The 72,089-nt window shown below is 35.4% G+C and overlaps 1 protein-coding gene and 2 pseudogenes across 1 annotated transcript; all 3 read right to left on the minus strand.

The window, feature by feature from the left end:
- Positions 1 to 8,743: 8,743 nt before the first annotated feature.
- LOC112942214 (uncharacterized) lies at positions 8,744 to 12,853 on the minus strand (annotated as a pseudogene).
- Positions 8,744 to 22,009, minus strand: LOC112942215 (uncharacterized; annotated as a pseudogene).
- Positions 22,010 to 34,140: 12,131 nt separating this feature from the next.
- LOC101251415 (multiprotein-bridging factor 1b-like) lies at positions 34,141 to 34,808 on the minus strand. The gene has a single exon (XM_004246968.5). The coding sequence runs from the start codon at positions 34,754 to 34,756 to the stop codon at positions 34,337 to 34,339; it is 420 nt and encodes a 139-aa protein (XP_004247016.1). The 5' UTR covers positions 34,757 to 34,808; the 3' UTR covers positions 34,141 to 34,336.
- Positions 34,809 to 72,089: the final 37,281 nt, after the last annotated feature.

Below are 72,089 nucleotides of genomic sequence, written 5' to 3' on the forward strand. Positions count from 1 at the left end.
ATATACAAAATCAATATCATCAATAGATATACAAGCAGTGTGTTCTATCACATATTATATGGAAATTTTTACCCTCAATATTTGATATGTGATATGACACACTGCTTGAATATCCTATATAAGTATTTATGAAATTAAATATATAGACTTTTGGTAAAGACTCTTTACTTGGAGTGTTATAATGATTTAGTGACATTTTTGGATTGTTTCTCTCGTCTTACTACGTTTTATATGAAAATATCAAAGAATGAGGTTAATTTTTCCTTCCTTTGAGATGAATATTCAAAAGTCTTTATGGTCTGAAGCAGTGTTAACCTAGGTTTACCTAATTAATAGGGATGATTTATTGAAAGGGGCCTGTACAACTGTGAAATCCTAATGCTAAAAATTTTATTCATCTACCTTATTTCAAAATGTATCAAAGTCCTGGGTAGTAAAGAAAAGTGGGATGCTATATCTCCAGGAATGAAATTCGTGAATATGTTAATACATTCTTGATCTATATCTTCCATTTTTAAGTGTACGTGTGTGTGTTATGTCTATGTAACCGTGACCTCTAATGAGAAATAGGATCACAGAGATGTGAGATGTGTCTTCACATGGTATCCAACATTACAAAATGCATTGATCCCATTACAAAAATCAAGTATGTCTCAACGAATGTTACTTGATTTTAAAATCAACCCGATTTTCATAACTCAACCAAGAAAACCTTAAGTCATCAACAAGAAGAACTTGAGTCAAGTGATCAACCATCTTTTCTAATCCCTACGTCATCTTCCCATAGAAAAAACAATGCTGCTACTCCTCCAAGGGAAGATGCGGTCAAGACCAATTACTGGAAGACATACTGACCTGATGCGGTAATAGAGAACTCGTTGTCTCTTATGTTCCTCTTGTTAAGAGCGAGGATCTTTCCCTTCAATTTGAAAATGCTAATATTCTTCATGATGAAGAGAGTGAAACTAACCCTGAACCTTCTGATCTTGATCTTACGATTGCAGTCAGGAACAGGGTAAAAGAGCATGTGCCTAACTCCCTTTTAACTAATATATATCCTATCCAAAATTGTCATCCTCCTACAAGGCCATTAATCCTCATGAAGAAGAAGTAGAGACCTATCTTTCCACTGTCTATTAAAATATAGTGCTATACCATTTGTCCTTGAGAATTGTAAGAGTATAGCGGGAAAGAGTTTAACGATCTAGTTACATATCTCATAAGATAGGTACTCCCGATATTTGTCTTGGGAATCATAACTATATATAGTAGTGTATGGACTCCATTTACATAAGTAGAAGCATTCAAGAATCACTTGACAATTCTTATTTCAGTTTTTTGACTCTCATCTTGTTAACTGACTTAGCCGCAATACTTATCCAAAGTCAGGACAACACTACACCATTTTAGGCCTACGGCTACACTAAATCTGAGCAACGCTTGAAAAGTGTTGCTTAAAATATTTTTGGGAACATTTTTTAAATATAGCCTATTTTTTTAACTTTTCGCAACGGTAATATTGGCAACACTTATAAAGTGTACCATTTAATGATATAGACTACTCTTTATAAGCGTTGTCATAGTATGAAACAAATGGCAACAATTATGTATATATATGGCCACACTTTTAAAGGGTCCTATTTTTATAATTGTAAAAACAACACCATAGAAGTGTGGCAATTGATTCCCTCCAACATTTTCAAATATTTCACTAAAATATTTGATTCCCTCGATCATTTTTAACTCCCCCTCCCATTATTTTTGGCCAAAGCTAAAGAGTAGAACACAACGCAGGTTCTTTCCTATATGAAAAAGAACACATTTTTTCTTCTTCAAAACTTTAAATCGAAGAGTAGAAGATGGAGATCGAAGAGAGGACTTGAAGACTGAAGAGAAGAGCTGAAAATGAAAAGAGTGAGTTAATATTCTCTTCTCCAAAATCGGAATAGCTGAGTTGAGTTGAGCTAATGCTGATGAACTAGGGATCGATCGAGGAGCTGAACATTAAAGAATTGAAGCTTAAAACAAACATCATCAAGCGTAAGTACCAATTTCATGTAGCTTAAATTTCTTTTCACTCTCTTCTAATCATCTAGTACTAAAAATAGTCAATTGATTGAATTTTTGTTTTTTGTTTTGAAGTAATTGATTAGTTAAGGATTGTTATTTCTGAAGAATCAAAGAGCACTGCGATTTCTCTGAACATGAACTGAAGAAGACGATTTTCCTCTCAACTTCATTGTTCAGGATTAGAGAGCTGAAGAAGACGATTTTCTTCAAAGATTTCTGGGTAAACTACTTTTCCATCATATTTCCTTTTTAAAATTGAAAGAAAATGCTTCATAAATAAACTTGCCTCATGTCTTAAAGCTTTAGGTTGTTGGAATAGAGTTTATCAGGTAAGATATTTTACCTTCAAAAGTCTAAATTATATGTTTACGATTTTAATATTCTTGTGTGTCAGTCAATAATTTGTTTATAGGAAATCCGTCAAAACGCGGCTGAGTCGACGGACCTCGCGACGGGACCTCATGGTCACAACGAGCCATTGTGGACCTGGCGACGGGCCGTCGTGGACCTCGCGATGGGCTATCGTAGTCATGAGATGCCGTCGTGGTCATGACAGGCCGTCGTGGTCATCCGTCATGGTCATGAAGGGCCGTCGTGGACTTCGTTGTCCCATACTTGCAAGTTTCTTTTGCTACTTCTCTGATCTTCATGACGAACATGCAGGACGGACCGTCATGGCTACGATGGTCCGTCAAACTTTCTGTTACAGCTGAAATTTTAAACTGATTAATTGTTAAATTTCTTAATTTTGTGTTCTTTCCTGATGGAACAGATTTGTTTACTAGAGGAATTAATATTCAAGCAGTTAACGTTTGGAATTCTAGACACCTAAGGGAAGATCATCTACTTTGAACATCAAAAGACAAGTAGGCATGTACTCAGAACATCAAAAGATGCAATCTAATTTTCTGTAGCTGTTGGATTTCTTGCCTCTCTATATTGTTGCAATCTGAACTTCTTACCTCTTCTATATAACTGTCAATATCTTATTTTTGTAGGGAAATGGAGGTTGTCGAATTTTAAGAGGATGATGAAGAGTTTTTGAACTATTGTAAAAGTTTAAATACATATTTGATTTATTGTGTACACATTTAGAATATTGATGTATAAGTGTGGGTATGTACACAACACATACTATCTTTTGGGTATACATGAAATATTTCTCGAAGTTTATTTGAAATATATATCTTAAATTTAATGATTAATTAGTTCATTTTGTGTTTTAGGTCACTTGTATGTATGTAAATATATTATATATATTTGTGCTATATGAAGGCTTATAAAGGTTGAAGTTACACTTTGTAAGTGTTGCTCTAGGTATATAAGAAGTTACACTTTGACAGTGTTGCAATAGATGACCAATAAAAGGCAACACTTTTTAAGTGTGACCAATAAATATGAAAAGGCAACGCTTTTAAGTGTAGTCTAACAAAAAATAGGTGTTGCTAATGCACGTCTTAAAAGTGTGCCCTTATACCTATTTGGCTACGCTTTATAAGTGTAGCCAAAGATGGCAACATGTAAAAAGTGTTTCCTTATGTCAAAGGTTACGCTTATTTTGGGCAGCCCCTAAAAAGTGTTGCTGAATGTCCAAAAGTGTAGCCTTTTATCAAAGGACACATTTTTTGCTAGTTTAGGCTACAATTACATGGTGTTGTTGTAGGCTGAAAATGGTGTAGTGCATGTTGAAAGAGCTTCGATAGTTACACTTTTTGACTCGCGTAAGAAAAAGAATTTACAGTGCCATACCAAGAACCTTAGATAAGGGGATTCTTCCCATTGACTGAAGATTAGAGTCAACCTTCCACACAAGGAAATATTCTATTAGAGTGGAAGAGGCAGAGCACAACCAATTCTATGGCACAAGATGCGCTTGTATTGCAAAAGCAGGAATGAGTTCACAACGTTCGAATAAGCTACTCGACCGACTAAAGCTATAAGTATAAAGGGAGATGGCTCTAGTTGTTGAGTACGCTGAGGCGGTTCGACTTCTAGTTGTAGCAGATCTTAGTTACATAGGTTCTGGCACTTTCTCTTGATTCTTTTTTTGAAAGATCTTTCCTTACCGAAGAAAATACCTAGAGGAAGAAAACAAAGCCTCATATACTGAAACCTCTGTTAGGTTGTTAGTCCGGTTTGTTTATGAATCAAAGGATAATAACAAACTACAATAAAAGCAAGTGCACCGGTCGAATTGGCTAAAACAATGCAAAAGTCAAGGAGACGATCGAGAAGACATTAGTTCCCAAACTGTAGTATAAGTCTTTGTCGCAGATGTGAGTTCCCCCTCATCTTAATTCCCACAAAAAAGACAATAAGAGAAAGAAACCACTAACAATAAATAAGATGTACTACAACTGCATACAGATACCGTCAATACAAAGTAAGAAAGAAAGCAGTTCGCGCCTCGGTGAGCCCAAAAGTCTAGAAAGAATCGACTTCACACACTAAGAATATCATCATTATCTGAGAAGTAGATTAAAAGCTCAAATGAGATAAAGGATTTTCCTTTTTCTCATACTACGACATTTACTAAGCTAAAGGAAAGATTTAGTATTTACGGGAGAGTGAGTTAAGCACTATAGAACAAGGATTATCATTCGCTTGCCTCGAAGATTCAAAGAAAAAGAACCTTCTCTTTTACGATGGAAGAAAAAAATAGATTGGGGTACGGATTTAATTACCATTCGACTCGAATTGGAGGACTACCTAGATTAGAATGAGGATTCAATATTTCATGATCGTTATGATGGATTGAAAATGTACGTGCCAATAGCAACGTAGAAGTTTCATACAAAGGTGACTTCAAAAAGAGGGGAAAGACGTTTAAAGCGGAGGGAAAACCAATCTCAAAAGGGATTGATGAAAGGGAAAATTCATGTGATTATTGGTTAGCTGACTAAGAGAAGATTGGGTGGGCAAGGAGAGCGGCATTGCTATAGGTTCTATTAATCAATGTCGGTATCTCAGTCACAGATTGATGTTGTCCTCAAAATACCCCTTAGTTTTTACTCAACTATATCCGTCGTATAAAGATTTTGACCATCCGATCATTCTTATGGACCTTGATATGATTGGCTAACTATGATCGAATAGAGTCATTCTAAGTAGAACCCCTTCTTACGATATATAAGATAGAGCGGTCGCCTAGGTAATAGACCCCAACCCTTTCCTTATGATTATTCATGCCTTGCTCATTCCATAAGAATGTCATATGCCAATGAATTCACGTTTGGTATATAATAAATGAGCGAAACGCTGATGCAGCAACTTGTGAGGGGTGTTGCTTTTCTACTTACTTAGGTTTCCTTCTATTATATTTATCTACATGCGAATGAATTCGTCTGTCAATCCCGCCATTTATGTGCACCCAAACATGTTCACTCGACCTTCGGCGTAAGCAACTTTGTACTGCTATAGTCTCTAGTTAGCACTTAGATATGAACACCCCCATTCATTAGAATACAACCTTAATTTTCTTAATAAATAGGGATCGATCAGTAATGACCTAGTCTTTCATGAGACTTCAAGTTTACCACTTTTATTAGGTCTCGACTTCTCCGTTATGATCACTTTTTTTACCCCTACTATGAACTTGAGAGAAGTAACTATGACTCACGCAAGGGTAGCCCTCCTTTCATGTCAAGCCAGCACGATGAAGTTCCCTTTCCTCGGACCAAGAGGCTTGGGATATGAGTTCGCTTAGCAAACGAGGCTCGGCATAGGGTGGATGGTTATGGCGTATCATAGATAAGACTTTTCTTTTCAAGGCTCCAGGCTAGAGAAGGGTTATTCCATATCAGCACCTATTCTAGCTCGAAAAGGACTAAAAGAACTCACATTAGGTCGTGACTTGAGGGTGAGGGGAAGTTCCCTTTCTATTGCTTGAGTAGAATCAGTTGACAAAAATCTCAAAGCTAATTGAATTCTTTTTTAACTTAGATAAAGTAAGAGATGATTTGGAGAAGAATTCAATCCTCTGTGAGCAATGAAGTACCATATTTTAAAGAGACAGGGCTTTACCGGTTGTTAAGATAGAGTTGGTGTCGGTAGTAGTTCTGCTTTTTCACTTTAAAATCTATGGTTTAGTATGGATTTTGGAATTTTAGGTTTGAGGTTTTTTGTTAATGATTTTGTGTTAGGGTTAGGGCTAATGTTAGAATAATGGGTTTGGGTTAGGGTTAGGGTTAGGGTTTAGGATTTTCTAGGTTTTAGGGTTTGTGGTTAAGGTTCCGAGGTTTAAAATCTAAAGTTTAGTGTTTAATTGAGGGTTATGTGTATTTTGGACTTAATTTTTTCTTCCAGAAATTAGGGCTTAAGGTTAGCGTGTAAGGTTTTTTAATACGGTTCAGGGTTTAGCATTTGAGGTCTAAAATCAATTGTTTTGTATTTAATAATTGGGTTTTAGTATTTTGGGCTTTGGGTTTCGGGTTTATGGTTTAGAGTTAGGATTAGGGTTAAGGTTAGTGTTAGGATTAGGGTTAGGGTTTTGGGTTCCATTAGATTTTTGCATTTAAGGTATAGAATTTGATGTTTAATATCAATGGTTCAGTGTTTATTGTTTGGGTTTTGGTAATTTGAGTTGGGGTCTAACATATACCGTAGAGATATGGTTTGTTTTAATGTTAGGATTAGGGTTAGGGTTTAAGTTATTTTTAGGTTTATGGATATGGGGATTAAGGATTTGAGTTGTAATATTTATGGTTTAGTGTTAAACGTTAGGGTTTTTGTACTTTTTTCTTTGAGTTTAGGGTATAGGGTTTAGGGTTAGGGTTAAGAATAGGGTTAGGGTTAGGGTTAAAGTTAGGATTAGGGCTAAGGTTAGGGTTTAGGTTTTTTTTTAGCTTAAGATTGGGGGTTTAGGATATTTGGTTTAAATTCTATGGTCAAGTGTTTAATGTGTAGGTTTTGATATTTTGGGCTTGAGGTTTCTATTTTATTGTTTAGGGTTAGGTTATAGGTTTTTGTAGGTGCTAGGGTTTGTGGTTTATGATTTGATATTTAAAATCAATGGTTTAGCGGTTAATGTTTAGGTTTTTGTATTTGTGACTTAGGATTTCGAGTTTAGGTTTAGGTTTAGGACTGGTTTATGGTGTGAGTTTTTTTTATAGGTTTCATGGTTTAGGGTTTAGAATTTGAGGTTTAAAATCTATAGTTTAGTATTTAATGTTTGGCTTTAGATATTTTGGGCTTAGGGTTTCAATTTTATGGTTTAGAGTCAGGGTTTGGGTTAATTTTAGGGATAGGGTTACGTTTTTTTAAACTTTTTGGGTTTAAGGTGTAGGATTTGAGGTTTAATATCAATCCATTAGTGTTTAATGTTCGGGTTTTTATATTTTGGAGCTCGGGTTTGGTATTTATAGTAGGCTTGGGGTTAGGGTTTAGGTTATTTTTTAGGTTTTACTATTTGGGGTGAAGTATTTGAGTTGCAATATATATGGTTTACTGTTAAATTTTAGGGTTTTTGTATTTTGTGCTTTTGATTTAGGGTTTAGGCTTGGGGTTAGGGTTTCGTGTTTGGGATACGGTTAGGATTAGGGTTTAGGTTTTTTTAAGGCTTTAGGCTTTGGGGTTAGGATTTTTTGTTAAAAATCTATGATTTACAGTTTAATGTTTGTGTTTAGGTTTTTGGGGCTATATTTTTTAGGTTAATGGTTTGGGGTTAGGGTTAGGGTTTAGCTTTTTCTAGGTTTTAGGACTTGAGGTTTAAAATCTATGGTTTAGTGTTTGATGGCTGCATTTTCGGATAGCGTTTGATGTTTAAAATCTAAGGTTTAGTATTTAATGTTTGTTATTTGTTATTTTGGGCTTAGAGTATTGGGTTTTATTGTGTTGAATTTTTTTTAAGGTTTTTCAGTTTAGGGTTTATAATTTGAGGTTTACTATCAATAATTAAGTGTTTAATTTTTGGGTTTTGGTAATTTTGGAATTTATGGTAGGGTTTATGTAGGGTCAGGGTTTAGGTTGTTTTTTAGGTTTGAGGCTTTGGGTTATGAATTTGAGTTATAATATTTATGGTTTAGTGTTCAATGTTAGGGTTATGGTATTTTGGGCTCTGGGTTTAGGATTTTGTGTTAGAGTGTAAGGATAGGGTTAGTGTTTAGTGCGTTTTTTAGGTTTTATATTTTAGGGTTTGTGATTTTTTGTTTAAAAGATAGGGTTTAGTGTTTAATTATTGGGTTTTGTTATTTGGGCTTGGGGTTTGGGTTAATGGTTTATGGTTAGGCTTAGGGTTATGTTTTGGGTTAGGGTTAGGGTTTAGGTTTTTTTGGTTTTAGGGTTTTTGGTTTTGGATTTGAGGTTTAAAATGCATGGTTTAGTATTTAAAGTCTGGGTTTTTGATTTTTGGACTAGGGTTTTTTTTATGTTTTATGATTTAAGGTTTAACATTTGAGATTTAAAATCTATTGTTTAGTGTTTAATATTTGGGTTTTGGTATTTTGGGTTTTGCGTTTAGGTTTTATGGTAGGGTTAGTGTTAGGTTTAATGTTAGGGTTAGGGTAAGGTTTTATGTTGTTTTTTATGTTTTAGGGTTTGGTGTTATTTGAATTGTATTATCTATGGTTTTGTGTTTATGGTTAGGGTTCTAGTATTTTGTACTTTTGGTTTTGGGTTAAGGTTACGGATAGGTCTATCGTTAGTGTTAGGGATACGGTTAGGGTTTTTTTTAAAAAAAATTCAAGCATATTAAATTTCCATTAAAGCACTGTTGTAAACAGAAGACTTCAATACCATTGGTAGAAACTTGCAAACAGAAATGCTAGCACAAAATTATGCCTAACGAAGAAGAAGAAGAAGAGTACACAAAGCACAACATAGGAAACTAATTCAAAGAACAATAGCAAGGCCTTCCTTCATTGGAGGTACTATGGACTTCTTATTCCCAGGGAAAGCGCTGCGAGAGACATCCACGAGGGTCTTCAAGCTCTATGGTTCGTGCATCGACAGTTCTAACAAGACTTTCCTGTTCAGCTGTACGTTCTCCTTCATCAACCCGTGCATGAAATTGCCATAATTCACCCCGTGTTGACGAGTTCTGGCATTGAAGCGTTGAATCCAGAGAGAACGCATATCCCTCTTCTTGTTGCGGCGGTCTCTATATGATTACTTAACCGCCTTCTCAACTCTTTCTTTTTCTATTCTTATGCAGTTTTTAGCTCTTCCTTGAAACCCTTTAGCTAGCTTAAACACTTCCTTCCTATTAAATATTTGGTTTTTGGTACTTTAGGCTTGGGTTTTTTTTTAAATTCTATGGTTTAGTGTTTAATGTTTTGGTTTCAGTATATTGGGCTTAATGTTAGGGCTATGTTTAGGGTTAGGGTTAGGGTTACATTATAGGTTTTTTTAAGGTTTTAGAAATTATGGTTTAGGAGAGCTTTAACATCGTTCTTTTAATGTTTGATGTTTTCGTTTTGTATTTTAGACTTAGAATTTTTTTTGTATTAGGGTTTAGGGTTTCGACTTTAGGGTATAGGGTTAAAAGGGTTAGGATTAGGGTTAGAGTTTATTCTTTTTCTCAGGTTTTATGGTTTGGGGTTTAGTATTTGAGGTTTAAAATATATGTTTTAGTATTTAATGTTTGGGAATCGGAAATTTGGGCTTAGTGTTTTGGGTTTATGATTTTGAATTAGGGTTTCGGATTTTCTTAGGTTTTGGGTTTAGCGTTTAGGGTTTAGGATTTAGTGTTAGGGTTAGGGTTAGGGTTACGTTTTAGTGTTTATCTAAGGTTTTATGTTTTGGGGTTTAGAATTTTCAGCTTAAAATCTATGGTTTAGTGTTTAATATTTGAGGTTTTGGTAATTTAGGTTTGAGGTTTTGGGTTAATTGTTTAGGACTAGGGTTAGGGTTAGGGTTAGGGTAAGGGTTTGTGTTAGGGTTAGGGTGTAGGTTTTTTTTGGTTTTAGGGTTTGTGGTTTAGCATCTGAGGTTTAAAACTTATAGTTTAGTGTTTATTGTCTGGGTTTAGGTATTTTGGACTAATTTTTTTTTAGGTTTTCTGATTGAAGGTTTAGCATTTGAGGTTTAACATATATTGTTGTATTTAATAGTTGGGTTTTGTTATTTTGGGTTTTGGTATTTAGGGTTTATGGGAGGGTTTAGTGTTAGGGTTAAGGTTAAGGTTAGGGTTAGGTTTTGGTTTGTTTTTTAGAATTTAGGGTTTGAGATTATTTTAGTTGTAATATATGTTGGTTAGTGTTTACTGTTAGGGTTTTTGTATTTTGGACATTGGGTTTTTTGGTTAAGGTTAAGGATAGGTCTAGGGTTAGTTTTCGGTATACGGTTAGGTTTAAGGTTTGGTTTTTAGATTTTAGGATTTACGATTTTTGTTTAAAATCTATGGTTCAGTGTTTAATATTTGGATTTTGGAATTTTGGGCTTAATGTTTTAGGTAAAAGGTTTAGGGTTAGGGTTAGGCTTAGGGTTATGGTTAGGGTTAGGGTTAGGGTTTAAGTTTATTTTTAGGTTTTAGTATTTTGGTTAAAAAATTGAGTTTTAATATCTATTTTTCAGTGTTCAATGTCAGGGTTTTTGTATTTTTGTCATTGGTTTAAGGGTTTAGGGTTTAGGTTTAAGGTTAAGGATAGGGTTAGGTTTCGATTTAGGTTTAGTGATAGGGTAAGTATTAGGGTTTAGTGTTTTTTTATGTTTTTAGTTTAAAGGTTTAGGATTTTCAATTTAAAATATATGGTTTAGGGTTTAATGATTGGGTTTTGGTATTTTGGGCTTAGGGTTTTGGGTTAATGGTTGAGGGTTAGGGTTAGGGTTAAGGTTAGGGTTAGGGATAGGGTTAGCGTTCGGGTTAGGGCTTGGGTTTTGGTTTTTTGTTAGGTTTTTGGGTTTGTGGTTTAGGATTTGAGATTTAAAATTGATGGTCTAGTGTTTAATGTCTGGGTTTTAGTATTTTGGACAATTTATTTTTTGTATTAGGGTTTAGGGTTAGGGTGTAGCTTTTTAAATTAATGGTTCAGGATTCTGCATTTATGTTTTAAAATATATTGTTTACTATTTAATGTTTGGGTTTTTGTATTTTGGGCTTAGGGTATTGGTTTTATGGTTTTAAGTTAGATTTATGGTTAAGGTTAGGGTTAGGGTAAGGGTTAGGGTTTTTGGTTCTTTTCGATTTTTTGGTTTAGGATGCTGAATTTGATGTTTAATATATATGCTTTAGTGTTTATTTTTTAAGTTTTGGTATTTTGGGTTGGTGTTTCGGGTTTATGGTAGGTTCAGGATAAGGGTTAATGTAAGGATTAGGGTTAGGATTTAGGTTGTTTTTAGGTTTTATGGTTCAAGGTTAAGGATTTCAGTTGTAATATCTGTGGTTTAGTTTTTAACATTAGGGTAATTGTAATTTTGGCTTTGAGTTTAGTGTAATAGGTTTGGGGTTAGGATTAAGGATAGGTTTTGGGTAAAGGTTAGGATTAGGGATAGGGTTAGGGTGTAGGGTTTTTTAGGATTTATGGTTCCGGGTTTAGCATTTGAAGTTTAAAATTTATGGTTTAGTATTTAATGTTTCTGGTTTGATATTTTGGGCTAAAGGTTTTGGTTTTATTGTTTAGAATTAGGGTTAGGGTTAAGGTTAGGGTTAGGGTTAGGGTTAACGTTTTTTTATTAGGTTTTTTGTTTCGGATTTAGGATTTTAGGTTTAATATCAATAGTTTAGTGTTTAATGTTTGGGTTTAGGTATTTTGAGCTTTGGATTTAGGATTTATGGTAGGGTTAGGGTTAGGGTCAGGTTTTAGGTTGTAGTATCTATGCTTTAGTGTTAGAAGTTTGGGTTTTTGTATTTGCTGCTTTGGATTTAGGGTTTACGATTTAGGTTTAGGGTTAAGGATAGTCTTAGGGTTAGGGTTTGTGTTATGGATAGGGTTCAGGGTTAAGGGTTTTTTTTAAGTTTTAGGTTTAGAGGTTTAGGATTTTTGGTTTAAAATCTATGGTTTGGGTTTAATGTTTAGGTTTAGGTATTTTGAGCTTAATGTTTCGGGTTAATGATTTAGGGTTACAGTTAGGGTTTTTTTTTTAAGGTTATACGGATTGTGGTTTAGTATTGAGGCTTAAAATCTATTGTTTAGTGTTTCATGTTTGGGTTTTTGTATTTTAGATTTAGGGTTTAGGATTTAGGGTATATGGTTAGGGTTAGGATTAAGGTTAAGATGTAGGTTTTTTTTTAGGTTTTATGATTCATGGTTTAGCATGTGAGGTTTAAATCTATGGTTTAGTATTTAAGGGTTGGGTTTTGGTATTTTTGGATTATGAGTTTGGGTTAAGGCTTAGGGTTGGGGTTGGGGTTTAAATTAGGGTTAGGGTTAGGGTTTTGGGTTTTCATAGGTTTTTGGCTTTAGGGCTTAGGATTTGAGGTTTAATATCAATAGTTTAGTGTTTAATGATTGGAATCTGGTTTATTGGGCTTGGGGTTTAGGAATTATGATAGAGTTTGGGTTAGGGTTTAGATTGTTGTTAGGTTTTAGGATTTAGGGTTAATAATTTGACTTGTAATATCGATGGTTTAGTGTTAAAAGTTAGGGGTTTTTTATTTAAGGCTTTGGGTTAGGGTTAGGGTTAAATGTTTGGTCTAAGGATAGAATAATGGGTTTGGGTTAGGGTTAGGGTTAGGGTTTAGGATTTTCTAGGTTTTAGGGTTTGAGGTTAAGGTTCTGAGGTTTAAAATCTAAAGTTTAGTGTTTAATGTCAGGGTTATTTGTATTTTGTACTTAATTTTTTCTTCCAGAAATTAGGGCTTGAGGTTAGCGTGTAAGGTTTTTTAATACGGTTCAGGGTTTAGCATTTGAGGCCTAAAATCTATTATTTAGTATTTAATAATTGGGTTTTAGTATTTTGGGCTATGGGTTTCGGGTTTATGGTTTAGATTTAGGATTAGGGTTAAGGTTAGTTTTAGGATTAGGGTTAGGGTTTTGGTTTCTTTTAGATTTTTGCGTTTAAGGTATAGAATTTTATGTTTAATATCAATGGTTCAGTGTTTATTGTTTGGGTTTTGGTAATTTGAGTTGGGGTCTAAAATTTACAGTAGGGATATGGTTTGGGTTAATGTAAGGATTAGGGTTAGGGATTAAGTTATTTTTAGGTTTAAGGATATGGGGATTAAGGATTTGAGTTGTAATATTTATGGTTTAGTGTTTAACGTTAGGGTTTTTGTACTTTTGGCTTTGAGTTTAGGGTATAGGGTTTAGAGTTAGGGTTAAGGATAGGGTACGGATTAGGGTTAGGTTTAGGGTTAAAGTTAGGATTAGGGATAAGGTTAGGGTTTAGGTTTTTTTTTAGCTTAAAATTGGGGGTTTAGGATATTTGGTTTAAATTCTATGGTCTAGTGTTTAATGTGTGGGTTTTGATATTTTGGGCTTGGGGTTTCCATTTTTTGTTTAGGGTTAGGGTATAGGTTTTTGTAGGTTCTACGGTTTGTGGTTCATGATTTGATATTTAAAAACAATGGTTTAGTGGTTAATGTTTAGGTTTTTGTATTTGTGACTTAGGATTTCGAGTTAAGGTTTAGGTTTAGGACAGGTTTATGGTGTATGTTTTTTTATAGGTTTCATGGTTTAGGGTTTAGAATTTGTGGTTTAAAATCTATAGTTTAGCATTCAATGTTTGGTTTTAGCTATTTTGGGCTTAGGGTTTCAATTTTATGGTTTAGAGTCAGGGCTTGGGTTAATTTTAGGGATAGGATTACGTTTTTTTAAACTTTTTGGGTTTAAGGTGTAGGATTTGAGGTTTAATATCAATCCATTAGTGTTTAATGTTCGGGTTTTTGTATTTTGGAGCTCGGGTTTGGTATTTATGGTCGGCTTGGGGTTAGGGTTTAGGTTATTTTTTAGGTTTTACTATTTGGGGTGAAGTATTTGAGTTGCAATATATATGGTTTACTGTTCAATGTTAGGGTTTTTGTATTTTGTGCTTTGGATTTAGGGTGTAGGCTTGGGGTTAGGGTTTCGTGTTAGGGATACGGTTAGGATTAGGGTTTAGGTTTTGTTAAGGCTTTAAGTTTTGGGGTTAGGATTTTTTGTTAAGAATCTTTGATTTAGGGTTTAATGTTTGTGTTTAGGTTTTTGGGGCTAAATTTTTTAGGTTAATGGTTTAGGGTTAGGGTTAGGGTTTAGCTTTTTCTAGGTTTTAGGATATGTGGTTTAGGATTTGAGGTTCAAAATCTATGGTTTAGTGTTTGATGGCTGCATTTTCGAATAGCATTTGAGGTTTAAAATCTAAGGTTTAGTATTTAATGTTTGTTATTTGTTATTTTGGGCTTAGAGAATTGGGTTTTATTGTGTTGAATTTTTTTTAAGGTTTTTCAGTTTAGGGTCTATAATTTGAGGTTTAATATCAATGATTTAGTGTTTATTTTTTGGGTTTTGGTAATTTGGGCTTGGGGTTCGGGATTTATGGTAGGGTAAGTGTTTAGGTTGTTTTTTAGGTTTGAGGCTTTCGGTTATGAATTTGAGTTATAATATTCATGGTTTAGTGTTCATTGTTAGGGTTATGGTATTTTGGGCTTTGGGTTTAGGATTTAGTGTTAGAGTGTAAGGCTAGGGTTAGTGTTTAGTGTGTTTTTTAGGTATTATGTTTTGGGGTTTGTGATTTTTGGTTTAGAAGATAGGGTTTAGTGTTTAATTATTGGGTTTTGTTATTTGGGCTTGGGGTTTAGGTTAATGGTTTATGGTTAGGCTTAAGATTAAGTTTTGGGTTAGGGTTAGGGTTTAGGTGTTTTTGGTTTTAGGGTTTTTGGTTTTGAATTTGAGGTTTAAAATGCATGGTTTAGCATTTAAAGTCTGGGTTTTGTTTTTTGGACAGGGTTTTTTTTTATGTTTTATGATTTAAGGTTTAACATTTGAGATTTAAAATCTATTGTTTAGTGTTTAATATTTGGGTTTTGGTATTTTGGGTTTTGCGTTTAGGTTTTATGGTAGGGTTAGTGTTAGGTTTAATGTTAGGGTTAGGGTTAGGTTTTGTGTTGTTTTTTATTTTTTAGGGTTTGGGGTTATTTGAGTTGTATTATCTATGGTTTTGTGTTTATTGTTAGGGTTCTAGTATTTTGTAGTTTTGGTTTTGGGTTAAGGTTAAGGACAGGTCTATGGTTAGTGTTAGGGATAGGGTAAGGGTTTTTTTTTTAAATTAAAGCATATTAAATTTCCATTAAAGTGCTATTGTAAACAGAAGACTTTAATACCATTGGTAGAAACTTGCTAACAGAAATGCTAGCACAAAATTATGCCTAACGAAGAAGAAGAAGAAGAGTACACAAAGCACAACATAGGAAACTAATTCAAAGAACAATAGCAAGTCGTTCCTTCTTTGAAGGTACTATGGACTTCTTATTCCCATGAAAAGCGCTGCGAGAGACATCCATGAGGGCCTTGAAGCTGTATGGTTCGTGCATCGATAGTTCTGACAAGACTTTCCTATTCAGCTGTATGTTCTCCTCATTAACCCGTGCATGAAATTGCCATAATTCACCCCGTGTTGAAGAGTTCCGGCATTGATGCGTTGAGAGAACGCATATCCCTCTTCTTGTTGCGGCGGTCTCTATATGAGTACTGAAGCGCATTCTAAACTCTTTCTCTTTCTATTCTTATGCAGTTTTTAGCTCTTCCTTGAAACCCTTTAGTTAGCTTAAACACTTCCTTCCTATTAAATATTTGGTTTTTGGTACTTTAGGCTTGGGTTTTTGTTTTAATGGTTTAAGGTTAGGGTTAGGGTTTAGATTTTTTATGGTTTATAGGTTTTTATGTTGAGGATTTTTTTAAAATCTATGGTTTAGTGTTTAATGTTTTGGTTTCGGTATATTGGGCTTAATGTTAGGGCTATGTATAGGGTTACGGTTAGGGTTAGATTATAGGTTTTTTTAAGGTTTTACAAATTATGGTTTAGGAGAGCTTTAACATCGTTGTTTTAATGTTTGATGTTTTGGTTTTGTATTTTAGACTTAGAATTTTTTTTGTATTAGGGTTTAGGGTTTCGAATTTAGGTTATAGGGTTAGAAGTGTTAGGATTAGGGTTAGAGTTTATTCTTTTTATCAGGTTTTATGGTTTGGGGTTTAGCATTTGAGGTTTAAAATATATGTTTTAGTATTTAATGTTTGGGAATTGGAAATTTGGGCTTAGTGTTTTGGGTTTATGATTTTGACTTAGGGTTTCGGATTTTCTTAGGTTTTTGGGTTTAGCGTTTAGGGTTTAGGATTTAGTGTTAGGGTTAGGGTTAGGGTTACGTTTCAGTGTTTATGTAAGGTTTTATGTTTTAGGGTTTAGAATTTTCAGCTTAAAATCTATGCTTTAGTGTTTAATATTTAAGGTTTTGGTAATTTAGGCTTGAGGTTTTGGGTTAATTGTTTAGGACTAGGGTTAGGGTTAGAGTTAGGGTAAGGGATTGTGTTAGGGTGTAGGTTTTTTTTTGTTTTAGGGTTTGTGGTTTAGCATCTGAGGTTTAAAACTTATAGTTTAGTGTTTATTGTCTGGGTTTAGGTATTTTGAACTATTTTCTTTTTAGGTTTTATGATTGAAGGTTTAGCATTTGAGGTTTAACATATATTGTTGTATTTAGTAGTTGGGTTTTGGTATTTAGGGTTTATGGGAGGGTTTAGTGTTATGGTTAAGGTTAAGGTTAGGGTTAGGTTTTGGTTTGTTTTATAGAATTTAGGGTTTTAGATTATTTTAGTTGTAATATATGTTGGTTAGTGTTTACTGTTAGGGTTTTTGTATTTTGGACATTGGGTTTTGGGTTAAGGTTAAGGATAGGTCTAGGGTTAGTGTTCGGTATAGGGTTAGGTTTAAGGTTTGGTTTTTAGATTTTAGGATTTAGGATTTTTGTTTAAAATCTATGGTTCAGTGTTTAATATTTGGATTTTGGAATTTTGGGCTTAATGTTTTGGGTTAATGGTTTAGGGTTAGGGTTCAGGTTAGGGTTATGGTTAGGGTTAGGGTTAGGGTTTAAGTTTATTTTTAGGTTTTAGTATTTTGGTTATAAAATTGAGTTGTAATATCTATTTTTTAGTGTTCAATGTTAGGTTTTTGGTATTTTTGTCATTGGTTTAAGGGTTTAGGGTTTAGGTTTAAGGTTAAGGATAGGGTTAGGTTTCGATTTAGGGTTAGTGATAGGGTAAGTATTAGGGTTTAGTGTTTTTTTATGTTTTTTGTTTTAAGGTTTAGGATTTTCAGTTTAAAATCTATGGTTTAGGGTTTAATGTTTGGGTTTTTGTATTTTGGGCTTAGGGTTTTGGGTTAATGGTTGAGGTTTAGGGTTAGGGTTAAGGTTAGGGTTATGGATAGGGTTAGGGTTAGGGTTAAGAGGTTAGGATTATGGATAGGGTCAGGGTTCGGGTTAGGGCTTGGGTTTTGGTTTTTTGTTAGATTTTTGGGTTTGTGGTTTAGGATTTGAGATTCAAAATTGATGGTCTAGTTATTAATGTTTGGCTTTTAGTATGGTGGACAATTTATTATTGGTATTAGGGTTTAGGGTTAGGGTGTAGGTTTTTAAAAAAATTGTTCAGGATTTTGCATTTAAGTTATAAAATCTATTGTTTACTATTTAATGTTTGGGTTTTTGTATTTTGGGCTTAGGGTATTGGGTTTATGGTTTTAAGTTAGATTTATGGTTATGGTTAGGGTAAGGGTAAGGGTTAGGGTTTTGGGTTCTTTTCGATTTTTCGGTTTAGGATGCTGAATTTGAAGTTTAATAAATATGGTTTAGTGTTTATTGTTTAAGTTTTGATATTTTGGGTTGGTGTTTTGGGTTTATGGTAGTTTCAGGATAAGGGTTAATGTAAGGATTAGGGTTAGGGTTTAGGTTGTTTTAAGGTTTTATGGTTCAAGGTTAAGGATTTCAGTTGTAATATCTATGGTTTAGTTTTTCACATTAGGGTATTGGTAATTTTGGCTTTGAGTTTAGTGTATAAGGTTTGGGGTTAGGATTAAGGATACATTTTGGGTTAAAGTTAGGATTAGGGATAGGGTTAGGGTGTAGGGTTTATTAGGATTTATGGTTCCGGGTTTAGCATTTGAAGTTTAAAATTTATGGTTTAGTTTTTAATGTTTGTGGTTTGATATTTTTGGATAAGGGTTTTGGTTTTATGGTTTAGAATTAGGGTAAGGGTTAAGGTTAGTGTTAGGGTTAGGGTTAAGGTTTTTTTATTAGGTTTTTTGTTTAGGATTTAAGATTTTAGGTTTAATATCAATAGTTTAGTGTTTAATGTTTGGGTTTAGGTATTTTGAGCTTGGGATTTAGGATTTATGGTAGGGTTAGGGTTAGGGTCAGGTTTAGGTTGTAGTATCTATGCTTTAGTTTTAGAAGTTTGGGTTTTTGTATTTTGTGCTTTGGATTTAGGGTTTACGATTTAGGTTTAGGGTTAAGGATAGTCTTAGGATTAGGGTTTGTGTTATGGATAGGGTTCAGGGTTAAGGGTTTTTTTTAGGTTTTAGGTTTTCAGGTTTAGGATTTTTGGTTTAAAATCTATGGTTTGGGTTTAATGTTTAGGTTTAGGTATTTTGAGCTTAATGTTTCGGGTTAATGGTTTAGGGTTACAGTTAGGTTTGTTTTTTAAGGTTCTACGGATTGTGGTTTAGTATTGACGCTTAAAATCTATTGTTTAGTGTTTCATGTTTGCGTTTTTGTATTTTAGATTTAGGGTTTAGGATTTAGGGTATATGGTTAGGGTAAGGGTTAGGATTAAGGTTAAGATGTAGGTTTTTTTTTTTAGGTTTTATGATTCATGGTTTAGCATGTGAGGTTTAAATCTATGGTTTAGTATTTAAGGGTTGGGTTTTGGTATTTTACGATTAGGAGTTTGGGTTAAGGCTTAGGGTTGGGGTTAGGGTTTAAATTAGGGTTAGGGTTAGGGTTTTGGGTTTTCATAGGTTTTTGGCTTTAGGGCTTAGGATTTGAGGTTTAATATCAATGGTTTAGTGTTTAATTATTGGAATTTGGTGTATTGGGCTTGGGGTTTAGGAATTATGATAGAGTTAGGGTCAGGGTTTAGATTGTAATATCGATGGTTTAGTGTTAAATGTTAGGGGTTTTGTATTTAAGGCTTTGGGTTTAGGGTTAGGGTTAAAGATAGGGTTAGGTTAGGGTTTAGGGTTAGGGTTAGGATTATGTTTTTTATAGGTTTTAGGTTTTGGGGTTTAGGATTTTTGGTTAAAAATCTTTGGTTTAGCGTTTCATTTTTGGGTTTAAGTATTCTGGGCTTCGGATTTTGGGTTAATACTTTAGGGTTAGGGTTACGGACAAGGTTTAGGTTTTTCTTATGTTTTAGAGATTTTGGTTTTGGAATTTAAGGTTTAAAATTTATGGTTTAGTATTTAATTTCTAGGTTTTTTTATTGGAATAAGGTTTATTTTGGACTTAGAGTGTAGGTTTAGGGTGTTGGTTCTTTTTAGGTTTTATGATTTAGAGTTTAGTATTTAATATTTGGGTTTTTGTATTTTGGGACTTGGGTTTAGGGTGTATGGTAGGGTTAGTGTTAGGGTAATGTTAATGTTAGGGTTAGGTTTTAGGTTGTATTTTATGTTTTAGGGTTTGGGGTTATTTGAGTTGTAATATCTATGGTTTAGTGTTTAATGGTATAGTTTTGGTATTTTGTGATTGGGTTTAGGGTTATGGTTAAAGATAGGGTAAGGGTTAGGGTTAGGGTTAGGTTTTTTTTTAGGTTTTAGGTTTTGAGGTTTAGGAATTTCAGAATAAAATCTATGGTTTAATGTTTAATATTTAGTTTTTGGTATTTTGGGCTTAGAATTTTTTGTTAATGGTTTAGGGTTAGGGTTAGGGTTTAGTTTTTTTAAGTTTTAGGGTTTGGGTAAACGATTTAACTTTTAATTTCTATGATTTAGTATCCAATGTTATGATTTTTGTATTTTGGACAAAAAGTTAAGGGTTCAGGGTTTAGTATTTGGGTTGAGGATAGGGTTAGGGTTAGGGTTTATGGTTTTTTAGGTTTTAGGGTATGTGATTTAGGATTTAAGGTTTAAAATCTATGGTTTAGTGTTTAATGTCTGTGTTTACGTATAGCATTACATGTTTAAAATCTATTGTTTAGTATTTAATGCTTGGCTTTATACTTTGGGTAGGGTTATGGGTTTATGATTTAGAGTTAGGGTTAGGATTAAGGTTAGGCTAAGAATTTTGGTTTCTTTTAGATTTTTCGGTTTAGGGTTTAAAAATTGAGGTTTAATATCAATAGTTTAATTTTTATTGTCTTGGTTTTGGTATTTTTGGCTTGGGTTTAGGGTACATGGTAGGGTTAGATTTAGGTTGATGTTAGGGTTAAGGTTAGGGTTTAGTTTGTTTTTCGTGTCTAGGGTTTGAGATTAGCGATTTGAGTTGTAATATCTATAGTTTAGTGTTTAACGTTAGAGTTTTGGTATTTTTGGCTTTGAGTTTAGGATTAGGGTTAAGGATAGTGTTAGGGTTGGGATTTGTGTTAGGGATAGGGTAAAGGTTAGGGTTTAGCGGTTTTTTTTTATTTTAGATTTTAGGGCTTAGGATTTTTTGTTTAAAATCTATGGTTTAATGGTTAATGTTTGGATTTTGGTATTTTGGTCTTGGGGTTTGGGGTTAATGTTTTAGGGTTAGGGTTAGCGTTAAGGATAGGGTTTGGGTTTGTTTAGGTTAGGGTTTTAGTTAGGGTTAGGGTTTAGGTTTTTTACATTTCAGGGATTCTGGCTTAGTATTTGAGATTTGAAATCAATAGTTTAGTGCTTAATGTTTGGGATATCTTATTCAGAACTGAGGGTTTTTTTCCTGTACTTAAGGTTTAGGGTAGGTTAGGGTTTGGATTAGGGTTAGGGTGTAGGTTTTTTTAATGTTTTATGGTTCAAGAGTTTAACATTTGAGGATTAAAATCTATGGTTTAGTATTTAATGTTTATGTTTTGATATTTTGGGCTTTTTTTAATATCCTTAGATGGGTAGGGCTAAGCAATACCCCAGGCCTTACCATTTAACCAAAAAAATGTACGAAGAAGGGGACATAAACCTTACTTCTATTCCTATGATTGTTTGGGTTCAATTTCCTAGAGAAATCTAACCCTCACCTTACAAAAAGATTAATCCAAAGCTCATATATACCTAAAAGAGAGGAATCCTCTCAATACATAGAATCTAGGAAACTTAAATAAGGGAGACTCTCCCTTTACATCACAAAAATAAAACAATCTAACTTAAACTATTCAATGAAGCTATATTATGACGTATATCTTAGTTGAAAAATTAGTAGAATGTTTAAAGAGGTTCTTTGATCTTCTTTGTTTTCTCCGTTTTGAACTTGGCATCTCTATTAATTCCAAATGAAAATAGGCCTTTGCCTCCTTAGGTAACTCTTGATTAGTACAGTAGATTTCTGGACAAGCAATTTTGTGGGTATGTTTGGACAATGCATCAGCCACCCAAATATCTTCCCTGTAAACAGGAGTACATTTGAATTCATGTATTTGAGCTATGCGGCCCTTCAATCTATATAGTAGATTGCAAATGCTCCACTAAGGATTAGTTTTTTCGAGTATCCATTTGACTGCAAGTATTGGATCCATTTCCAATATGATATTCATGTATCCTAGTTCCAAAGACCAATATATACCAAAGCGAGCTGCTCCTATTTTTTTTGATTGATGGTACCACTTCCCATGGGTGAGATAAATGCTAATAAGAGTTGCCTTCATGATCTCTTAGTATACCTCCTACCCCTATCTTTCCTTGATTCTCAATTGCACTTCCATCTATATTAACTTTGATCCATTGGTCAAGTGGTCTTGTCCAAGCTATCTTCTGTACCTTTCTCACATGGATACATCTTTTTGCTAATTGGATTATTCCACTCCAATTTTATAAGCTTATAATTATCACTATAAATTGCATACCTGACCCAGGTGCCATTAGGGGTTTTGCCTTCCATATATTCAGCAGATAAGTATTGGGGAGGCTTGGAAGATGAGTTTATGAGCTTCATTGTTGTGCTTTATTGACCACCATTGAGTTACAAGTTGCCTCAGTGAGTTGTGATCAATTTCTACCCCTGCTCCATTTTCAAACCATATCCATACATCCCTAGCAAGATCTCCATTGTTAAAGATATGGTTGATGGTATCTACCCTTGTCTTTTTCCTGCAACAAAAACAGTTAGAAAGTTCTACCCCAAATTTAGTTAATATGTCATTAGTAGGAAGCTTTACATTTAAGGCACTCGAAAGAAGGAAGGAAGCTTTAAATGGTGTATGAATGTGGCAAATGAGAGACCTAAATTGATCCTTGGGTCTTTTCTCCCTGATTTCATTCTAGGCTGAAGCACATGTGAGCATGCCATTGGGATTTATTTCAATAATCTTGGTCAGGAGATTGATGCTGAGGAATTGAAACTATTAAGATAGTGGCCAGTTGACTAGGGGGTCCCTGTTGAACCAGCATTTGATAGTTCCACTGGACTTCAACCCGAAAAACATCTACTTTCCTGGTCGCAAACCTATGGATGGAGTTAGAAAATTGAGCAAGATGTCCTTCCCCAGTCAATATGTCCTACCAAAAAGAACAATTCCCTATGTTCAACTTCCAATGAATATGTTGCTTCACCTTACTCCTGTTCTATATCATATGTTTCTAATTCAGTGAATCCCTAAAGTCCTATTTCGTGCAGTTAGGATTTGATCTTTGGCAGTATTTGGCCTTGATGAGTTCTCCCCACAATGTGTGTTTAACTTTAAAGTTCCACCACTGTTTATATTGGAAAGCTAAGCACACATCTTTCATATTTTTCATTCCCACCACTCATTCCTCAGTACGATAGCTAAGGTTCCTCCAGGAATCCCAATGATACTTATTTTTGTCACTATTCCAACTCCTGAAGAAGTCTTCCATCAGCATTTGTATTTTCCTAATTACAGCAGCAGGGGGGTTGACAACTGAGATTAAATGAATGGGTAAGGCTTGAATAACATGTTTAATCAACACAAATCTTCCACCATGGTTTAATTACTTTATTTGAAACTCTGTAATCCTACAAATAACATTAGAAATAAGGTCAAAAAAATAGGAAATCCTGGGCCTACCTACAAAGAGTGGACATCCCAGGTAATTGGTAATCCCTTGCCTTTGTTTAAACCTAGTGATCCTTTTGATGCTCTCTTTTGTGGTGTCAAACACATTTTGATGAACCTTGAAGTGACTTTTATCACTTTTAATCAACTGAGCAAAAGTTTTTTCATAGGTTTTGAGAGTCGTCATAGTGAGTTTAAGTGAGTTAGCCCTTCCTGAAGTAAATAGGATGGTGTAATCTGCAAAACTCAGATATTTCACTTGGGGGGCCCTTATTTCAATCACAAAACCATGATAATCATGATTATAATGGAGATCATTTAAGGATCTTGAAAGAATCTCAGCTCTTAATATAAATAGGGCAGGGGAGAGGGGGTCCCCTTGCTTGAGTCCCCTAGAGGATTGGAAAAAATCAAATCTTCATCCATTAATTATGATAGAGTACCAATTATAAGCCATGGTTCTCCACACCATATCAATGAAAGTTTCCTCAAAACCCATCTTCCTTAAGACCAAGAAAATATAAGCCCATGAGACTCTGTCATAGGTCTTAGCCTTGTCAACCATGATGATTAAATTGCTACCTATGTAAGGCTTTTTAATCTGATGGGTGATTTCCTGAGCCAACATGATGTTTTCAGTTTTATTTCTACCCTTTACAAAACCAGACTTGTTGAGAGAGATAAATCTAGGAAGAATACGGCTCAATCTTGTACTGAACAGTTTGGAAATGATTTTGCTAATGAAGTTGCTTAGACAAATAGGCTTGAACTCCTTCAATTTGTTGGGATTATTCACTTTTGGTAGAATCACTATACAAGAATATGAAAAATACTTGAGGATATCATGGCCACTGGAAAAAGCTAATACCACTTTCATCAAGTCATGATAATGTGCCAACATTTTTGAAAAAAATACCCATTGAAACCATCAGGCCCTACTGCAGAGTTGGGCTTCATAGCTAAGATCACTTCTTGAAGTTCATTCATAGTAGGTTGAGAAGTAAGTCTGTCATTATGTTCTTGAGTAACCATTTTAGGGATGCATTCTAGGTTTGTCTCGTTGATACCTTTAGTCTCCCTTGTAAACAACTCCTGAAAGTATTCACATGCAACCTTACCTATGTTTTCATCTCCTTGAATCCATTCCTCATTTTCAAGGATCCTTTGAATGAAAAGCCTTTTCCTTCTTCCCCTTATTGAGGAATGGAAGAATTTGGAGTTAGTATCACAATCTTTGAACCAATGGAGCTGAGATATCTGTTTCATGATAGTACCCTCCAACTTGAGATATCTAATGTACTTGGCATTATTATCATGAAGATTCTCTCTATTGGTAACACTACTTTTTTGAATCAACTTCTCCTTAGACTCTTTAAATTTTCCTTCAAACTCACTAACAATCTAGAAAATGTTCCCAAATTCCTCTTTGGACTATTTACTTAGTGTATTAAAGAGCCTTTTCATTTTCTGGTGAAATCTCTACATACTACTTCCATTCACCTCCCTATCCCAACAAGCTTTCACAATACCTAGAATGTTAGAAATCTCCACCCAATAGTTAAGGAATTTTAAATATTTGGTGTGGCTCCCTTCATTGTTAGTGATCTCGAACAACAACTGACAATGGTCAAGAACGAGTCGAAGGAAGGTGGACCATAGTAGTTTGAGGCATAGCTTCAAGACAATTATTATTTATCAACCCTCTGTTAAGCCCAGATCCTCTGATTAATTCCCCTATTATTGGACCAACTGTATTTTTGACTAATGAAGCCCATGTCAATCAGGTCAGAGGCTTCTACGATGGAAATGAAATCAATTTTTTTTCCTAATATTGTAAGGGATTCCCCCTAATGTTTCTTAAGTGGAGGTTATAACATTTTAATCACCCACAGAGCACCAAGACCGCAGCCTGAAGGATTATTTTATCCTAAAGATGTCTTCTAAGATACTTTTTACATTTGGTATCGACAAAAGTCATGGTGAACTGCTTTTCAACCTCATTGTGGCTGAGATCACAAGTGATTTGTTTATCATCTTGATCCTTCACCATACAGTCTACATCCCCATTTCAAAATAGTTAGATTTCACCATTACAATTGGCTATAGCATTATCCATGGCTAGCTGATTTTTAAAGATCATGACACTACTACTATCTGCAACAGGTTCAAGAATACCAATAATGTCAAGGTGATACATCTTTTGGAAAATTTTGATTCTTTCCATGACTCACTATGTGTTGATAGATCTCACACTCCAAACAATTGTACTAATTATTGGGAACCTGTAGACAAGAAAAGTCTTCTATTTGGTCTACTTGCAGTGACAGTTTTAATGTCTTGTTTTTGTAAATGAAACTTCTCATCTTTCAATCTTTTTGGAGATAAACCTTGTTGTGTCACTTGTTGAACTTCCTTCTCCAAATCCTTGTCATTTTGAGGGCTAAATTCTATTATCAGAAAATCACTAGTCTCATCATCATCATCAATTGCATGGCCATATTGATCATTTCTTTTAACCTCATCATCTCAATTGATAACTTCATATTCATCAATTAGAGGGGCAATATTGACTTGGCATTTTACATAATCTTTATTAGGTGGTGCTCTAGGAGGGAGGGTTAGTATTCTAGTTTAATCTGAGTTATTGATCTGACCTTGTTGTTTGTCTTTGATGCATCCCATTTCTGCTTGCTTGACTTGTTTTTACTTCTAGGGGTATTTTCCACAATATCTTTGTTACTACTGATCTATATTTTGTTTTCCTTGTTTTCTTTATTTTGATTCTTCCTGATTTTTGTGTCCTCTTCTTTGTTGATTTTGAGCATTTTATCCCTGTATTTCTCCTTTTCCTATATTTTTTGTACATTCTCTTTATGTTGCTTTTTCCTACTATTGGGATCTCTATAATCATAGTTTTGTTATATATCATCCTCCACTTGCCTATCATTTGGTATGTTTCCCCCTTTGGTTACCCCTTCCTGAATGTTTATAGTGTTCTCCTGAAAACCCCCTTCCTTACCTCACACAGCTACAACCAACCTATAAACAGAGATATCTAATTCGGTATTAGTAAGGTTCTCAACTATGATACATGCATTGTTTATTTCCCTTCCTTTTGTTGAAGTTTCTTTTGCTGGTCTGCCCTTTTTCTAATCTGCTCCTTGAGTTGAAATCCTTTACTTCTGTTCCTTTCATGTATTGTTGCAGTGTTTTCTTTTATTTTCTTGTTAAGGGAATCTCCCATTCTTCGATTTTTGTTTTCTTTATCCCCTCCTGATGCATTATGATCCTCCTGCATTTCAAGATTAGTAAAAGATAACAGATGAGAGTTAGTGTTTATACCTGCTTGGTGATCTTCCTTAATAATCAGGTTTAATGCAGTAGGTCTCCAGTCAGTCTTTGAGGTTTCTTGATCTTGTGGTATTGTATTCTTCCTTTTTAAGTTTTCCATTCCTTCTCCTTTTGCTGCTCTGCTTGTTTTTTCCTGTTATTATCCATACCTTGTTGTTGTTTCTCTCTATTTTCTTTACTTTTATTTTTTATATCTTCTTGTTCCTTTGCTTTGTTGGAGTCTTTGTTTCTGTTCTTTTTCTCCCGTTCTTTTTCATTCCTTTGTTTGTACTCTCCATACCTCAATTTATATTTACATTCATCCATATCATGCCTCTGATGTTTACAATATTCACAATATGGGGGAACATTCTCAAATTCCACAGGTTGCCAGAATCCAATAGTATCATCTTCAGGATCTAATCCTATCCAAACATGTCTAGGTCTTGGCTTATTCAAATCAATTTCCATTTTAACTTTGTCCGTTCCTACCCTAGACCTTTTGATAGAAGCAGTATCTAGGTAAAAAATCTTTATTAACAAATTCCAACAATGGAGTAAGAAAAGGTTTCTTGTAGCAGTGCCATGGCAATTAAGGATGCAAAATCCCGACTGGCACAATAGGAGTCTCTTCCTCAGGTGTAAAGAACTGTGTCCATGCTTGTATTCTCATCAATTTTCCTTCAATGGTCATCCTTTGTAGAGTCGAGATAGTGTTGTAGTCCAACTCATTCCTGATCAGCTGCACTTTAGGCATGGTAGTACTAAGTTTCCCAACTAAAGGGTACTTACACTCCATAGTCAAAGTATGCATGTTATCATGCATATCAAAGATCACAGTAGGCTTCCCCTGCTTGTTAGTTTGTTTACGAGTAGTTCTCAACACCACAGTAGGAGCTTGAGTAGCGTGTATGTGCCTCAATCTTGCAGCCAGAGTTTGGATAACAGTATAAGGAGCTGGTTCATGTACCTTGTCTTGTTTTGTAACAAGGATATTTTTACTGCTACTAAAAGATCTATTAATTGGGTTAGGAACATTTGGGTTTTGATTTTGAACATTATGACCTCTTTTTTCAAAATTGCCAGAAATCGTAGGAAACTCTCTATAATATTGATTTTCCTTCTGTTGACCTATTGATCATCCTGCTGGTTTAGATCTTGATTCATTTCCTCAATGTTCTTATTTTTCTCCCATTGTTTCTATCACTCTTAGCCATTTTACCCATACCTTCAAAACTAATATTACCTTCCAAGACTACATTGGTATTTTCTTTCTCATAGTAGTCCCCTTCCTGTTGGTATTCCTTTGAGATATTTCACTCCCCTTGTTCATGTATTCTACTCCTCCCAGCTGACTTTCCCATAGCATTTTCATTCTCATGGCCATTGTTAACTTCCTTACTAATATAATTGCCATTAGAGATTTAGTTAAGTGTGTTACCTAGTTAATTTGCCTGCCTTGCTTGCTCCTTGAGAGTTCTTTGATGCTTTTGTCGTTGCACATCTGTAGCTTTAGGATTGAATGTGAATGAGCAGCTTGCAGAACTATCCACTTTGATATTGTCATGTTCATGAACTATGACCTTGCTATGTGGCAGCGTAGAGGCTAAGCTTGCATCTATGGTTTCTTTGCTGTGATTTCTTTCTTTAATGCTCTTTTCTTTATTTACATGTTCATTTTTCTCTTTCTAATTACCTTCATTTAATGTACCAATAGTTGTATTAGCCTCGCTGGTAACACTGTTCATTCGACTGGCCTTTTTACCACTGGTGTTCTTGTTACCACTAATTTTAGGTCTGTTTCACTTGATATTGTTGTAAGGTGAACATCTTCCCCTTGTGAATCAACCCAGTAATTATTTCTTCTCTATTTTGCTGGGAAGTTTATCGAGTTACAATTTACCTTCATGATCTTCAGTCGCGATATTCCCATACTTCTCACATTCATTTTTTCTTTTTGATTTTTCATAGTTTCTCAACAAATGATTATTATGTAGCTTAATCAACTAGAATCCTGATGACACCTATTGAATATGCATGAATATTATTGCTGTTCCCATATTCTTCCCTCTGAGACCTTCACTGTTTGTCTCACCATGAGCTTTGGATTTCCTATAGTTATTCGTAGAATTAGATGTGGAATTAACTATAGATGGGTTCGTTTCCTCCAAGCACCCTTTCTAGGGCTGGTCTAGAGATCAGAGATTCGCCAGTGGAGGCTCCCACGCCATGATTGATATTTCGAAACTAGCCATTACTATTCGTTAGTAACGCTTGAAAAATGTAACGTTAGAGATAGATTGTTTTAAAGATATAAATTAGAGATAGAGCTAATTTGGCTTTTTTAATATTTTGGGCTTAGAGTTTTAGGTTTATGGTTTAGAGGTAGATTTTAGGATTTGAGGATTAATATTAATGGTTTAGTGTTTACTGTTTGCGTTTTTGTATTTAGGGCTTGGGTTTTAGGCTTTATGGTAGGGTTAGGGTTTAGGTTGTTTTTAGGTTTAAGGGTTTAAGGATAAGGATTTGAGTGGTAATATCTATGGTTTAGTTTTAAAAGTAAGAGTTTTGGTATTTACTGCTTTGGATGTAGGGTTTAGCGTTTAGGGTTAGGTGTTAAGGATAGTGTTAGGGTTCGGATTCATGTTAGGGAAAGGGTTAGGGTTCATGTTAGGGATAAGGTTAGGGTTTAGGGTTTTCTTGGGTTTAGGTTTTGCAGTTTAGGATTATTTGTTTAAAATCTATGGTTTAGTGTTTAATGTTTGGATTTTAGTATTTTAGTCTTGGGGTTTAGGATTTATGGTAGGGTTAGGTTCAGGTTTTAGGGTTTTGGGATAATAATTTGAGTTTTAGTATCTATAATTTAGTGTGTAATGTTAGGGTTTTGGTACTTTGGGCTTTGGGTTAAAGATAGGGTTAGAGTTAGGGTTCAAGTAAGGGACAAGGTTAGTGTTAGGTTTTGTGTTTTTGATAGGATTTATATTTCGGGTTTTAGAATTTTTAGTTGAAAATCTTTTGTTTGGTGTTTAATGTATGGGTTTCTGTATTTTGGGATTGGGGTTTTTGGTTAATCATTTTGGGTTAGGATTAGGTTTAAGATTTAGGTTTTTCTTCGGTATTAGGGATTGTGGTTTAGATTTGAGGTTTAAAATCTGTGGTTTAGTATTTAATGTCTCAGTTTTGGTATTTTAGACTAAGGTTCATTTTAGACTTAGGGTTTAGTTTTAGGGTGTTAGTTATTTTTGGGTTTTAAAATTCATAGTTTAGTGTTTAATATTTGGGTTTAGGGTTTATGGTAGGGTTAATATTAAGGTTAGAGTTAGGTTTTAGGTTGTATTTTATGTTTTAGGGTTTGGGGAAATTCGAGTAGTAATATCTATGGTTTAGTGATTAATGTTAGGGTTTTGGTATTTTCGGATTGGGTTTAGAGTTAAGGTTAAAGATAGGGTTAGAGTTAGGGTTAGGGTTTACGTTTTGGGGTTTAGGACTTTTGGTATAAAATATATGGTTTAGTGTTTAATATCTGGGTTTTGGTATTTTTGGCTTAGGGTTTGGGTTCAATGGTTTAAGTTTTACTATTTGGGTTAAGGATTTGAGGTTTTATATTTATGGTTTAGTGTTCTATGTTATGGTTTTGGTATTTTTGGACTCTAAGTTTAGGGTTCATGGTTTTGGGTTAGGGTTAAGGATATGGTTAGAGTTAGGATTTGGGTTAGGCTTAGGCTTAGGGTTTAGATATTTTTAGGTTTCAGGGTATGTGGTTTAGGATTTAATGTTTAAAATATATGTTCAGTATTTAATGTCTGCTCTTTCGTATAGCATTAGAGGTTTAAAATCTATTATTTAGTATTTAATGTTTGGGTTTTGGTATTTTTGGCTTAGGGTTTTGGGTTTGTAATTTAGATTTAGGGTTAGGGTTAACATTAGGGTTAAGGTTATGGTTAGAGTTTTTTGTTCTTTTAGACTTTTGTGTTAAGGGTATAAAATTTGAGGTTTAATATCAATGGTTTATTGTTTATGGTTTTAGTTTTGGTAATTTGGGATTGCGATTTAGGGCTTATGGTAGGGTTAGGTTTAGGTTGACATTAGGGTTAAGGTTAGGGTTTAGGTTTTTTTTATGTTTTAGGGTTCGGGGTTAAGGATTTGAGTTTATATATCTATGGTTTAGTGTTTAACGTTAGTGTTTTGATATTTTCGCATTTGAGTTTAGGATATATAATTTAGGGTTAAGGTTTAAGGATAGGGTTAGTGTTAGGATTTGTGTTAGGGATGGGGTTCAGGGGTTTTTTTATGTTTTAGGTTTTTTGGTTTAGGATTTTTGGTTTAAAATCTATTGTTTAATCGTTAATGTTTAGGTTTTGGTATTTAGGTTTGGGGTTTCAAGTTAATGGTTATGGTTAGGGTTAGGGTTAAGGATAGGGTTAGGTCTAGGGTTAGGGTTAGGGTTTAGGTTAGGGTTAAAGTTTACATTTTTTTACGGTTTAAGGTTTGTTGTATATGATTTGAAATTTAAAATCACTGGTTTAGTGTTTAATGGTTTGATTTTTGTATTTTCGACATAGGTTTTTTTTCTTGACTTAGGGTGTAGAGTTTAGAGTTAGGATTGGGGTTAGTGTGCATGTTGTTTTTAGTTTTTATGGTTTCGAGTTTAGCTTTTGAGGTTTAAATCTATTGTTTAGTATTAAATGTATGGGTTTTGATATTTTGTGCTTAGGGTTTTATGTTTATGGTTCAGAATTAGGGTTAGGGTTAAGTCTAGGGTTAGGCTTAGGGTTATGGTTTTGGGTTTTTTTAGGTTTTGGGTTTAGGGACTAGGAATTGAGGTTTAATATCAACGGTTTAGTTTTTAATGTTTGGATTTTAGCATTTTGGGCTTGGGGTTTAGGATTTATGGTAGAGTTAGGGTTAGGATTTAGGGTTTGAGGTTAAGGATTTGAGTTGTAATATATATGGTTTAGTTTTAAAAGTTAGTTTTTTTGTATTTTGTGCTTTGGATTTAGGTTTTATGGTTTAGGATTAGGGTTAAGGATAGTACTAGGTTAGGGTTCATGTTAGGGATAGGGTTAGGGTTTGTGTTACGAATAAGTTATTCTTTAGGGGTTTTTTAGTTTTAGGATTAGGGTTTTAGGATCTATGTTTAAAATCTACGGTTTAGTGTTTAATGTTTAGGTTTAGATATTTTGGGCTTAATGTTTTGGGTTAATAGTTTAGGGTTAGAGTACGGTTACGATTAGTGTTATGGTTAGGGTCAAATTGTAGTTTTTGTTACGTTTTAGGGATTCAGGTTTAGGATTTGAGGTTTAAAGTCAATGGATTATGTTTTAATGTTTGGGTTTTTGTATTTTGGATTTAGGGTTTAGTGTTTAGGGTTAGGGTTAGGGTTAGGATTAAGGTTCAGAATGTAGGCTATTTTTAGGTTGTATAGTTCATGGTTTAGCATTTGAGGTTTAAAATATATTGTTTAGTATTTAATATTTGGGTTTTTGTATTTTGGGCTTAGGAGTTTGGATATAGGGTTTAGGATTAGGCTTAGGGTAAACATTAAGGTTAGGGTTAGTGTTAGGGTTTAGGGTTTTCTTAAATTTTTGGGTTTACTGTTTAGGATTTGAGGTTTAATATCAATGGTTTAGAGTTTAATATTTGGATTTTGGGTTTTTCATCTTGGGGTTTACGATTTATGGTAGAGTTAGGGTTAGTATTAGGGTTTAACTTGTTTTTTAGGTTTTATGGTTTAGGGTTAAGTATTTGAGTTGTATATCTATGGTTTAGTGTTCAATGTTAGGATTTTAGTACTTTGGACTTCTGGTTTACGGTTAGGATTAAAAATAGGTTTAGGGTTAGGGTTCGTGTTAGATATGGGGTTAGGGCTAGGTTAAGTGTTTTGTTTAGGTTTTAAATTTTGGGGTTTCGGATTATTGGTTTATAATCTTTTGTTTAGTGTTTAATGTTTGGGTTTTGGTATTTTGGGTGTTGGGGTTTTGGGTTAATGATTTCGGGTTAGGGTATGGGTTTTAGGATTAGGGTTTAGGTCTTTTTTAGGTTTTAGGGATTGTGGTTTAGGATTTGAGGTTGAAAATCTATGGTTTAGTATTTAATGTCTAGGTTTTTGTATTGCGGACTAAGGTTTATTTTGGACTTAGGGTTTAGGTTTAGGGTATTGGCTCTTTTTAGGCTTTATAATTCAGAGTTTAGTGCTTAATATTTTGGTTTTTGTATTTCGGGCTTTGGGTTCAGGGTTTATGGTAAGGTTAGTGTTAGGGTTAATGTTAGGGTTAGGGTTAGGGTTAGGTTTTAGGTTGTATTTTAACATTTAGGGTTTGGGGCTATTTAAGTTGTAATATCTATTGTTTAGAGTTTAATGTTAGGGTTTTGGTGTATTGAGATTGGGTTTAGGGTTAACGTTTAAGGTAGGGTTAGGGTTTAGTTTTTTAGTTTAATATTTTGGGGTTTAGGGCTTTTAGTATAAAATCTATGGTTTAGTGTTTAATATTTGGGCATTTGTATATTGGGCTTAGGTTGTTGAGTTAATGATCTAAGGTTGAGTTAGGGTTTAGGTTTTTTTAAGTTTTAGGGTTTAGGTTAAGGATTTGAGTTGTAATATCTATGGTTTAGTGATCAATGTTATGTTTTTGGTATTTTGGACTTTAAGTTTAGGGTACAAGGTTTAGGGTTAGGGTTCAGGATAGTGTTAGGATTTTGTTTGGGTTAGGGTTTAGGTTTATTTAGGTTTTAGGGTATGTGGTTTAGGATTTGAGGTTTAAAATCTATGGTTTAGTGTTTAATGTATGTTTTTTTGTAAAGCATTAGAGGTTTAAAATCTATTGTTTAGTACCTAATGTTTGAGTTTTGGTATTTTGGGCTTAGGGTTTTGGGTTTATTGTATAGAATTAGGGTAGGGTTATGATTAGGGTCAAGGTTAGGGTTAGAGTTTTGGGTTCTTTTAGTTTTTTAGGTTTAGGGTGTAAAATTTGAGGATTAATACCAATAGTATATTGTTTATTGGTTTAGTTTTGGTATTTTGGGCTTGGAGTTTAGGGTTTATTGTAGGGTTAAGGTTAGGTTGATTTTAAGGTTCAGGTTAAGGTTTAGGCTGTTTTTAGGTTTTGGGGTTTGGCGTTAAGGATTTGAGTTGTAATATATATGTTTTAGTGTTTAACGTTAAAGTTTTGGTATTTTTTTCGTTTGAGTTTAGGGTATTGAGCTTAGGGTTAGGGTTAAGGATAGGGTTAGTGTTAGGATATTTGTTAGGGATAGGGTTAGGGTTTTTTTGGTTTTAGGTTTTGGGGTTTAGGATTTTTTATTTAAAATCTATGTTTTAGTGTTTAATGTTTTTGGTTTTTGTATTTTGGGGTTTTGGGTTATTAGTTTAGGATAGGGTTAGGGATAAGGTTAGGGTTACGGTTTGGGTTAGGGATATGGTTTAGGTTATGGTTAGGGTTTAAGTTTATTTACGGTTTAGAATTTTTGGTTTAGGATTTGAGATTTAAAATCAATTGTTTAGTGTTTAATGTTTGTGTTTTCGTTATTTGAACTTAGGGTTTTTTTCATGGACTTACGATTTAGGGTTTAGAGTTAATGTTAGGGTTAGGATATAATTTTTTTAGGTATTATGGTTCAGGTTTTCTCATTTGAGTTTAAAAATATATGGTTTAGTATTTAATGTTTGGGTTTTGATATTTTTTGCTTAGGGTTTAGGTTTTTTTTTTAAGCAGAAAAAAGGTTCTGTAAAAGAGAGAGTTCAAAATTTCCACAGAAGAAACAGCTAATTCAACAGAGAAAACAGTATACATCAATCCAGGCATAACGAAGCAAAAACATAGCCAATGATTAAAGAAAAGTTTGTGTACATGACTAAATTTTGGATTCAAACAGACAGTGACAATCCATAAGGCTCAATTGTGCGCTCACACTTTATTTTATTTCTTTCCTCGAAGTTTCGCTCCAAGAGCTCTCTCCAGTTTTGAGATTATTTGTTGGTTTGGAATTGTCTTTCCTGATTCGTATTCTTGGATGATCTGTGGCTTCTCATTTGTCAATTGAGCAAGTTGAGACTGAGTCAGCTTTTTGTCTTGTCGTGCTTGCATGATAGCTTTCTTCAGTTCAGTTGGTACCTTTTCATGAGACAAGTTCTCGGTGTCTTCATCAAGTTTCCTAGTGTTCAATGATGTACTACTAGAGGCAGCCCTATTTGAGCCCGCATTAGACTTCTTCACGGTTTCGATCTCGGCGCCGGAGCGACGGGCGGCGTTAACGGCCTTCTCATCCTTGCGAGCGGCGGAGGTAGGCGCCTTCTTCCTGATAACTACCGGCTCCCAGTCTTGCGATATTCCACTCATCGTTTTTTCTTCTTCTCTGAAATATCTCTACTGTTTGAAGAGGGTTTAGGTTTTAGGGTTTAGGGTTTAGGGTTTAGGGTTTAGTGTTAGGGTTAGAATTAAGATTAGGTTTAGGGTTTTGGTTTTTTTCAAGTTTTTTGGGTTTAGGATTTAGGATTTGATATTTTATATCAATGGTTTAATGATTAATGTTTGGATTTTTGTATTTTGGGCTTGGGATTTAGGATTTATGGTAGAGTTAGAGTTAAGGTTAGGGTTTAGGTTGGTTTTTAGGCTTTACGGTTTGGGGTTAAGAATTTGAGTTGTAAATATATGGTTTAGTGTTAAATGCTAGTGATTTGGTAGTTTGTGCTTAATATTTAGGATTTAGTGTTTAGGTTAGGGTTAGGGTTAAGGATAGGTTTAGTGTTTGGGTTCATTTTAGGGATAGGGTGAGGGTTAGGGATTAGATTTTTAATAGGTTTTAGGTTTTGGGGTTTAGGATTTTTCATTTAAAACCTATTGTTTAGTGTTTAATGTTTTGGTTTAGGTATTTTGGGGTTAATTTTTTGCGTTAATTGTTTAGGGTTATGGTAAGGTTTAAGGTTAAATTTAGTGTTAGGGTTAGGTTATAGGTTACTTTTTGGTTTTAGGATATTTGGTTTAGGAATTGAGGTTTAAAATCTAAGGTTAAGTGTTTGATATTTGGGATTTTTTATTTTGCACTTAGGGTTTTTTTGTCTTAGGGTTTAGGGTTTAGAGAATATGGTTAGAGTTAGGGTTAGGATTAGGGTTAGCGTGTAGGTTATTTTTAGGTTTATGGTTCAAGGTTTAGCACTTGAGGCTTAAAATCAATGGTTTAATATTTAATGTTTGGACTTTTTGTATTTTGGGATTTTTGTTTTTGATTTAGGGTTTAGGATTTGAGATTTAATATCAATGGTTTAGTTATTAATGTTTGGATTTTTGTTTTTTGGGCTTCAGGTTTAGGATTTATGGTACGTTTAGGGTTAGATTTAGGGTTTGGGTTGTTTTTTAGGTTTTTGGGTTTGAGCATAAGGATTTGGGTTGTAATATCTAAGGTTTAGTGTTTAATGTTAGGGTTTTGGTGTTTTAGGCTTAGGGTTTATGGTTTAGGTTTTAGGGTTAGAATTGAGTTTAGTGTGTTTTTTAGGTTTTGAGGTTTAAGATTTTCTGTTTAAAATTTGTTGTTCAGTGTTTAATTTTTGGATTTTTGTTTCTTTTTATTTAGATTAGGGTATAGGGTTAGTTTTAGGGTTAGAGTGTAGGTTTTTTTACGTTTATGATTTTGGGTTTAGCATTTAAGCTTTAAAATATACGGTTTAGTAAATAATGTTTGGGATTTGGTATTTTGGGCTTATGGGTTTCGGGTTTTATTGTTTAGAGTTAAGGTTAGAGTTAAGGTTAGGATTATAATTAGAATTTTATTTTAGTTTTTAGTTTTTTGGGTTTAGGGTTTAGGATTTAGGTTTAATATCAATGGCTTAGTGTTTAATGTTTGGGTTTTGGTATGTTAGGCTTGGATTTTAGGATTTATGGTAGGGTTTGGGTTAGGGTTAGGGTTTAGGTTGTCTTTTAGGTTTTAGGGTTTGGGGTAAGGATTTCAGTTGTATTATCTGTGGTTTAGTGTTCTGTGTTAGGGTTTTGGTATTTGGGCTTTGGGTTTAGGGTTTAGGGTTTAAGGTTTAGGATTTAGGGTAAGGGTTAAGAATATGGTTAGAGTTAAGGTTAGGATTTAGTATTTTTTTAACGTGGTTCGGTCAATCGACCTACGTCCACAAAGGAGATGAGATTTAGTAATTTTTGAGGTTTTAGGTTTTGGGGTTTAGGATTTTCGATTTAAAATCTATGATTTCGTGTATAATTTTTTTTGTTGTGGTATTTTGGTTTTTTTTTTGGAACTATCCTTGTGGTGGGTCAGGGACTGAGCAACATCCCCAGACCTTATTATTTTCCAAAATAAGTTTTTACACGAAGGGGGACTTGACCTTACCACCATACCTATGATGGGAAAATGATCAAACCTACTAAGGTTAGTTCATTTACCCTAACAATATATATATATATATATACATATATATATATATATATATTAAAACAAATCTAGCATACGATAAACTAAACAACCGAGAGTCTCCCCGTACAATTGAATATGTCAAACTTAACTATATTCTACACTATATTTACATACAGAATTAAGAATACAACAATGTTAGAACATACAATTGAATTTGAACTAATACAATAAATTGTATGTAAGTTCTTCAAGGAGGCTCTTTAATCCTTTCAGGTTTCTCTCTTCTAAAATTTTGTATACCAAGCTTCATAAAAATGTAGCTTCCTTTTATTAACCCCACCAGTTGATGTAAGTGTAGAATTTTTATATAGTGTCATGTCTATGACTCCATTTTGATAGTAAATCTTGTGGTACATTGGCCTATCGATATAAGTGACTACATTTGAAAAATTCAAGTTTTCTTGCAATTAGTTGTATAGTATAGACTTCCTTCCTTTTTCTCCAAGGATTTGTTACTGTATTATTGATCCATTTTCTTAATAATTCTGAATTAACCTCAAAAAGAACTCGCTTGTATCCATGTTGCTCGCTCCAGTAAATTCCCTTCAAAGCTGCCTTAATCTTGGAAGTGTTATTAGTACCAAAACCCAATTGAATGGAAAGTGCATACACTTGTTTTATGGTTAAGGATAGGGTTAGGGTTAGGGTTTAGGTTAGGGTTTATGTTTTTATAGCTTTTAGGGTTTGTGGTTTAGATTTGAGGTTTTAAATGTATGGTTTAGTATTTAATTTATGGGTTTTTATATTTTGGACTAAGTTTTTTTTTTTGGTTTTTTGATTCAAGGTTTAGCATTTGAGGTTCAAAATCTATTGTTTAGTGTTTAATATTTACGTTTTCGTATTTTGGGCTTTGGGTTTAAGGTTTATGGTATATTTAGTGTTAGGGTTAATGTTAGGGTTAGGGTTAGGTTTTAGGGTTTTTTTTAAGTTTTGGGGTTTTAGGTTATTTGAGTTGTAACATCTATGGTTTAGTGTTTAATTTGAGGGTTTAGGTATTTTGGGCTTTGGATTTTTCGTTAAGGTTAAGGATAGGGTTAGTGTTAGGGATAGTGTTAGAGTTAGGGTTTAGGTTTTTTTTAGGTTTTAGGTTTTGGATTTTAGGATTTTTGCTTTAAAATATATGGTTTGGTGTTTAATATTTGGGTTTTTGTATTTTTGGGCTTGGAGTGTCGGGTTAATGGTTTAGGGTTAGGGTTTAAGTTGCTTTTTAGGTTTTAGGGTTTGGGTTTGGGTTTAATATTTGAGTTGTAATAACTATGGCTTAGTGTTCAATGTTAGGGTTTTGGTTTTTTTGTCATTGGGTTAAGAGTATAGGGTTTATATTAGGGTTAAGGATGGGGTTCGGGTTAGGGTTCGTGTTCGGGATAGAGTTAAAGTTACGGTTTAGTGTTTTTTTAGGTTTTTGGTTTTGGGGTTTAGGACTTTTGGTATGAAATCTATGGTTTAGTGTTTATTGTTTGGGTCTTTGTATTTTGGGCTTGGGGTTTTGGGTTAATTGTTTAGGGTTATGGTTAAAGTTATGGTTACGGTTTAGATTAGAGTTAGGTTAGGGTTTAGGTTATTTTTAGGTTTTAGGGTTTTGGGGTTAAGGATTTAAGTTGTAATATTTATTGTTTAGTGTTTAACGTTAGGTTTTTTGTATTTTTAGCTTTGAAGGGTATAGGATTAATAATAGGTTTAGGGTTAGGTGTTAGTGTTTGGACAGGGTTAAGGTTAAGGTTTAGTTTTTTATTTAGTTTTAGGTTGTACGGGTTAAGGATTTTTTGTTTAAAATCTATGGTTTACTGTTTAATGTTCGGGTTTTGGTATTTTGGGCTTGGGGTTTTGGGTTAATGTCTTAGGGTTAGGTTTTAGGTTTTTTTAGGTTCTAGATTTTGTGGTTTAGGGTTTGAGATTTAAAATCAATATTTTAGTGTTTAATGTTTGGGTTTTTATATTTTGGGCTTAGTGTTTAGGGTTTAAGGCTTATGGTTAAGGTTAGGGTTAGAGTTAGGGTTAGGGTTAGGGTGTAGTTTTTTTTGTAGGTTTTATGGTTCAGAGTTTAGTATTTGAGGTTTAAAATCTATTGTTTATTATTTAATGTTTGGGTTTTGATATTTTGGGCATAGGGTAGGGTTTTGGGTTTATGGCTTAGAGTTAAGGTTAGGATAATTATTAGTGTTAGGATTTTGGTTTTTTATCTTTTTGGGTTTAGGGTTTATGATTTGAGGTTATTTTTTTTACCAAAACGACCATTGTGGTGGGTCAGGGGCTGAGCAGCACCCCCAGGCCTTATCATTAATAGAAACAAAAATCTACAAGAAGGGGGGCATAAACCTTACTTTCTATCATATGGTGAGTGTGAATTTAACTTATCTACTAAGGTTAGTCAACTAAACCTCTTACATTGAGATGTAATCTATAGAAATACTAAACAATTTCTAAGAAAACATAAATAAGGAGACTCTCGCTTTACAAATATTTTCTATTCAAATAACAATACAAAATCTATAGTCTATAAATATTTTGATATTTCCTTGCTAGACTTGTATATTTTCTTTGCTTAACTTGAGAATCTTCATTTACTATCTTTGATGTATTTTTCCTCATTCCTTTGCTGATTCTGTAGCTTCAACTTCCTTTCCAAGACTTATTTTTGCATGTAACAAAATATATCACGCAAGATACAAAAATCTATACCTATATAATACATTATATGTTATAGGAATTAATTTGAAAATAGTAAAGGAGGTTGTTTAATCCTCCTCGTCTTCCTTTGTTTGAAATTTTGAACTCCCATTTTCTCCAGTATATAGTTTCCTTTGGCATCATGAGGAAGTTGATTATAGGTATAGTAGTGTTGTATAATGTCCTAGTTATAACTCTTTTTGGATAATATGTCTGTTGTACAGTTGGCCTCTCTGTAAAACATGCACACAAGAAAAAGAATTACATTGATAAGTAAGAGTTGGAAGTTCATGCAATAACCTTTGTATTCTCCAAGAAGGCTTATTCTTTAGTAATAACCATTTAATCAGTAACTCTGAGTCAACTTCTAGTATAATATTTTATACCCATGTTGAATGCACCAATTCAAACCATAATATTAATGTTTTAGTGTTTAATTGCGTTTTGGTATTTTGGGCTTGGGGTTTAGGATTTTTGGTTGGGTTAGGGTTAGGATTAGGGTTTAAGTTATTTTTTAGGTTTTATGGTATAGGGTTAAGTATTTAAGTTGTAACATCTATAGTTTAGTGTTAAATATAAGGATTTTGATATTTTGTACTTTGGATTTAGGGTTTTAGTTTTAGGGTTAGGGTTAAGATAGGGTTAGGGTTAAGATAGGGTTAGGGTTAGGGTTAGGGTTAGGGATAGGATTAGGTTGGGGTTTAGGTTTTTGGTTAGGTTTTAGGTTTTGGGATTTACGATTTTTGGTTTAAAATCTATTGTTTACTGTTTAATATTCGGATTTAGGTTCTTTGGGCTTATTGTTTAAGGTTACTTGTTTAGTGTTAGGGTTAAGGTTGGAGTTTAGTTTTTTTTTTGGTTTTAGAGTTTGTGGTTTAGGATTTGATGTTTAAAATCTATGGTTTAGTGTTTAGTGTTTGGGTTTTGCATTTGGGACTTTGTGTTTTTTTGGACATAGGGTTTAGGGTTTATGGTATAGGGTAAGGGTTAGAGTTAGGATTTGGGTTAGGGTATAGTTTTTTTTTTGGTTTATGATTCGGGGTTTTAGCATTTGAGGTTTAAAATCTATGGTTTAGTATTTAAAGTATGGGTTTTGATATTTAGAGCTTAGGGTTTCGGTTTTATGGTTTAGAGTTAGGGTAGGGTTAAGGTTATGGTTAGGATTAGGGTTAGGGCTAGGTTTCTGGGTTTAGGGTTTAGAATTTGAGGTTTAATATCAACAGTTTAGTGTTTAATGTTTAGGTTTTAGTATTTTTTGCTTGGGGTTTAGGATTTTTGTTAGGGTTAGGGTTTAGGTTGTTTTTTAGGTTATATGGTTTAGGGTTTTGTTTTTTAGGGCTTTGGCTTTAGTGTTTAGGGTTTAGGGTTAGGGTTAATGATATTGTTAGGGTTAAGGTTAGGTTTAGTGCTTTTTTAGGTTTTAGCTTATTGAGTTTAGGATTTTTGGTTTAAAATCTATTGTTTAGTGTTTAATGTTTGGGTTTTGGTATTTCGGGCATGGGATTTTGGGTTAATAGTTTGTGGTTAGGGTTAGGGTTAGTGTTTAAGGTTTTTTTTTAGAATTTAGGGTTTATGGTTTAAGATGTGAGGCTTAAAATGTATGGTTTAGTGTTTAATGTCTGGGTTTTTGTGTTTTTGACTAAGGTTTTTTCTAGTATTATGATGCAAGGTTTAGCATTTGAGGTTTTAGTGTTTGATATTTGGATTTTGGTATTTTGGGCTTCGGGTTAAAGTTTATGGTAGGGTTAGTGTTAGGGTTGCTGTTAGGGTAAGGTTAGTTTTTACGTTGTTTTTTAAGTTAAAGGGTTTTGGGTTATTTGAGTTGTAATATCTATGGTTTACTGTTTAACGTTAGGGTTTTGGTATTTTGGACTTTCAGTTTTTGGTTAAGGTTAAGTATAGGGTTAGGGTTAGGGTTATGATTAGGGTTTAGGTTTTTTAGGCTTTAGATTTTGGGGTTTAGGATTTTTGGTCTAAAATCTATGGTTTAATGTTTAATATTTGGATTTGCTATTTTAGGATTTTTTTTTATTTTTTTTAATACCCTTATAGGGGTAGGGGATAAGAATCACCCCCTGGCCTTACCATTTCACCAAAAAATATTTACAAAGAGGGGGACATAAACCTTACCTCTATTCCTATGGTGGCTTCGATTCTTTTCTAAAGAAATGTAATCGTCACCTTACAATAAGATGAGCCCAAAGTTTCTATATACCTAGAAGAGAGAACTCCTCTCAATACAAAGAATCTAGGAAACATAAATTAGGGAGACTCTCCCTTTACATCTCAAAAAATTAAACAATCTAGCTTAAACTATTCAAAGAAGCTATATTGGGAAATATAGCTTAGTTGAAAAGTTAGTAGAATGTTTAATGAGGTTCTTTGATATTTTTTTGTTTTCTTCCTTCTGAAGCTTGGCATCTCCATTAAGTCCAATTGCAAATAGGCCTTTTCCTCCTTAGGTAGCTCTTGAAGAGTATAGTAAATTTTCGACAAGCAATATTGAGGCTATGTTTATCCACCTAGTTAGCTTCCCTGTAAACTTGATTACATTTGAATTGATGAATTTGAGCTATGAGACCCCTCAATCTGTCTAGTTGATTTGAAATGCTCCACTGAGGATTAGTTTTATGGAGTATCCAATTGTCTGCTATCATGGAATCCTTTTCCAATATGATCTACCAGTATCCTAGTTCGAAAGGCCATGATATACAAAAAAATAACTTCTCTTAGTTTTGCTTGATTGTTGGTACCACTTCCCAGGGGTGAGGTAAATACTAATATGAGAATGCCTTCATCATCTCTTAGTATACCTCCTGCCCCTATCTTGCCTTCACTATCAATTTTACTTCCATCTGTCTTAACTTTGATCCATTGATCAGGTGGTATTGTCCAGGCTAATGCACCTTTGTCACATGCATCTTTCTGCTAGTTAGATTATTCCAAACCAAAAAGGGGGAAGCTAACCTGAGGAAAAACAGATTTTATAAGTTTATAATTATCACTATAAATTTCATACCTAACCCAGGTGCCATTAGAGGTTTTGCCTCCATATTTACAAGCACATTTATGTTTTCGTAAATTCAAGGAGATTATTATTCTGGAGACCTGGAGGATGAGTTTATGAGCTTCATTAATGTGTTTCATTGACCAACATTGAATTACAAGTTTCCTCAGTGATCTGTGATCAATTTTTAACCCTGCTCCATTTGCAAACCATCTCCTGACATCCCTAGCAAGCTTTCCATTGTTAAAGATATGGTTGATCGTGTATAATCCTTCCCTGTTCCTGCAACCCAAACAGTTAGAAGGTTCTAAAGCAAAGTTAATTAAGCTCTCATTATTAGGTAGCTTTCCATTTAAAGTTCTCCAAAGAAGAAAGGGGGCTTTAAATGGTGTATGCCTGTGCCAAATGACAGCCTTAAATTGATCCTTGGGCCTTTTTTCCCTGATTTCATTCCAGGCTGAAGCATAAGTGAACATGCCGTTGGGGTTTATTTTCCAGTAAGCTTGGTCAGAATATTGTTGCTGAGGAATTGGTATTGCTAGGATAGTGGCCAGTTGGATAGGGGGTTCCTATTGAACCAGCATTTGATAGTTCCACTAGCCTTCTACCCAAAAATCAACTACTTTCCTATTGCAAACTTGTGGTTGTTGCTAGAAAATCCAGCAAGATGCCCTTCCCCAGTCTAGTTGTCCCACCAAAAGGAATAATTCCCTGAGTTTAGCTTCCATATAATATATTGCTTCACCTTACACTTGTTATGAATCATATGCTTCCAATTTAGAGAATCCCCAAAAGTCCTATTTCTTGCATCTAGGATTTGATCTTTGGCAGTATTTGGCTTTTGACGAATTATCCTCACAATGTGTTCTTAGCTCTAAAGTTCCACCATTATTTATATTGAAAAACTAAACACACATCTTTCAGATTTTTCATTCCCACCCCTCTTTCATCAATGGGGTAGATAAGGTTCCTCCAAGATGCCCGATGATACTTCTTTTTGTCACTATTCTAGCCCCAAAACAAATATTCCATCAGCATTAGTATTTGCTTAATTACAGTGGTAGGGGGTTATAGTTGAGATTAAATGAATGGGCAAGGCTTGAATAACATGATTAATCAACACATCTTTTCCAGCAGAGTTTGATTGCTTGAACACTTTGATTAACCATGAAGTGACTTTTGTTATTGTTAATCAACTGGCCAAAAGTTTCTTCATAGGTTTTGAGAGTCTGCATGATGAGTTTAAGAGACTTAACCCTTCCTGAAGTCAACAGGATGGTGTCATCAGCAAAACTGAGATGATTTACTTGGGGGGTCCTTCTTTCCATGACAAATCAATGATAGTCTTGATGATTATGGAGTCCATTTAAGGATCTTGAAAGAATCTTAGCACCTAAAATAAATAGGGCAGGGGAGAGGGGATCTCCTTTCTTGAGGCCCCTAGAAGATTGGAAAAAAACAAATCTTCTTCAATTAATTATGATAGAGTACCAACTATTAGCCATGTTTCTCCACACCATATCAATTAAAGTTTCCTAATATTCCATCTTCCTTAAGACCAAGCAAATGTAAGACCATGAGATTCTGTCATAAAACTTAGCCATGTAAAGTTTTATAATGACATTGCTTCCTATGTTAGGATTTTTAGTCTGATGGATGACTTCGTGTGCCAACATGATATTTTCAGTTATACACCCTTTAAAAAACTAGACTGGTTGAGAGAGATCAAGTTAGGAAGAACAGGGCTCAATCTTGTACTCAACAACTTTTAAATGATTTTACTAATTAAGTTGGTTAGACTAATAGGCCTGAACTCCTTCAAATTGTTAGGATTATTCACTTTTTGTAGAAGCACTATACAAGAATGAGAAAAGTACTTGGGGATCTCCTGGCCACCGAAAAAAGCTAATACCAATCCCATCAAGTCTTGATTTATAATTTGCCAACATTTTTGAAAAAAGTAGACATTTATTCCATCAAGACCTTCTGTAAAGTTGGGGTTCAACGAGAAGAGCACTTCTTGTAATTCATTCATAGTAGGCTGAGAAGTAAGTCTGTCATTTTGTTCTTGAGTAACCATTCTAGGGATATATTCTAGGTATGTCTCATTGATACTTTTACTCTCCCCTGTAAACAACTCCTTAAAGTATTCACATGCAGCCTTACCTATGTTTTCATCTCCTTGAATCCATTCCTCATTGTCATGGATCTTGTGAATGAAAAGCCTTCTCCTTCTACACCTTATCCAGGAGTGGTAGAATTAGGAATTAGTATCCCATTCTTCGAGCAATTGTAGCTCATATTTCTGTCTCATAATAGCTCCCTCCAACTTGACATATCTAATGAATTTGCTATTAATCTCATGTAGATTCTCTTGGTTTGTAGCACTTTTGTTTTGGATCAACTTCTCCCCAGCCTCTTAAATTTTTCTTTCAAACTCTCTAACATTTTGAAAATGTCCCCAAATTCCTCTTTGGACCACTTACTTAGAGTGTTAGAGAGCCTTTTCATTTTATGGTTAAACCTCCACATACTATTTCCATCCACCTCCTATCCCAACAATCTTTCACAATTCCTAAAAAATAGGGCTATCCACCAAACAATTAAGGAATTTCAAATACTTGGTATGGCTCCCTTCATTGTTAATGATCTCCAACAACAAAGGACAATGGTCAGAACCAGTGGAAGGATAATGGGTGACAGTAATTTGAGGCATAGTTTCTAGCCAATTATCATTTATCAACACTTTGTCAAGCCTTTTCCACATCATTTGATTAATGCCCTTATAATTAGACCAAGTTTACTTTTGACCACTAAAACCCATGTCCATCAAGTCATAAGCTTCTATGATGGCAATGAAATCAAGGATTTTCCTTGTATCATAAGGAATGCCCCCTAGTTTTTTCTAAGTGGAGGTTATAACATTATAATCTCCCACTGAGCACGAGAGTTTATCTTTCACCTCATCCTGTTGGATCATTTTAGCCTAGAGAGGTCTTCTCAGATTCTCTTTAAATTTGGCATATACAAAAGTCACGGGGAACTACTTTTGAAGCTCATTGTGGCTGAAATCACAAGTAATTTGTTGATCATCATGATCCTTCACCACACAGTCTACATCCCTGTAACGACCTGTTTAGTCGTTTTGAGCAGCGGATTTTATTTCAGGAAAAATTGGCTGAAACAACGGAACCCACGACGGACCGTCACAGGCACGACGGTCCGTCACAGATGTCTCGTTTCAATATACTTAGGAATTCTGAAATTTGGTACTGAAAATCGACTCTCTGAACTTCGTAACGGACTTGCAGGACGGACCGTCACAGGTGTGACGGACCGTCACAGTGTCCTTGGGGAAAATAAAGTCCTGGCCCTCACGACGACCTGAGTGACGGACCGTCGCAGTCACGACGGCCCGTCACAGGTTACGCAATCCCAGTTAGAATCGGATTTCTTTACACGTTTTAAGGGACGTTTTGGACTATTCTTTCCTTAATTATAGACATCGTGGGTTTACATTAATAACTCAAAATTCTTGAGGGATAAAAGAGGTAATTTTGGGTTAATTAGTGGGGTATTATTGTCATCTTTTACACTTAGTTATGTTAATTAGGGTAAAAGAAAGGGGGTTTTGAATAAGAAAAGAGAAAAGATAAGAGGGAGACAGATTGATCGATTAAGAGAGAGAGTCGAACGAGGAAGAAGAATATCAAAGCTTGGGAGATTGCTTGTTGATTCCAATTCTTCGGTGGAGGTAGGTTATGGTTTCCCTTACGATATTCGTAGTAAACTCTTAATAGAGAATGATATGTATTGATAATATTGTAAACCCTGCTATATGCTTAATTGTATGCTTGCATGAATATGATTATGTGATTATGATAAGATAAGCATGATGAAAATATTGAATCCCATATATTGAAAAGAAACTTTAATATACATTATTAATGATGATGCCTTGGTATAGAAGAAGGCTTGATGAATTAAAGTAATGGGATTGAGGATGCCTTGGTATAGAGAAGGCTTGATGATTTACAAAATGATATTAGTGGATCGGAGTGTCACGAACCGACACGTAGAATTAGGGGATCGGGTGTCACGAACCGACACGTAGAATTAGGGGATCGGGTGTCACAAACCGACACGTAGATTTAGGGGATCGGGTGTCACGAACCGACACGTAGAATTAGGGGATCGGGTGTCACGAACCGACACATAGATTTAGGGGATCAGGTGTCACGAACCGACACGTAGATTTAGGGGATCGGGTGTCACGAACCGACACGTAGATTTAGGGGATCGGAGTGTCACGTACCGACACAAGAGGAATGAAAATAATGAATCTTGAAAGATGTTAATATACATAATCTAATGAACATGATTCCCAAATGAGTATGGCATTGGGGCTTAAGCCCTCATGTGTGAACTTGATGGTAATTGTTAATGACATAGTGCTTGTTGTTGCTACATGTTGAGTATTATAGTTGTTTTTATGATATTACTTGATATATACTGTTTCCTATTTTGAGTTGGCCGATGATATCTACTCAGTACCCGTGCTTTGTACTGACTCCTACTTTTATTGTTTTCTTCTTGTTATTTGTGGAGTGCAGCAAACGTGCCGTCATCTTCGACTCAACAATAACTCAAGCTAGTCATCGTCACATCGGATCTTCAGGGTGAGCTAATGCGTCTAGATTGGACTTGATCTTCTCCTTCATGTCTTGAAGCCTTGAACCTCCGGCATGGACTAGCTTCTTATGTGTTTTTAGATTCTAGAAACTCTTAGAATTAGTAGTTTAAAGTAGATGTTCTTGTGATGATGACTTCAAGGTTTTGGGAATAATAGATGTTGAATATTGATAGTTATTGAATTGGTTTTATTAATGAGTTTAAGTCTTCCGAAATATTTTCTGTTGTTATTACATTGAAATGTTAAGGTTTAGATTGGTTGGTTCGCTCACATAGGAGGGTAAGCGTGGGTGCCAGTCGCAACCCGGTTTGGGTCGTGACAAACTTGGTATCAGAGCATTAGGTTCGTTGGTCTCATCACACAAGAACAGGTCTAGTAGAGTCTTAAGGAACGGTAGGGGGACGCCTTTACTTTTCCTTGAGAGGCTATAAGACTTTAGGAAAATTTCACTCTTTCATTCTTTCTTTCGTGCTATTACTTGGATCCAATTGGTATCTAGGTGATACAAATTGGTATCTGACCATCTTCACTCTATTTTGCAGATGGTTAGAACTAGAGCAACGACCGCGCCAGCAGCGACACCGGCCAGACAAGAAACAACTAAGCCAGCCACTGGGGCTGTGGCTCGAGGAAGAACAACGGCAAGAGGCCGTGGTAGAGGTCGTGGGAGGACGTCCTCTAGGGGAAGAGGACGAGCACCTAGCCCATCTTATACTAGGGCAGTGACTCCTCCACTGACTGAGGAGGTAATAAGAGAAGGGGAGGATGGGGAAACTGAACAAGTGCAAAATGAGGAAATGCCACCCCAACCTACCCCAAAGATGATCAATCAGGTTCTCGCCTATCTCAGTGGGTTGTCTGATCAGGGCCAGACACCCCCAGTGTTCTCTGCACCAGCACCTCAGGCTCCGGAGGTACAACATGCGGCTACTATGGCTCCCCGCATGGATGTTCCATTGGAAATAGGCACGTTTCCACGTCTGACTACTGGGCCTATAATGACAAATGATCAGCATGAACTTTTCAGTAAGTTCTTGAAATTGAAACCTCCAGTCTTCAAGGGTGCGGAATCTGAGGATGCTTACGATTTTTTGGTTGACTGTCATGAGCTACTACACAAGATGGGTATAGTCGAATGGTTTGGTGTTGAGTTCGTGAGTTATCAGTTTCAAGGGAACGCCAAAATGTGGTGGCGGTCACATATTGAGTGTCAACCAACAGAGGCACCACCTATGACTTGGGCCTCATTCTCTAGCTTGTTTATGGAGAAGTATATCCCCCGAACTTTGAGGGATAGGAAAAGGGATGAGTTCTTGAGCCTAGAGCAAGGTAGGATGTCGGTCAATGCTTATGAGGCTAAGTTCCGAGCACTATCCAGATATGCCACTCAACTCTGTTTCAGTCCTCAAGAGAGGATTCGCCGGTTTGTGAAGGGGTTGAGGTCAGAATTGCGGATTTCAGCCTTACAGGTAGCGGCAACGGCCAAATCCTTCCAAGAAGTTGTAGACTTTGTGATAGAAGTGGAAGGAGTGAAGCTAGACGACTTCGCCATAACATCGACATCAAAAAGGCTTCGAAAGGGAGGTGAGTTTAATGGTTCTTACTCTAGAGGACAAGGTTCCGAAGGTTACTCAGTTCGACCCATTCAGTCTTCACTACAGACTGTAGTTGGGGGTCCACCTCAGACCGGTCAACACTTCTCCGAGAGACCTATTCTTGACTCCAGAGAATGTTATGGATGTGGGGAGACTGGGCATATTAGGAGAAATTGTCCAAAACAGAGTTCTAGACGCCCACTGGCTAGAGAGGTTCAAACTCTAGCTAATGACTTGATGAGATTAGAAGTAAATTAGAGGGGAGGATTGTTGGCTTCTGTGGAGGCAAGATCTTCCATTCTTGATAAGATTAAGGGAAGACAGTCTGATGATGAGAAACTGTGCAGAATTCAAGATAAGGTATTGCGAGGAGAGGCTAAGGAAGCCCAAATCGATGAGGAAGGTGTTTTGAGGATCAAGGGAAGGGTATGCGTACCCCGCGTCGATGATTTGATCAACACTATTCTGACAAAGGCTCATAGTTTAAGGTATTCTATACATCCGGGTGCAACCAAGATGTATTGTGACCTAAAACAACACTTTTGGTGGAGTAGAATGAAGCGTGACATTGTGGATTTTATTGCCAAATGTCCAAACTGTCAACAAGTAAAGTATGAACACCAAAGGCCCGGAGGAACACTTCAGAGAATGCCCATTCCGGAATGGAAGTGGGAAAGAATTGCAATGGACTTTGTGGTTGGTCTTCCGAAGACAATGGGTAAGTATGACTCCATTTGGGTGATTGTTGATAGGTTAATTAAATCTGCTCATTTCATTCCGGTCAAGGTGACTTACAATGCAAAAAAGTTAGCCAAACTTTACATGTCAAAAGTGGTGCGATTGTATGGGGTTCCACTATCCATCATATCAGATAGAGGTACGCAGTTTACTTCTAAATTTTGGAAAACATTGCATGCGGAATTGGGTACTAGGTTGGACCTTAGTACTGCGTTCCATCCTCAGACCGATGGTCAGTCTGAAAGGACGATTCAAGTGTTGGAGGATATGCTTCGTGCGTGCGTGATAGAGTTTGGTGGTCATTGGGATAGCTTCCTACCCTTAGCGGAGTTTTCATACAATAATAGCTATCACTCAAGCATTGACATGGCTCCATTTGAAGCCTTGTATGGTAGGAGATGTAAGTCTCCTATTGGTTGGTTTGACGCATTTGAGGTTAGGCCTTGGGGTACTGACCTTTTGGAGGAATTCGATAGAGAAAGTGAAGTCTATTAAAGAAAAGCTTCTAGCGGTGCAAAGTAGACAAAAAGAATATGCAGATCGAAAGGTTAGAGACTTGTAGTTCATGGAAGGTGAACAAGTCTTGTTGAAAGTTTCACCCATGAAAAGGGTGATGCGGTTTGGAAAAAGGGGTAAGATAAGTCCAAGGTATATTGGACCATTTGAAGTACTTAAGCGAATAGGGGAGGTGGCTTATGAGTTAGCCTTGCCCCAAGGGCTTTCCGGAGTGCATCCGGTATTCCATGTGTCGATGTTGAAAAGATACCATGGGGATGGAAACTACATCATCCGTTGGGATTCAGTTTTGCTTGATGAGAACTTGTCTTATAAGGAGGAGCCTGTTGCTATTTTAGATAGAGAAGTTCGCAAGTTGAGGTCAAGAGAGATTGCATCCATCAAGGTGCAATGGAAGAATCGACCGGTTGAAGAAGCCACTTGGGAGAAGGAGGCGGATATGTGAGAAACATACCCACATCAGTTTAAAGATTCAGGTACTCCTTTTAGCCCCTATTTTTCTTCTTGTGATCGTTCGGGGACGAACGATGGGTAAATTGGTATCTATTGTAACGACCTGTTTAGTCGTTTTGAGCAGCAGATTTTATTTCTGGAAAAATTTGCTGAAACAACGGAACCCACAACGGACCGTCACAGGCACAACGGTCCGTCACAGATGTCTCGTTTTAATATACTTAGGAATTCTGAAATTGGGTACTGAAAATCGACTCTCTGAACTTCGTAACGGACTTGCAGGACGGACCGTCACAGGTGTGACGGACCGTCACAGTGTCCTTGGGAAAATAAAGTCCTGGCCCTCACGACGACCTGAGTGACGGACCGTCGCAGTCACGACGGCCCGTCACAGGTTACGCAATCCCAGTTAGAATCGAATTTCTTTACACGTTTTAAGGGACGTTTTGGACTATTCTTTCCTTAATTATAGACTTCGTGGGTTTACATTAATAACTCAAAATTCTTGAGGGATAAAAGAGGTAATTTTGGGTTAATTAGTGGGGTATTATTGTCATCTTTTACACTTAGTTATATGTTAATTAGGGTAAAAGAAAGGGGGTTTTGAATAAGAAAAGAGAAAAGAAAAGAGGGAGATAGATTGATCGATTGAGAGAGAGATTCGAACGAGGAAGAAGAATATCAAAGCTTGGGAGATTGCTTGTTGATTCCAATTCTTCGGTGGAGGTAGGTTATGGTTTCCCTTACGATATTCGTAGTAAACTCTTAATAGAGAATGATATTATTGATAATATTGTAAACCCTGCTATATGCTTAATTGTATGCTTGCATGAATATGATTATGTGATTATGATAAGATAAGCATGATGAAAATATTGAATCTCAAGTATTGAAAAGAAACTTTAATATACATTATTAATGATGATGCCTTTGTATAGAAGAAGGCTTGATGAATTAAAGTAATGGGATTGAGGATGCCTTGGTATAGAAAAGGCTTGATGATTTACAGAATGATATTAGTGGATCGGAGTGTCACGAACCGACACGTAGAATTAGGGGATCGGGTGTCACGAACCGACCCGTTGAATTAGGGGATCGGGTGTCACAAACCGACACATAGATTTAGGGGATCGGGTGTCACGAATCGACACGTAGAATTAGGGGATCGGGTGTCACGAACCGACACGTAGATTTAGGGGATCGGGTGTCACGAACCGACACGTAGATTTAGGGGATCGGGTGTCACAAACCGACACGTAGATTTAGGGGATTGGAGTGTCACGTACCGACACAAGAGGAATGAAAATAATGAATCTTGAAAGATGTTAATATACTCAATCTAATGAACATGATTCCCAAATGAGTATGGCATTGGGGCTTGAGCCCTCATGTGTGAACTTGACGGTAATTGTTAATGACGTAGTGCTTGTTGTTGCTATATGTTGAGTATTATAGTTGTTTTTATGATATTACTTGATATATACTGTTTCCTATTTTGAGTTGGCCGATGATATCTACTCAGTACCCGTGCTTTGTACTGACTCCTACTTTTATTGTTTTCTTCTTGTTATTTGTGGAGTGCAGCAAACGTGCCGTCATCTTCGACTCAACAATAACTCAAGCCAGTCTTCGTCACATCGGATCTTCAGGGTGAGCTAATGCGTCTAGCTTGGACTGGATCTTCTCCTTCATGTCTTGAAGCCTTGAACCTCCGGCATGGACTAGCTTCTTATGTGTTTTTAGATTCTAGAAACTCTTAGAATTAGTAGTTTAAAGTAGATGTTCTTGTGATGATGACTTCCAGGTTTTGGGAATAATAGATGTTGAATATTGATAGTTATTGAATTGGTTTTATTAATGAGTTTAAGTCTTCCGCGATATTTTCTGTTGTTATTACATTGAAATGTTAAGGTTTAGATTGGTTGGTTCGCTCACATAGGAGGGTAAGTGTGGGTACCAGTCGCTACCCAGTTTGGGTCGTGACAATTTCCATTCCAAAACAACCAGATTTTTCCATTACAATTGGCTATAGCATTATCCATGGCTAGGTGATTTTTAAAGTTTATGACATTATTACTATCAGCAAAAGGTTCTAGAATAGCAAGAATAGCAAGGTGATACATTTTTTTGAAAATTTTGATTCTTTCCATGACTCAATTGTTTTGATACTTCTCACATTCCAAATGATTGTACTAATCATTGGAAACTCTAGAGGAGAAAAGCCTTGAATTTGGTCTGCTAGTAGTGACAACTTTAATGTTTTGTTTTTGGAAATAAACCTTCTCATGTTTCAATTTTCTTAGAGATAAACCTTACTTTTGTGTCACTTGCTGAACCTCCTCCTCCTACTCTTTTTCATTTTGAGGACTAAATTCTCTTATCAGTGCATCACTAGTCTCATCATCTTCATCAAGTTTATCTCATATTGATAATTTCTTTCAACCTCATCCTCTGAATCGATAACCTCATATATCAATTAGAGGAGCAGTATTGACCATACAATTTGTCATAATTTTTATCAGGTGGTACTCTGGGGGGGTTAATATTATAGTTTGATCTAAGCTTTTTACCTTACCATGATGTTTGTCTTCAACCCTCAACTACTTACCTGAATTCACATTCTTTTCCTGATGGTTTTCCTTGTCTGCCTCTTGTTGCTTATTGAGTTTTTTCTTAGATGCATCCCTTTAAGCTTGCTAGGCTTGATTTTACTTATAGGGGTATTTTCCACAATATATTTGCTACTCTTTTTCTCCATATCCTTTTCCATGTTTTCTTTATTTTGGGCCTTCATGATTGGTGTATCTCTACCTTATATTCCTTTATGAGCTTTCTTGTTGATGGTAAGTGTGTTGTCCCTGTGTTGATCCTTTTCCTGACTTTTTTGTACATTCTCCTTCCGTTGCTTTCTCCTACTATTTTGGTCTCTATAGTCAATGTTTTAGTTCGTATAATCCTCCTCATGCCCTTCCTGAGGTATGTTCCCCCCTTTGGTTGCCCCATCCTACATGTTAGTAGTGTTCTCTTGACATCCCCCTTCCTTGCCTCTAACAACTACAACCAACCAACTAACAAAGATATTTAATTTAGTATTTGTAGGGTTCTTAGCTATGATACCTAGATTGTTATATGTCCTTTCCTTTTGTTGATGTGGTTTTTGTTGGTTTGTGCTTTTTTTCATGTTCTCCTTGATTTGAATTCCACAAAATTCTGTCTTTCCTAAATTGTTGCAATGTTTTCTTTCATTTCCTTGTTTGGTGTATCTCCCATTCTTTGATCTTTATTTGCTTTATTTCCATTGCCTATTATTATCTAAACATTGTTGTTGTTATTGCTCTGAATTTTCCTTTCTTTTGTTTTGTCTATATTCATGTTCCTTTGCTTTGTTGGAATCTTCGTTTTTATTCTTTTTCACCCCTTCTTTTTCTTTTCTTTGTTTGTACTCTTCATCCCTCAATTTAGCTTTACATTCATCAATATCATGCCCCTGGTGTTTACAATACTCACAATATTGGGGTCATTCTCATATTCCATAGGTTATAAGTCCAATGGTATCATCATTTGGATCTAGTCCTATCTAAATATGTCTAGGTCTAGGCTTAGTAAATTCTATTTGCATCTTAACTTTTCCCATTCCTGCCTAGACTTTTTGATAGAAGAAGTGTCTAGATAAAGAACCTTACCAATAGATTCCATTAATGGAGTAACGAAAGGTTTCTTGTAGAATTGCCATGGTAATCCATGAAAAAATCCAGACACGCACACTAGGATTCTCTTCCTCAGGTTTAAATAAAGGTGTCCATGCTTGTATTCTAATTAATTATCCATCAATAGTAATCCTTTGTTGAGTCCATACTGTGTTGTAGTCCAACTCATTCTGTAAATCAATAAACACATGTTTTGCATTGTAATGTGCTATGTTGACCCCCCCCAACTTAATTGAGTTTGTTGTATAAAACTATTCCTGATCAGCTTTACTTTAAGCATGGTTGTACTAAATTTCCCAACTAAGGTGTACTTACAATCCACAGTCAAAGTATGCATGTAATCAAACATATCAAAGATCAAAAAAGGCTGACCCTTCTTGGTAGTTTGTTTGGGGTGGTTCTCAACCCCACGGTAGGATCTTGAGTAGCATGTATGTGCCTGATTCTTGCAACCAGGGTTTGGATAACAGTACAGGGAGCAGGTTCCTGAACTGGATCCTATTTATTAACTGGATTACTCTTACTGCTATTAGAAGCTTTTGTATTGAGTTTAGAGATATAATGAACAATATTTTTGACATTAGGACTTCTTATTTCAAAGTTATTAGAAATCTTAGGAAATTCTCTATGGTAGAGACTCTTTCTACTGTTATCATGTTGCTCTTCCTGCTGTTTCATTTCTTGATTCCTTACCTCAATGTTCTTATTTTGAGCACATTGATTTTGATTACCCTTAACCATTTTCTTTTTACTAACTATTACTTTCCTTTTCAAAGTTAGTATTGTTATTGCCCTTCTCTTCATACACCTTTTCCTGCTGATATTCATTTTGACTGTTTACCTCACTCTTCTCCTGACCTCTAGTCCTACCAACAGATTTTACCATTCCATTTTCATACTCATGACCATTGTTAACAACATTACTATCATATTTGAACTTAGATGTGTGGTTAGTATGGTTACATGCATGATTTGCCTCCCCTGCCTGCTCCTTGAAGGTTTGTTGAGGGCCTTGTCTTTGAGCACATGCCTCTTTTGGATTGAACGAAAATGAAGAGTTTAGAACTCTCCACCTCAATGAAGTTCTGCTCTCCTGCTAAAGCTCTGTTATAAAGACCTTTAGATATTAGGCTTGCTTCCACAATTCCTTCCTTCGATTTCATTCATCGTTGTCTTTCTCCTTGCTCACCTATTTATGAATATCGCCTGCGATTTTAGGGTTCATTTCAATTGATATTGCTGTGAGATGAACATCTTCCTTTTGCAAGTCTACCCCAATCAGTGTTTCCTCCCGACTCCGTTGGGAGGATGGTCGATATTTCCTCTCATCTTGCTGGATATTTTTCGCGATATTCCAAGAGCTTTACCTTTCATTTCTTTTGGTTATTTAATCAGTATTTCTAGATAATTGATTATTGAGTAACTTCAAGTGATTAGACTCATCCACTTTACAATTGTATTCTTTATTAGACCTAATTGATTATAGGGAAATATTATTGTTTGTGTTCTCTTCACCTCTCTGAGAAAGCTCACTTTTCATCGCATTTGGAGGTTGAACTTTCCCAGAGTTTTTTGATGAATTAGAGAGGGATTAAGCCAAGGGTTGAATCTTCTCATCTAAGCGCCCCTGTTGGGGCTCGTTCGGCGGTCTGAGGTTCACACTCGACGTCTCACGCGCCATGTTATGCCCTTTTGAACTATCCATTTGATTGGCCGTTGGACGCACAGCTAAGTAAAAGTTAGGGAGCATTTGTTTTAGAAAGATAAGTTAGAGAGAGAACTAATTAGGCTTTGGTATTTTAAGCTTGGGGTTTCGGGTTAATTAATTAGGGTAAGGCTTAGGGTAAGGGTTAGGGTTTAAGTTATTTTTTTAGTTTTAGAGTTTGGGTTAAACATTTGAGTTGTAATATCTATGATTTAGTGTTCAATGTTAGGGTTTTTGTATTTTGGTTATTGGGTTGAGGTTTAGGGTTTAGGGTTAAGGTTAAGGATAGGGTTAGGGTTAGGGTCCGTGTTATGGATAGAGTTAGGGGTAGGGTTTAGTGTTTTTTTTTGGTTTTTAGTTTTGGGGTTTAGGATTTTCGGTTTTATATCTATGGTTTAGTGTTTAATGTTTGGGTTTTTGTAATTTGGGCATGGGGTTTTGGGTTAATGGTTAAGGGTTAGGGTTAGGGTTAGGTTTTGGGTTTGGGTAAGAGTAAGGGTTTAGTTTTTTATGCTTTAGGGTTTGTGGTTTAGGATTTGAAGTTTAAAATCTATGGTCTAATGTTTAGTGTATGTTTTTCATATGGTGGACTTAGATTTTTTTTTTGGACTTAGGGTTTATGGTTAGGGTGTAGGTAAAAAATGTTTTAATATTTATTGTTTGGGTTTAAAATCTGTGGTTTAGTATTTTATGTTTGGGTTTTGACAATTTGGGCTTAGGGTTTTGGGTTTATGGTTTAGAGTTAGGGTTAGGTTTAAGGTTAGGGTTAGGGTTAGGGTTAAGGTTAGAGTTTTTTTAGGTTTTTGTATTTAGGGTTTAGGATTTAGGTTTCATGTCAATGGCTTAGTGTTTAATGTTTGGGTTTGTGCATTTTCTGCTTGGAGTTTAGAATTTATAGTTGGGTTAGGGTTAGGGTTTAGGTTATTTTTTAGGTTTTAGGGTTTGGGGTTAAGGATTTGAATTTTAATATTTATGGTTTTGTTTTAAATGTTAGGGTTTGGGTATTTTGTGATTTGGATTTAGTTCATAGGGTTTAGGGATATGGTTAAGAATAGGGTTAGTGTTAGGGTTCGTGTTAGGGTAGGAATATGGTTAAGGTTTAGTGCTTTTTGTGTTTTGGTTTTTGGAGATTAGGATTTTTGACTTAAATCTATGGTTTAGTGTTTATTGTTTGATTTAGGTATTTTGGGTTTAATTTTTTGGGCGAATGATTTATGGTTAGTGTTAGCGTTAAGGTTAAAGATAGGTTAGGGTTAGGTCTCATGTTAGGGATAGGGATAGGGTTAGGTTTTGGTGGTTTTTTTTTTAAGTTTTAGTTTTTGGATTTTAGATTTTTGGTTCAAAATATTTGGTTTAGTTATTAATGTATGGGTTTTGGTATTTTGGGATTGGGGTTTTGGGTTAATGGTTTAGGGTTAGGGTTAGGGTTTAGTTTTTTTTTTAGGTTTTTGGAATTGTTGTTTAGGATTAATGGTTTAAAATCTATGGTTTAGTGTTTAATGTATGGGTTTTATATTTTGGACTTAGGGTTTAAATTTAGGGTGTAGGTTATTTTTAGGTTTTTTGATTCAGGGTTTAGCATTTGAGGTTTATAATCTATTGTTCGGTGATTAATATTTGGGTTTTTGTATTTTGGGATTTGTATTTAGTGTTTATGGTAGGGTTAGTCTTAGAGTTAAAGTTTGGGTTACGGCTATGTCTTATGTTGTTTTTTAAGTTTTAGGGTTTGGGGTTATTTGATTTGTAATATCTATCATTTAGTGTGTAATGTTAGTTTTTTGGTATTTTGGGAATTGGATTTACGGTTAAGTTTAAGGAAAGGGTTAGGCCTAGGGTTAGGGTTAGGTTCTTAGGTTTTAGAGTTCAGGATTTTTGGTAAATAAATCTATTGTTTAGTGGTTAATATTTTTGCTTTGGTATTTTGGGCTTGTGGTTTTAGGTTAATGGTAAGGGTTAGGTTTAAAGTTATGGTTAGGGTTTAGTTTTTGTATATTTTAGGGTTTTGGGTTAAGTATTTTAGTTGTAATATCTATTGTTTAGTGTTACATGTTACGGTTTTGGAAGTTTTGACTTTGAGTTTAAAATTAACGGTTTAGGGTTAGATTTAGGATATGATAGGATAAAGGTTAGGGTTTGGGTTCGGGTTAGGGTTAGGGTTTATTATTTTTTGGGTTTTAGGGTTTCTGATAAGGATTTGAGGTTTAAATCAATGGTTTCGTGTTTAATGTCTAGGTTTTCATATTTTGGACTTAGGTTTTTTTTACTTAGGCTTTAGGGTTTGGGTTTAGTTTTTTTAAAGAAATATGGTTCAGGGTTTAGAATTTTAGGTTTAAAATCTATTGTTTAGTATTTAATGTTTGGTTTTTCGTATTTTTGGCTTAAGGTTTTGGGTTTATGGTTTAGAACTAAGGTAAGGGTTAAGGTTAGGGTTAGGGTTTTGAGTTCTTTTATATTTTTTGGTTTAGTGTGCAGAATGTGAGGTTTAATATCAACAGTTTAGCATTTATTATTTTTGGTTTGGTATTTGTTCTTGAGGTTTAGGGTTTATCGTAGGGTTAGGGTTAGGCTTGATGTTAGAAATACGGTAAGGGTTTAGGTTGCTTTTAGGTTTTAGGGTTTGGGGTTAAGGATTTAAGTTGTAATATCAATAATTAAGTGTTTAACGTTAGAGTTTTGGTATTTATGGCTTTGAGTTTAGGGTTATATTTAAGGATAGGTTAGGGCTGGAATTCCTGTTAGGGATACGGTCAGGATTAGCGTTTAGGGTTTTTTTTTTGTTTGGGGTTTGGGGTTAATGGTTTAGGGTAGGGTTAAGTTTAAGGTTAGGGTTTAGGTTTTTTTAGATAATAGGATTTAGGGTTTAGGCTTTCGATTTAAAATCTATTGTTTAATGTTTAATGTTTGGTTTTCGTATTCTGAACTTAGGGTTTTTTCTTGGACTTACGATTTACGTATTAGGGTTAGGATATGGGTTTTTTTAGGTTTTATGGCCAGGGTTTAGCAATTGAGATTTAAAATATATGCTTTAGTTTTTTATGTTTGGGTTTGATATTTTGGGCTTAAAGTTTCGGGTTTATGGTTTAAGTTAGGGTTAGGATTACGGTTAGGGTTTTCTTTAGGTTTTTGGGTTTAGGATTTAAGGTTTAATGTCCATGACATAGTGTTTAATGTTTGGGTTTTTGTATTTTGGGCTTGGGATTTAGGATTTATGGTTGGGTTGGGGTTGGGGTTAGGGTTAGGGTTAGGGTTTGATTTATTTTTTAGGTTTTAGGGTTTGGGGTTAAGGATTTTAGTTTTCGTATCTATGGTGTTTGTGTTAAATGTTAGGGTTTTGGTATTTTGTGCTTTTGGATTTAGGGGATAGGTTATAGAGATAGGGTTAGGGTTCGTATAAGTGATAGGAATAGGGTTAGGGTTTAGGTTTTTTTTTGGCTTTTGGGTTTTGGAATTTAGGATTTTTTGTTTAAATCTATGGTTTACTTTTAATGTTTCGGTTTATGTATTTTGGACTTAATTATTTAGGTTAATGGTGTATGGTTAGGGTTTGGGTTAGGGCTAGGGTTAGGTTTTAGGGTTTTTTTAGGATTTAGGATTTGAGGTTTTAAATCTTTAGTTTAGTGTTTGATTTTTGGGTTTATGAATTTTGTACTTAGGATTTTTCTTGTCTTAGGGTTTAGGATGTAGTGTATAGGGTTAAAGTTTGGATTAGGATTAGGGTTAGGGTGTAGGTTTTTTTTAGGTTTTATGTTTAGGGTTTAACATTTGAGCTTTAAAATATATGGTTTGGTATTTAATATTTTAATTTTGGTATTTTGGGCTTAGTGTTTCGTTTTTAGGGTTTAGTCTTAGGTTTAGGGTTAAGGTTAGGATTAGGGTTAGGTTAGGGTTAGGGTTTTGTATTTTCAGAAGTTTTTAGGTTGAGGGTTTAGGATTTTAGATTTAATATCAATGGTTTAGTGTTTAATGTTATGATTTTTGTATATTGGGCTTTGGGTTTAGAATTTATGGTAGGGTTAGGGTTTATGTTTTTTTTTTAGGTTTTTGGGTTCGGGGTTAAGGATTTGAGTTTTAATATCTATGGTTTAGTGTTCAGTGTTAGGGTTTTGGTACTTTGGGCTTTGGGTTTAGGGTTCACATTTAAGGGTTTAAGGTCAGGGTTAAGGATAGGGTTAGGGTTAGGGTTTATTGTTTTTATTAGGTATTAGGTTTTGGGGTTTACGATTTTAAGTTTAAATTCTATGGTTTAATTTGTAATGTTTGGGTGTTGGTATTTTTAATGTTTGAGTTTTTTGGTTGATGGTTTAGGATTAGGGTTAGAGTAAAGGTTAGGGTTAGGGTTAGGGTTTAGGTTTTTTTAGGTTTTAGAATTTGTGGTTTAGGATCTGAGGTTTAAGATCAACGATTTAGTGTCCAATGTCTGAGTTTTCATATTTTGGACTTGGGTTCTTTTTTTACTTAAGGTGTAAGGTTAGGGTGTAGTTTTTTTTAAATGGTTCAGGGTTTAACATTTGAGGATTAAAATATGTTGTTTAGTATTTAATGGTTAGGTTTTGGTATTTTCGGCTTTGGGTTTCAGATTTATGGTTTTGAGTTAGGATTAGGGTTAAGGTTAGGGTTAGGGTTAGGGTTAGGGTTAGGGTTTTGGGTTCTTTGAAATTTTTTTGTTTAAGGTGTAGAATTTGAGGTTAAATATCAATTGTTTACCGTTAAATGTTTAGGTTTTGGTGTTCTAGATTTGGCGTATAAGTTTTATTGTAGGGTTAGGGTTAATGTTATTTTTAGGTTTTAGAGTTTGGGGGTTAAGGATTTGAGTTGTAATATCTATGGTTTACTGTTAATGTTAGAGTTTTGGTATTTTTGGCTTTGAGTTTAGGGTATAGGGTTTAGGGTTAGGGTTAAGGATACGTTAGGATTAGGGTTAAGGTTAGGGTTAGGGATAACATAGGGGTTATGGTTTAGGGTTTTTTCTAGGTTTAGGTTTTGAGGTTTAGGATTTTTGGTTTAAAATCTATTGTTTAGTGTTTAATGTTTGTTTTTTGCATTTTGGGATTGGGGTTTGGGGTTAATGGTTTAGGGTTAGGGTCTAGTTCTTTTTAGGTTCTAGGGTTTGTGCTTTAGGATTTGAGACTTAAAATCAATGGTTTAGTGTTTAATTTTTTGGTTTTTGTATTTTGGAATTAGGATTGAGGGTTAGGGTTAGGGTTATAGTTAGGATTAGGGTTAGGGTGTAGTTTTTTTTAGGTTCTATGGGTTAGGGTTTAGAATTTGAGGTTTAAAATATATGGTTTAGTATTTAATGTTTTGATTTTGATATTTTGGGCCTTTTTTAAAACAATCGACCCTTGTGGTGGGTCAGGGGCTGAGCAACACCCCCAGGCCTTATCATTAATAGAAACAAAGAATTACAAGAAGGGGGCATAAACCTTACCTTCTCTCCTATGGTGGGTATAGAATTGACTTACCTACTAAGGTTAGTCAACTCAACCTCATACATCAGATGTAATCTATAGAAATACTAAGTATCTAGAGAGGGCTGCTCTCCTAATACAAATTTTTTAAGAAAACATAAATAAGGAGACCCTCCCTTTTACAAATAAATTGAAAAGAGAAAATCTATTGAAAAAAATATTCTAAATTCATAATCAGCATGAATTTGTATAGCTTTTCACCTTCTTTTGTTGACTTGTATATATAGTAACTTCGGTACAGATACTACTTAGTAATGCTTTCTTCCTTAATACTTCTGCTTTCTTTTTACCTGCAATAACAATTATACCATACAAGATATAGATTTCACAATAAATCCTATAACTAGGAATTACACAAATCTATATTTATACAAGACATAATATATGTTACAGGGTAAAACTCTAGTAGTGAACCAGTTAAGGAGGTTGTTTAATCCTTCTCAATTTCCTGCGTCTGAAGTTTTGTACTCCCATTTCCTCAAGAATATAACTACCTTTTGCAGCCTGTGGTAATTGATTATAAGTATAATAATGTTGACTAATATCTTTGTTATGACTATGCTTGGATAGTATGTCTATTGTACTATTGGCCTCCCTGTAAATATGCACACATGAAAAGAAAATACATTGGTTAATAAGCATTTGTAATTCTTGTACAAACCTTTGTATTCTCCAAGGAGGATTATCCTTTTGTAATAACCACTTTTTCAATAATTCTGAATCAACCTCAAGAATAATGTTCTTATAACCATGCTGAATACACCAATTCAGTCCATAAGTAGCAGCTTGTATCTGTTCCTGATTGTTGGTATCTTCTCGAAGAGGTATAGCAAATGCATATATAATGTCACCATATTCATTTCTAAGAGTTCCACCCCCTCCAATCATTCCCGGATTAGTCAGAGCACTACCACCTATGTTCAACTTATATTTATTAATGGGAGGTGTTTTCTAGATTACTACATTAACCTTTACCTCATGGTTCCATCTTTCAAGTAATTCAACCAATTCTGTCCGATTCCATGTCCATTGTATATGAGGAAATGTAGATTGTAGAAAAATCAGAATATCCTTATGGATGAAATATTTAACTTTGAAATTGCTTGAAGCTTTTCAGATATTTTGGGCTTAGGGTTTCAGGTTTATGATTTAGAGTTAGGGTTAAGGTTAATTTTAGGGTTAGGGTTTTTGTTTTTTTTTTAATTATTTTTTAACTAACCTTTAGGGGGTAAGCTGCTGAGCAACACCCCCAGGTCTTAACATTAATAAAACCAATAAGTACAATGAGGGAGGCATAAACCTTACCTCCAATCATATGTTGATTCAGTAGTCAACCTTCCTAAATGGAAAGTCAACTCATCCCCTTTCAAAAAAGAGAAACAAAAATACTAAGTATCTAGAAGAGGGGATCTTCTCAATATAAAGTATCTAGGAAAGGTAAATAAGGGAGACTCTTCCCTTACAAAAGTAAGACAAGAAAAAAATCCTATCATATTAAAAAAGACTATACAATCTAGCATAGTCTAGTTTAATAGGATCCTATCCAAAAAAAGGTATAGAAAAGCTATACCATAATAGCAAGTAATAATCAGGGTTTTTCTTTTTCCTTTTCAGTTTATTCTTCTTAAGTTGATCATGCCAATTTTTTCTAGAATGAAGCTTCCTCTTGCAATAATAGGTAGTTGGTCCTTGATGTAGATGTGTTGTATAATATCTGTGTTGTGACTATATTTGAGAAGTGGATCAGCAGTTTTGTTTGCCCCTATGTAAGCATGAGTAACCTTGACTTGTTCAAATTGTTGAATATAAATTATTGATCTCCAATGTGTATTGTTATAAATTCCAGGGAGGCATAGCCTGACTCGATATCCAGTGAGTCTTCCAAATGAATTTTCCTATATCCATGTTGAATGCACCAATTTAACCCATGACTAGCTATCTAATTTCAGCTTGATTGTTTGTGCCAATTCCATGTGGAATGATGAATGCATATATCATATTTCCTTTGCGATCTATTACAATTCCTCCTCCTCAATTTTTTCGGGATTGTTGAGAGCACTCCCATCAGTGTTAAGCTTAAGCAAAGGTAGATTAGGTTTCTCCCATTTTACTTCTTTAATCATAATATCCTTCTTGCAGCTTGCCACCATCCCGAATAATGTGTTCCAATCACTAGGCCATCTAATTTATGGATAAGAAGTGGTGAGAAGATGATTGAAGTCTTTTAAGATAAGAAATCTTACTTGGGCTGTGTTGGACTATTTTGTTCCATATTTTTCTGCACACCGATTTTTCAAGAGGTTCCTGATGATAATCACTGGTAGGAGTTTGATGACCAGATTCTGCACTTCATTCTTATGTTCTAGGATCCACCATCTCTGAAGCAATGTATGTATTGTAGTATGATCGTGGTGAATCCCTGCAGCTGCAGAAAAAAATCTCCATATATTTTTAGCAAACTGACATGAAATAAAAATGTTATGTATAGTTGTCACGACGCTCAAGTACACCCTAGAAGTTATGGTGCAATCTTGGATTGCGACCAGCGTATTCGATATCTCGGAGATCTCATACAAGCCTATTGTATTGTTCATCGCATAATAACATACTAAAAATGGGTAACAATTAAAAACTTTGTTGACATAAACAATATAAACGAAAGACGTCATTTAAAATATTAAACCTTTACAACCCTTGAAAAATATAAACTTAAAGTATACATGACTATGGACTAAACCCGTCCAAGACATAACATAAAGACTTAAATTTAAAGACATGACCGAACATGTGGTTATTGTCCTCGAATCGATGAGGACTCACCAATACTTCATCTTCAACTCTTAGAAACATATCCTTCATCCATGGTACACCAAGAAATCCACTTTCCTACACTTTAGTCAAAAAGGGGAAAAAAGGGTTAGCACATTATATGTACTAAGTATGGAAGCCATGCAAATCTCGTGAAAAAGTGACATTTACTTAATAACATGATTTTCATGAATTTCAATCTAAAACATCGTAGTATAATCATAAGAACATCATTTATCATATTATAAATACATAAGAAAATCATTTAAGCAATTGTCATATTTTTAAAGTACACTTTACAGTGAACCGCTTCATTGTACAGTGACCTTTCTACACTGATACAGTGAAGTGCTTAGCCCTCACGTTAAACAACTTTTTGCATGTACTCTTCACACTAAAGATATCCTAAGATTCACTTAAGTCACACAAAGAGAGACCGCCCATACACCCTCTCTGGATGTGCCTAAAGGATCTTTAAGATTACTAATAATGAGACACATACACACCTACGATATACCAACATATGAAATATAAGATCCTCCTACCAAAGTTGATTCCAAGGTTCACTTGAGTGAGTGTGGAGCGACCGCCCATACAAATCCCTATCACACATACAAGGGATCCTTTAGTCTACTTAGGATAGAATCATTCTTACTTAATACAATAGTATACATCAAACATGACATTTTCCTTTCAAAGGTTATCCAAAGACATACTCAAGTAACTCAAGAAGATAACGTCCATGATTGGCCTCTTCAAGATTACCTAAATAGTCCTTAAGACTTTCCTAAGTTAGGATCCTGTCCACAAGTCAAACATATTCACTAACTAGAATCTTTATTAAGACTCATCTAAGTAAGAAATGAGTGAACATTCCCTTGCCCCCTTCACGGTTTAACTAGACAACCCTTAATTACTCTAGGAAAGAAACTTATTCGTTTAACATGCTGCCCTATCTTAAGACATTTCATTACTTAATTCATTTAAGAGACATTCATCACATAAGTACATACACATAATGGTCTTAAAGAAGACCTAGGGACTCTCAATAACATCTTCAAAGCCTATTATGCAATGTCTATGTAGTGTCCCATACCACCACATAGAATTCATAGAACTTCTCTAATGATAATGGGTATCACATATGATGAGAATAGTTAATAATCGACATAGACCATGGTAGCAAAGCATGGAATCCTATGTTCTATCCTACTCCGATTAGGTGTTTTACTTGCCAATGGTAGAACAAGGACATCCTATGTATGCACATGGTTAAGGAATATGAAGGGCATACTTTGTATTCTAGTCTCATACTTAACTAGAACTACTTTCCCTTACAATATTCACTCACTGCTAGCCTTAGTTCTCATAGATAAGTTCACATTAAGTTTCATATAAATCATTCCCTTAGCAAGTTCATGACCCAATTACATTCACCCTACCATAGCAAGGTCCACTAGGGCATAACTCACTATGGAGACAAGAAGATCATCGCGACTTTCCTAAGGTATGATATGATGTCATTCCACCCAATCAACCTTAAGTCCATCACTCATGACATGAAGGATATCATTACGTCTAACTACTTCACGATTCATAACCTTACCACTTTGTTTAAGGTTCCATGTAAATGACCCTCTTATAATAATTAAAGGTCTCATTAAAAATTCATTCATTGAAGACTAATACACTTTAGGTTCCTAATTCAAGAAAACACATATTCTTGAAAGCATCAAGTAAGGGACACTTGTCTATCTAAACAGGACACAACATACTTCCATTTAACACATATATCCTATCTCTCTTTAGACTCTTCGGAATGATCGTTAACATAATTTATCTAAACTATTTATTACCTTAATTTCATCAATATAACCATTATATACTCCCATATTCAAGTTAGGAACAACCACATATAAAGTCTAAGGCTACACACGTCTATAGCCCTTCGTCTAACATGATCACCTAAATGACAAAAAAAGAAGAACACATACTTTCACATTACTTTACATACTAGTAGATATAATCATAATTCACATAATAAACTACACATACATTCATATAACTTCATGTAGTGCGTACAAGGCCATGATCATCAATATACTTAATGTAACGCCGATAAGGTCACGTCAATTGAAATAACACCGCCATCATAAGTGGACCATACCATTCACATATAATTTAAAATCTAAATTACAATAACTATACACAATAATAAGAGAGTTAGGGATGCATACCACCCACTTGATATCGTCATTTCAATCGAAAGCCAAACCATTCAATTCAATACCATAAGGTCCTTACCCATGGCAAGGAACATCAATCCAGAACATAAATCGTAATGATAAATTAATCTATGTCAATTGAATGTAGATTAATCAATCTAAGACCAAATAGATATCAATTGAATAAAATCCTTATATCATTAGAAAGCCCATAAGAAACTACATTAGAGTCTACAAGCATTCAGGTCATATAAATTCAATAAGCCTCGAAGTCAATAGATCTATGAGAATTCATTACTCAATTAATGAAATTAAAACAGCCTATATATTATTCATATATAATCTATACATCATTCAAAAGCCCATAACAATCTACAAATGAAAACACTAATCTCAAAACATAGTCAATTCACCCATATTTTTTTTGTGAAAATTAGGGAATTGAGAAGATCATGGGTTCATGGAGAATTACATTGGAAAACATCAATTAAGCATAAATAACATTATATCTTAACATTTGAAAACCTTTCATGCAAGAACCCTTGATTTAGAGTAGAAATTGGACTTTTCATCTTTTTAAAATCACTTTGAAAACATCTTTGAAATTGTCTCTAAGGTGATAGAAAACCTTAGATGAAGGACTCTTATACCTTATATAAAGAACTCAATGCCAGTTGATGAAGAAACTTCATTACAGACCCATCTTCAAGCTTCATCATCACCTTCACTCTCATGGAGGTTTTTTGGAGAACTTTGGAGGGAATATGTTTTACTTAGTGTTAGGGTTTAATAGAATGTTTAATGACTTATACACACTTACAATATCTTTATACACTCAAAAAAACCGTCCATAGGCTTATAGGGGCTTGGGGTGAATTTAATATATCACCCCTTCAAATTAAAATAACTTGGCAGCAAGGAACTGGGACCATCGACGTGACCATCGACTTTCCGTGGTCTCATTCACGCCCCGTCGATAGGGTCCCGTAAGTTGCACTCAAAATTCAAACTTATGGTCTGCCTTGCTTCAATCGACGTCCAACATCGACGGTTCGTAAGACAGATTACGTCCCGTCGATGGAGTCTCGTTGGTTGGTTCAGGAACTACACAATCTGCAAGCATGATGTGTACCACCCCGCAAGGCGTTACATTAAAATCCGACGATTCCAACCCCTTCGTTAACGCGGCAGCATCCTAGAGGCTTAGAGGGTCAAGAGAATGTGCCAAACTCCAGCCCAACCGTTGGGGGTTTCTTGTAGGAAAGGATGAACATTTAATGCCCACCATGTCCAGCCAAGAACACCCCCCAATGCTGAGGACAAAATCTATGCAGCAGTTTCACCAAGTGGCAATAAAGCAGAAAAGCAAATCTGCCCACTTTTTCAGCCTTGTAAATACTGCCACTTGTAGCCTTTCTTTTGGAATTGGTTCCCGCACGTTTTAACTTACTTATAAGTCATTTGTATATTGTTTTAGGCACCATATCTTGTAAAATATATTGGATCTCACTTTGTAAAAATATTCTTGGAGAAAATATTGGAAAATTGGCTCTTGCCTCCCAAAGAACTTTGTCTTCCTTACTTGCTTCCCTCACTGTTTTGTGGCTTTGGTTGTTTGACTGTCTTGCTTGTTGTTTCCTTGTGTTTTTGGTTGGCTGTTGGACTGAGTTTTGAAGAGTTGTGCAAGCCTTCATATACTGTCCTAAGAGGTAAAAATGTGACCCCGTGACAAGTGGTATCAGAGCATCGGTCGAAGCATGACGTCGAAGTCCCAACTGAATGAGGAGGTTGTCCAAGACAAAGAGCCCAAAGTTCGGAAGTAACCTTCCATGAAACGTGACAAGAGAAAGGTAAGAGAACCTTCTTGTAACCCTTCTCTTGGTAGTAGAGCTATTGTTGAAGAGGGGGAAGGTGCGGACAATAGCCAACTCGATGAGAAAATCATTAGAGTTGAGGCGGGGTTGTCGGCCTTAAATAGAAAGATTGTTGTTGTTGAGAACAACTTTAGTTCCCTCAAATCTGTAGCCATTTAAAGGCTGGACGACGTGAAGAACAACCTTTTTGAGCTTGAGGAAGTTCACAAAGAGGGTTCGTCCTACCTCAAACTCAAGCTCAACGAGGCCATCTCTTCCCTTCAAAGAGAGGTTGAGGCACTAAAACGGCAGGTTGATGAGGCTGCCGAGATGGGGGTTGCTTTTCCCATTACTGTGCGTGAGACACGCATTGAGGCTCCCAAACCCAAGGAATTTCGTGGGGAAAGGAGTGCTCAAGATGTGGAAAATTTCTAGTGGCAGATGGATGCTTACTTTGAGCACGTAAACATGCAAAACGAGGCTGCAAAAATTAGAACGGCAGCCATGTATCCGACTGCTACGGCAATGTTGTGGTGGCGAAGAAAGAAGGGGGACATGGAGAAGGGGGATGGTTGTATTGACGGCTGGGAGAAGTTCAAGATAGAACTCAAACATCAATTCTACCCACAAAATGTTATCCATGAGGCCCGTCGGAGGTTGAGGGAGTTGAAACAAACTTCCTCCATTCGGGACTGTGAAAGAGTTCACGGCATGGACGAGGCGATAGTAGTGGCAGAATCGCTCATCGATTTCTGGGCAGATGCGGCAAAGGGGAGGGATAATCAGCGCAAAACTATTCCTCCCAAGGTTGAAAACAACAGGAACAATGGCAGACCAACTCCCAATTGAGGCAGCGACACGAGAGGTAACACCCATGATCAACCTTCCAATTTCTGCAAGAGTTATGAGGACCGCAAGAAGGGCTCTCCTCATCGTGAAGGTTGTTATATTTGTGGGGAGACAACGCATGCAGATCATAATTATCCTTGAGGAAATTGAGTGTTATGGTGGCTGCCGAAAAGCAGCAAGAGAAGGTTGCGACGCAAACCGGAGGTTCTGACGGGGAGCAACGGGGGCAGAATAGCGGGACAGACAAGGGAAAGAACAATGTTGTTGGTATGTTCAACCATATGGCCTTGTTTAATCATATTTCAATTACTGCTTTGGATGCTCACCCGGCAATTATCAGGCTGCGTGAATCACTGTTTGTCGATGCTAAGTTGAATGGCAAAGATGTGCGAATTATGCTAGACACCGGTGCAACGCATAACTTTGTGATGGAACAGATGGCCAAGGAGCTTGGCCTGAATTATGTTGCCAGCAATACATTATTGAAGACAGTCAATGCCACTCCCACTTCCGTCCATGGCTTTGCTATGAAAGTCCCCATCGATTTAGGAGATTGGACGGGGTTGACCGACTTCACCATTGCACCGATGGACGTGTTTGATGTAATTTTGGGGCTGGACAGTTAACGCGTTTATTTCACTGCGTCACAACCAGCTACACATCAGCGACACCGGAGGTTCATGCGTGGTACCCTTTATTCGGGTACCACAAAATGGGATGCAATTATCGGCGATGCAAATTGTTAAGGGTTTTAAGAGAGGTGAACCAACCTCTCTTGCTGCCCTTGTTAGACGCATCGAAAATTGTTCTGAGGCAGTTCCATTGCCTCATTGCATTGAGCAGGTCCTTAGAGACAATAGGGATGTGATGCTGGAAGAGCTTCCCCAAGGACTGCCACCCCGAAAATCTTTGCACCCGTGACATGATGTCTCCATAAACAGACGCCATCAACGGGCCGTCGACTGGTCAGTCGTTTGGCCACAGCCTTGCAGTGTCGGTCTCCAAATTAGGGTCCTCCCATAGGGCCTCTTTGAGGATCCTATGCAAAGTCATACCTGGATGTTTCCAACCCAAATGTGAATGTATGTGATGTTAGTACCTACCACATAAATTTCATCCAAAACAAGCATGTAATACTTGACACAACATGCTTAGAAACACAAGGTCACTTCTAGGCACAATTTTCAAACATGATGGACGTTCTTGAGCGTTTGACCTTTAAACTTCACGAAACTTAACATTATTAATATAAACATCATAAAAACACATTTAGCAATCATATAATCTCATGCACTACACATAATCACATAGAATCACATACGAGGAGTTTAGGTTACTTAGTTGTCGAACGTCTTGGTCGACCCTTGACGTTTGACTTCCAATGCACTTACACTCTTAGATACTGCCTCAACCACACTTTATAGACTATTTTAGGACCTTAGACCATCATGAAAACAACTTTAGTCTCTAGGTTCACCTAATTCATTTTTGGGGTCTTATAATAGTGTCTTAACCTATACTATGGCAGTAGGAACATTGGGCAGGTTACATCCCAAACTTAACAATCTTTTCACTAGTGGGGAGTTCATCTCGTAATTCCCTCCACACTAGAAAATATATTTTAAAAGAAAACTTGTTGTGGACTACATTCATCGTTGGCGAATGCTGAGCTTAGATTGCAAGGATAAATTTTCTAAAATCTCTACAGTCAAAATTTGTATACAAGGAATGCATTGGGGCCTTGTATATATCCTTCAAGGGATTAAGCCTCTAACTTTTGAAGAATTAGCTACACGCGCTCATGACATGGAGTTGAGAATTGCAAGCCATGGAAAGACATCTCATGTCTTTGATCCAAAAAAAGAAGACATACAAATCAAAAATTCCTTAGACTACACAACTAATGAGTCTATGATGGTAACCACAACTTCTATAAAAGACTCCAGGAGAAAAAAGTTCAAAGAGATTGTAGCACATCAGCAAATGCAAGAAGTGAAAATCAATCTACTTTGAAGGATTTACAAGCAAAAGAGTATCTGTTTCCGGACTCTGACGTTCCTGCAATTCTTGTCGAGTTTCTAACCAAGAAATTCATTGCACATCAGAGTCAAAGCTACCCGAATAATCCAATAAAGTCGATGATCCTATGTATTGTAAATTTCACCGCATCATCAGTCATCACACTACAAAATGCTTCAGTTTAAAAGAAAATATCATGACATTGGTACGAGAGGGAAAGATCATCATTGATGATGGTGAGACAACTGAGATAAACCATGCTAGTGTCAAACTAGATTATGATTCAATTTCAAAAGTTCTACATCATGTGGCATCGCTAAAAATTGAAGAAGGTCTCATCATACTGTAGTTTGAGAGCTTTGAACCAGTTGAAGTTTTTGTCTTGAAGAAAACTACGAACACATCCAAGGTAGATTCCTTCTTCAATGAAGAGGGTGATGACACTTAGACTTTGGTCGCTCGCAAAAGGAATAATTATCAAGTTACTTATAAACTTGACACTAAATCAATTATGAATCAACTTCGGCAATGTCAAAGCATGAAATCCAACTCCAAAGTGAAGTACATTAATGATTCATCACAAAAGGTTAGAAGACCAGTTATGTTGATGGAATTCTTCCCTGAAATGCTCCTCGATGTATGATCCTAAACTGCAAGTTACAACGCTCCTTAAGGTATGAATATAAACTACGCACTAATCATGTCCTGCAAGAGTATAAAATGTGTACGACCTAAAAAAACTCATCATCTTGAACTACGATATGACTTGATCCTCCTCACTGAGGTGCGTGGGGCTTGTATTAATCACTCTAAGTTTAGTCAAACGAGTAAAAAAATTGGTGGCATTGTAGGATCATCACACTAGCTCTTTAAAATTATATAGCAAGCATATGTGTTCAAATGTGTCACAGATGAGCAAAAGAGAAGAGTTGAGCAAGATATCTTAGCTGACT

Source organism: Solanum lycopersicum, chromosome 9 (assembly GCF_036512215.1).
Source record: "Solanum lycopersicum chromosome 9, SLM_r2.1".
NCBI classification, from domain to species: domain Eukaryota; kingdom Viridiplantae; phylum Streptophyta; class Magnoliopsida; order Solanales; family Solanaceae; genus Solanum; species Solanum lycopersicum.

Excerpts from the sequence above, each read along its gene's own strand:
- LOC101251415 (XM_004246968.5), bottom strand. The coding sequence starts at position 34,756 with ATGAGTGGAATATCGCAAGACTGGGAGCCGGTAGTTATCAGGAAGAAG.